General features: G+C 40.3%; 1 protein-coding gene across 1 annotated transcript; it reads left to right on the top strand.

Annotated features, from left to right (window-relative positions):
* Positions 1 to 12,246: 12,246 nt before the first annotated feature.
* On the top strand, positions 12,247 to 70,409 carry LOC114218058 (odorant-binding protein-like). The gene is given in 7 exon segments (XM_088028583.1): positions 12,247 to 12,324; positions 12,838 to 12,979; positions 15,640 to 15,718; positions 16,235 to 16,305; positions 18,146 to 18,256; positions 19,262 to 19,363; positions 70,225 to 70,409. Coding segments are annotated over 7 exon segments (768 nt in total).
* The last annotated feature ends 1,680 nt before the right edge of the window (positions 70,410 to 72,089 follow it).

Genomic DNA, 72,089 nt, shown 5'->3' with positions numbered 1-72,089 from the left:
AGTTTTACTGTAACCCTAAAAGTGTCCTAAAAGATAAATCTTACCATACATGTCAGCAACCCCTCTCCTAGGTACTTACTCAAGAGGAGTTGGAAACCAAAAGACACACAAATATTTATTCAGGTATATTCAAGGCTGCTTCAGGTGGAAGGAACTTGGCCATGCAACGAAATGGGGCCAGACAAAAATGTGATTTACATAGACAATTACGAAGGGACTTATGTTCAGAAATTATTGACACACTGATATTTGCAGCTGCACGGAGGACTCTCAGAACCATACGCTGAGCCCAAAAGACAAAGACAGAAGAGAACACGCTGTCTTGTTTGCTATATGTGACATTTTGAAAAATGTGCAATCGAATTTACAGCAACAGAGAACAAACACTTGGTTGCCTAGAGCTTGTTACAGAAGGAGGATTTGACCGGAAAGGGGCAAGAGGGAATGTTCTGGGGTTATGGGGACATCCTCCATCTTGATCATGGAAAGCATGGGGTTATGCTGATGTGTATATTTTCCCAAATTCACTGAACCGTACACTGTAAATGGATGCTGTTTATGGTGTGGGTTATACCTCAACAAATTAAAAACAGAAATGACCTAGACATATGAATCCCATCTATGTAATACAGGGACTGGGTGACAATTAAAATCCACCATCACGCTATTGTAAGATATGCATATTAATTATAAGAGTGCCATACATTCAAAATTAATGAATGGCCAAGATATATTACACAAGCCCCGGTCCTAAGAAAGCTCAGCTAGTTATGTGAAGAGCAGACAGAGTGGATGTCAGGAATATATGAATATGGGCATAAGAAAGGACATTTCCTAATGATAAATGGGTCCAATCATCAAGACAACAGAAAAGTGTTAAAAATGTATGCACTTAATAACAGAGATTCAAAACAGATGGAATGTGATCTAAAGTCAACGATGGGTGAATCTTTAAGGACAGATCAGTGTGCAAACGTCCTTGTGAGCTGATAGAACTGTACATAGAGTGTAAATTACTGATCATATAGTAAATAACTGATAGAACAAAGAGATAGAGTGTAATTAAGTGCAGGTATGGCGTAAGCCCAGCCCGTCACACAGTCGAAGGGACTGACCTTCACGCACCCAAGAGCCGTGGAACGCAGCGCCATTATCTTCAGGTGCTCATGGAGTATCCACAAAGACAGACCATCTGTGGGGCCTGTAAAATAAATAATGGGACATTTTAAAACACTGAAATCCCATCAACTATATTCTCTGATCAGAAGAGAATTAAACTGAAACTCAATGAAAACAATTATCTGGGAAATCCCTGCATATTTGGAAGTTCAAGCCAACTATTTCTGCACAGCCCATGGGTCAAAGAAGAAAGTCTAGGAAGTATTAAAAACCCTACTTAAAATGTGTGGGATTCAGTTAATGTGGTCGTCGGAGGGATATTTACAGCTTTATAGGTGCATATTAGATTTTTTATAAGGATAAAATCAATGTTCTCTCTATGAAGAAAAAGAAAGGACAAATTAAACCCAGCATAAGATGAAGGAAGCACTAAACACATGAAGTCATATATCATTGAAATAAATCAACAGAGAATGTGTGGGATTTTCAGAATCATTGTTTTAAGTGGTTTGTGCTTTCCTTAGGGAGAAGTCTGGGGCCTGGGACATCGCTGCTAATTTTAATTGAGGTAAAACAGGTGCTAAGGGAACAAGGGCCAAGAACAGAGTTCATGATGAATAGGCAGGATGAAGGTTTAAAATATACAACAGAAGGACAAATTAATTATGCCGTGTTCATTCTCGGTAACCCACAAGTTCACCTGAGACCCTCTTGAGAAGCCGACAGGAGTTGTCCGCTTGTGGGACTGAGGGAAGGAGAAGTTTCTTGAGTCCAGATGGCTGCAATCCTGTGTGGATGCACCATGAGAACGCAGGGAGAGCACGGGGACATGGTGGGGGGGCCCCCTCTGAAAACAACGGATGCACACAGAAACGTGGCAAGCAGCCAGAAACAGCAACATGTGTCTATTGATAGGCACGGGGGCAGACTGTGTTGGGAAAGCTTAGATGACCTTCTCCTTGGAGGCAGTAGGTGGGAGTCAGGCAAACAAGTAAATAACTAAGTGTTTGTTATGTCAGGTGTCGATGGGCAGCTGTGTCCTAAGAAGCACAGAGAGAGGCGGGCTAGTGAGCCTTGAATGAGAGGAAGCCCAACGCAGACAGAAAGGCCCACACATGTTAAAAGGAGCATCTGGACGCTCCGCTGGGAAGGGTTTGCAGAAGAACAGAAGAGAGTTCCATTGGGCAAGCCGCCAGGCCATCATTGAAGGGCTCTACCCTGGTGGCTGCAATGCAGAGGTCCCGCCATGTTTGATGAAGGATGACATATGGGGCAGGCAGAGAGGGGGAAGTGAAGGATGGCTGAGGAATGTGGGGGACCCCAGTTGGACCTCCAAAGGCTGGTGGACAAGCTGTCCCTGGGTAGAGTCTGGAATGTTGCAAGTGCCAATGCACGTCTCCAGATTTGTCTGTGGTCAGCAGTCATGATGCTTGGTTTGTTTGGAATTCTTGTGTCCAGGTGACACTTTCACACAGAAGTGCTCTGGAAAGTATTGAGCAGTCTACAAAAGTTACGCCTTTTCCAGAGGCGTATCTCTATGCCCTTTGCCCCTTGGCCGGGCCAAACCTTTCCATGAACACATTATGGAGAAATCAGAAATTCTTTTTTGTGGTCTGTTTTATGTAAACTATGAAAAGAAATCTCTGGAATATCTATTTTAATAATTATTTTTTTCTTTCTCCCTTTCAGAAAATAAACAACTGTTTTCAACTAAGCGCTCCCTCATTTGAAAAAACAGCCTTGGCCCTTTGCTGTCTCTCACTAAAACTACTAAGTGGAACGCTGACAAAATGTTTAAAACAGGCTTAACAATTTGAACGTATTTATATTTTACACACTGAGCTAACCATTAAATTATCAGAATGTCTGCTATACAAAAAAAACTGAACATAGTACCTGACTCCTGGAATTTAATATTTAAGATAGTGATGATTTGGGCAGGTTTATTGAATTTGTATATAATATTGTCCTCTTTACCAGCAGTACACGGAAATGCATTTCAAGTGAGATCTTGTCATTCTGTTCCTTTTTATAACCATAAACACCCATGGAAGTAAAGTAAAAAATAAACAGTCTTTTACTGAACTACATTTTATAGGGAATGGTTTATGGGAAATTTTTGTATACTCAGAGAGTTTCATTAAAAAAAAAAAGATGTATGCACATATTCACGAGTATTTGATGCAATAAAGACAATCACCAAAAATGCAATTTCCAATAGAACGAAAGATGGAAATAGAAATGTGTCCATTTTTGACTTCTCGAGAAAAGAGGATTTGAGAAGGCATTTGAATCACAATAAAAAAAGAGACTTAAAACTTTTTTTTTTTTAAAGGAAGCCATAAGAATAAGCCCAAACAAGCATTTGGTGTGTTTGTAAAGAAGTCTTTATTATAAAAGTAGAGGAGGATTTATTGAATGAAGTTTGGGAAGCCAACTGCTTTGAAAAGAACGTCTTGCCTCGGGAGTGAGACTTAAAGCAGTTGTATCTTAGTGTGAATTCTCTGATAATGGTGATGTTCTTGCACTGAAGATTTTCATATTCGTTCTAATCTAGAGGTTGCAGGGAGAACTCAGGAAATTAGGAAGGGGGGCGAGCTTTCGCCGTGTTGTGTTTACGGACTGCTACTCCGACTCCGGCATTCTGCCCCCAGAGTTACGGACAAAACTGCCCATATGATGGACCCTATGTTTGTGTATATGTACGAAAGGGATGGAGATGTTCAAAGGATTTTCCAACTGTATGGAAACTTAATATTAGGGCCTACTGAGCCATCGCAAGATGTGTTTGCTTGATCCTAACGCCCAACATAAAACGGCAGTTTTATGGGTTTGGAAGTTCTTTTTTTCTGCTTGAGAAAGAAATTCAGCCCCAGCGTCTTGTTTTCAAAGATAATTTCAATCCATATGTTTGCATCTTGCTGTGTAGAGAGGTTTGTTATGCATAAACAAATAACACCAAACGTTGTTCTACTCTTACTGGGATCAGGGCAACCAAATGGGGCCTAAATATACATTTCGTAGATAAATGGGATGTTTGTCATTGAAATGGGAGATTATGCACTCTTTCTAAGTTCCACAGGAGAAAAATTCTCTTATAGGTTTGAAGTCAACAATCTCACTGAAGCCAATATATTGTTACCAGAGTAATTTGTTATACATACAACTGGTCAACCCTTTAGCTGCCCCTCCTTCCAGACAATCTATTAGCCCTATACCAGTGATATTTACCTAGTTGACTTCTGCCCAACTTGAGGTTTTAGCTTAAATATCACCACCCATTGTTTATTGTTGATTTAAGGATTTTAGGTTTGCAAAAATAAGGATGTGCTTTACAAAATATGTTCCTGCTTTGTTTGATTATTTCAGTCTCCTGGATTATGTTTCTATTGTGGTACTTACTTATTTTGACCTACTCCTAACTAAAAAAAAAAAAAAAAAAAAAAAGTTTACTTGGTATATATTTCTGTCCAAATATGCCATGATTTTCAACTTTCTTCTTACAAAATTTTTCAAGAGAGTTGACCCATGGACTCCTATTTCTCCTTTCCAAATCTCTCTTGAATTCACTCCAATGCCTATGAGGCTCACACCAGGAGTGTAAGTGAGCCGAAATATAAAGAAAAGTTGCCCCATGACTCACCAGGGTGTGCCCACATTTCAAGGACCTCCCATGGTTCAGTGCAATGGATAGTGTCACGTTGTTACCATAGGAGACGTTCTGCAGCAAGCATGCCTAGAACCACCCCTGAGAAGAAACTTTAAACAAGATTGTGGGGATCACAGCTAACTCCTGTTCTTTCCTTCTGCCATGAGAATGGATACATGTCACATAAAGAGCGATTCCTCAGCTTGTGCCCTACAATAAGAAGACATGCACAGCCTCCATGGCCATGAGATCGAAATAAAGATTGAGTCATGCAAACCACCACTGACACTGGGTGTTTGATACACCAGCCAAGTGGTTGATAAGAACGTCCAATGTATTTCTCACACATGAAATGTCCAAACGTGAGCTCAACACCATGTGCCCCAAGCATACCCACATTTAGTGTCTGAGTATGAGAAGTCTCCAAACTTCCAAATCTTGTGATGCTCCTTAACTATTCTTCATCTCTAATGAGTTATATGCACATCATGGGGGTATACTTGAAAGTGTTTGCAGAAACCAGAAACCAGTGGTGAGAAGCATCATTACCCCTCAGCTGTGCTAAAACCCTCACTTCCGTTGGTGTGTGGTTCAACAAGACCCCGGAGCGGTCTCCCTGCTGCCCCCTCCACCCTGCCCAGGAACTGTCAAGAAATTATCTGTATACTTTTTGTTAAAGTTTAAGTTGAAGCATGGGCATTTCTCCACTCAAAACAAATGAGTGGCTTTCAATTCTATGGGTAAAGGCCAGGATTTCCAAAGTGGTTCCACAATACTGTGTGTTACCTGATTTCACAGATGTAAAGTGAAGCCCTAGGAAATTACAACCATTTATTGTTTATGTGGCTTAGGAATGGCCCCAATTTTTTTTTATGATGGCTTTATGTACATCTTACCCCAATGTAACAGCTGTGTTTGGTCAAGTGACCTAAACTTTCTATGCATGCTTTCCTCACCTGTCAGTTTGGAGGTATTTAGCCCACCTGCTCTAAAGGGCATCTATAGAATCTAAAGAGATAAGTATGAAGCATTTAGACCAGGGTTTAATTTGTAGGTTTTCATTAAGTTCAAAATATTTTCAAATGCCCGTGTAGTTTTTCTTGGATGCATTTTTTTTAAACCACATATTTCCAAATTCCAAATGAAAGAACATTTTCTAGTTCTGTTCTTGGCTATGATATACTACTCGACTGCATAATAATCTGTATGATTTTACTCTTTTATGGTTCTTCAGACTTCTGTTAAGTTTAAACAGGTAAAAATCCTGGTTTGTCTTTTGAAATACAGGAGTACTTGCACTGTTCTGTGCAGTGTTTTAGATATATTAATTAGTTCAATTTGATGGATTTTGTTTTCCATATTTTCTCTATTTCTAGTGATATGTTAGTGAAGTTGTCTCTCCATCCTGAAACAAGTGTGGAAAAACCTCCCCATTCCAATTATGAATGCATGCTATGGTGACTTCAGGAGTTAATGTTCATCACATTCATTTTCAGAATTGATGTACCTTCCTGGTGTTTTTCATCTTTTACTGTTTTCCAGTGTTCCTTTCCCCCCCCCCTTTTGCATTTTTCATTATTTTGTCTGATACTGCTATAACCATAGGAGCTTACTGACACTTAGTGTTTTGGAGTTTTTATCAATTGTATACTGAATGTGAACACAAGGTGTTATGATTCAGAGATGGATTTCTTCTTGAAAATCTCACAGCACATAATAAGTGTGTCCTCACCTTCTGCCCCCAGCCCTTATCTGGGGTGGATGGAATGAGAAACAGGTCAATTGTACAAAGTGAATAGCCTGACACCCTATAGCCCAGGAAGTAGGGAAAAATACTTTTCTCTGTGTACACATGGGGAAGAGGCAGCTGTGAGGGATCCTCTTACGAAAGCCCTTTGGATGTAAATGAAATCTCTTCAGGATTCTGGGAGACCCTGACAGTTTTATCACCTACAAGTGGCTATAAGGTCATGGGATTGTTCCTCCTTGAAGTGTAAATAACCCAAGTGGACTCAAGTGCTCCAAGAGCCTCGGGGCTTAATCTAGAGACAAATCTGTGCTGTAATCACTTGCTTTTGGGGTGATGAGAGAAGTTTTATTATCCTATTGGCTGACATCACTTACTCCTTTCATTACAGAAAGAAATGGCTACATATCTAAGCTTATGGTATATGAAAATGTTTCTAGGAGAAGTGCAAGCAAACATTTCCTAATTTTATATCATATACATTTCAGTGTCCCAGGGGGCTAGGGCTTTTGTTTTTGTTTGTCTGTTTGTTTGTTTTTATAGGAACACTGAGAAACCCAGAGAATTATTCCCCAGAATATTTTTATGGTTTTCACGGCCAATGCTTTCCCAGACGTTCTTCATTTTTATATCTAAGCAGTATATTTGTAAATAACATGTATTGGATAGTTTTCATCCAGTCTGATTCTCTCTGTATCTTACATGGAGACAGTCCTACATTTTAATGAATTTTATTACTGCACATATATATATATACACACACATGGATGGATGGATGGATGGATTGATGGATGGATGGATGATAGATAGATAGATGATAGATAGACAAAGAGACATAGGGATGGATGGATACATGGATAGATGGATGGACAGAAGGATAGATAGGTAGATATATATGATGGATGGATGGATGGATGGATGGATGGATGGATGGGTGGGTGGAGAGATGATAGACAGACATAGGGATGGATGGATGGATGAATGGATGGATGGATAGGTAGATAGATATGAAAGATGGATGGATGGAGGGATGGATGGATGGAGAGATGATAGCAGATAGATGAAATGTAGGTATGCCATATACTATGATATATAAAATTTGATAGGGTTTTAAATACACATACATATACATTTCAGTGATTATCTTTGTTCTACCATTTTTTCAACTGATTATTTTTCCACCTTTTATGTTCCTTTTCAATGAGCTCTGATATACAGACTGTTAACTAATTTCTCTATTTTAAAAGATTTTATTTATTTATTTGAGAGAGAGCCCATGAGTCGGGGTGGGGGGAAGGGAGGAGCAAGTGGAGAGCGACAAGCAGACTCTGTACTGACCATGGAGCCCAACACAGGCCTCAGTCGCATCACCCTGAGATCATGACCTAAGCTGAAACCAAGGGCTGGGTGCTGAACCAACTGAGCAACCCAGGGATCCCATCAACCTGCAACCTTTCATCTGAGATCCACTTCTGTGCCTCCATTTCTCTAAGTATTGGCACACATGCGACAGATTCTCTTAGTTTTTGATTGTCTGAAAAGATCTTTATTCCTCTTTCAATTTAGTAAGACAGTTCGACAGTGGAACATTTTACTAGATCATGACTTCCATTGTGTCTGTAGAGAATTTAGCGGTCCATCTTGTTAGTTCCTTCTCTCAAAGAAATCCACTCTTTTGCACATTTACTGTTTGGTTTGGGAATTTTGCTCAGGTAGGTCTCTGTGTGGGTTTCTTTTTGTCTGTTCTTCTTGGGCTGGGCAGTGCTTCCCGAGTCTCTGGCATAATGACTTCCTTCAGTATTAGAAAGTTACAATACATTACCTTTCAAATACTGCCTCTGCAATATTTAAGACTCCCTCTTTTTCTAGGATATTACATACTTACATGTTGGACTTTAAACCAAATCTCTTTTATCCCTTTTATTCTCTACCATGTTCCCGTTCTTTGGCTTCTTCATGTTTCCTTTTGTCCACAGTACCTTCCTTCACAACAGCCAAAAGGTATCCATCAATGGATGGATGGATAAACAAGATGTGATATACATCCGATGGAATATCACTCAGCCATTAAAAAAGGAAGACTATTCTGACACCTGCTAGAACATGGATGAACCTTGAAGTAATTGTGCTCAGTGGAATCAGCCAGACACAAAAGGATGAATCCTGTATGCTTCCAATTCAACGAGGAACTTTCCTGAAGCAGTCAAATTCATAGACACAGAAATTAGAACAGTGGGTGTGAGGGGTTGGGGGGGGGTAATGGGCAGTCGGTGTTTAATGGGGACAGAGTTTCAGTTTTTCAGGATGACAAGAATTCTGGAGATGGCTGCATAACAATGGGAATGTACTTCCCAATACTGAACTGTATGCTTAAAAATGATTAGGGTGGTAAATTATAAGTTCTGTATATTTTACCAAAATTCATATTTAAAAGAACATTGGAGTTACTAGTCCTTCCTTGTGTGGAATCATTTTACTCAGATAACTGCATGACTTTCTCTTTCCTCTCTTCGGATCTCTGCTTAAATGCTCTTCCACCACTCCCTGCCTGACTTCCTGTGTTGTTTCCATGTGCATCAATACTTGCAATTTTCTCCATTGAGGGTTTATTTATTTCCTGTTTCCCCTCATGGAAACAGAAGCTCTGGGAATCATACATGTGTGGGTCACTGCTTTCTCTGCTACAGACCAACAACAATGGTTCTTCACTTGGTCTGGGCTCAACAGGGACCCACTGATTGCACACCAAACACTTGCTATGAGCACCTGTGAAAATACACTTTTTTGGGGGACAGCATACATGGGGGTTCATCAAGACTTTATATGAAAAGTGAAATGATATGTAGAAAATCAAGATGTCTTTTAGATGTTTACTTTTTTCTGTTCTTGGCATGTAGTGAGGCCAGTAACTTAATGGATTTGGCTAAGGGTTATGTGGTGTCAGCCTTTCAGGACAGAGTAGACAGGTGTCTGTTTAATATTTTACCCATGAATATGTAGATAAGAAAATGCAAAAGGCAAACAGAAGAGACCTAGGGTCCTAGAGATAATCCTAGAAAAGATAAGAATATTGAATTGATTGCCAGAGTCTTGACGGATATCCAAAGAAATGCGAGAATTAGAAAGCAAAGGACATGGCAGGTGGGCAAGGTGTGGGGTGTGCCTTGTGTATTTGAAGAGTCGTCTCAGATGTCTAAAACAGTTTGGTTTTATAGGAGAGGAAAAGAAAAGGGAGATCTAGAGTCCTTTGAATATTAATAATTGAGCCTCTGCTGTACTTTAGTGTGCACTGAGTGAATATACCTAGGTAATTTATATAATTAGGACCCAAATGGCACGTTGACGAATGGAAGTGAAGTGTATTTCAAGGGAACCACAGAGGACAACATTCAATTAAATATTAAACTCAATCCCCATGTTGACTCATCACAGAGCAGTATCCATCTCATAATGTTCAAAGTGGATGAGGTTGGACAGAACATTATGAGATACAGAAATGATAGCCCTCTTTTTCATGCAAGAGGCAACCAATATGGGATAACCCACAGAGGGGAATACAAAACACAGAAAAGTAACAATGGCTCCAAAAGCCCAGAGAGAGACAAATGAAAGAATCCAATTCAATGACCCAAACTGGCCACTTTTAGACCTTAAAAGGAAGCAAAAGGTGAGTTGAAGAAGCAGGAGTCCTGAGATAACTTTCATCAAAAGGTGACAAAATGTCAAAGCCCAAATGAGAGACAATTACTCCGAAGAAATGACTGTCTTAAACGGAGTCTTCTGAGTCCATGCTATGGGCAATTAATTACACTCTTCGGGCAGGGAAGTCCCTCATCGGTTGTCTTTGTTGCCTTTTGTGAGAGAACAGAAAGTATCTTTAGAATCAGTGAAAAATAACTTGTGAAATCAACATAGAACAGAATCCCCTGTGCCCAAAAGCATAACCAGATCTCTGGAGGAAGGAAGACCTCCCAAGAATGTGAAGAACACATGGTCACTCCAAAAAACTAAGTCAATAATTTTACCTTGTCACCGTTTTCAATGTCAATAAAAAAATGTGAGCGAAACTAAAAAACAAGGAAAATCCATTGTTTGTCTTGTCCTTTATTTGGCTGAAGGTGCTTAGTCGTTTGTAGGAATGATCTCCTGACACCTTCGAAGCAGCTGGTGTGAGAACTGGAGCTCTCATGCCCGACTGAGTTCTCAGCCTCAGAGAAAAGAGCGTCTTCCACCAGTTCACTGGGCTCAGGCAGAGGTGGAAGGACTTGGCAAGGAACTTAGCTATGTGGCCCAAGTCAAAGTTGATCTCAAATCCCGAGTGCTGTATGAGTCTGCCATGCTGCTGTAGAAACAATCAATCTATCATACTGGGTGGCTTAGAGCGACAGAGATGTATTACCTCAGAGATGCAGAGGCCAGAAGTGTGAGACGGGGTGTGGGCAGGGCTGTGGTCTCCGTGAAGGCTCTAGGGGAGGGTCGGCTGTATCTCTGTCTTCTTGCTGGGGGAAGGTTGCTGCTTTGTGGCAGCATGACCCCATGTGCTGCAAGTACACATGCATCCAAATTTCCCCTTTTGGAAGGCCACCAGCCATATTGGATTAGAGGCCCTCCCTAGTCCACCATGACCTGCTCTGAACTAACTGCATGTTCACAATGACCCTATTTCCAAAGTATATCCCATCCTGGGGTTCTGGCAGGTAGGACGTCAACACATGAGTTTGGAGGGGGACACAAGTCAGCCTTTCATGAGGGATTAGTGCCACAGACTGGGTTTTAGACCATATTAACCCTGGTCTTATCATATTTAAAAAGATACTCATTTATTCTGGACCTTCCAGTCTTTCTGTTCTTATCCCACAGCCCACTTATTCTATTCCATCATTGACCAAATGTGAGCAAGAGGATTGCAAGATGCCTGTTTCCTTGTTTCATTTTATGAGCCTGTGAGGATGAGTGGCAAGTTCATTTAATGTTGAACAAACTGACAGTGGTAACAGCTTCCTAAAAGACTCTTATTTTATAGCCTGATTCACTGTTTTCTTCAAAGATATTAATAACAATTTAAGACCTGTCTTCTCTGAGCTAAACACTCTCTTATGAGCTTTCCATAGGTACATAATTATCTGATATTCATAAGCTCAGAGGGACACACTCAGGACTCTGTATAGCTTTGTCTGTGAAGAACTTCTAAAATGGTGTCACCCCCAGCTTGCTCACTCCCTTCAGAGACTGGGAAATAGGAAGACCAGATTTCTCCACACTTGCACCTTCGCATTTGCATTTATGAGTTGGCTTGTGTCAAAGCCCACACATAGACCTTTCCAACTTTCCACAAGGAATAGGGAACAGTTGTGCTGGGGCAGGAAGGTGATTTCCTTGAAACCCATCTGATGAAAAGGGAAGGAGACATTTCTTTTTTCCAAGAATATGAATGAGCATCCAATGTGATATGAGATATGCTGGCTTGATCCAAACAACCCTACAGGCCAACCAAGCTTTTGAATGTCTTTTCTAGAAGTAATGCCCCTGATCTCACAGATCTTTGGGATACATCACTGCCAACGAGGATGTTTTCAGTGTTGTGCAATGATCTCTCACAAAGAATGAGGAGTAGACAAACATGGCCACATTGACAGACACACACTATAGAAAGCGGTGAAAATTCAGCATCTCATCAATGTGCAATCCACTCTGAGCTTCTCCAGAGGAGGAACCAAGAAGTGCCAGAGACATGAAGATTCTACTGTTGTCTCTTGTACTGGTTCTGGTTTGTGATGCCCAGCTACCCTTAATTCATGAATTGAGACAGGTACCAGGAACTGGCTGACTTCACAAGGACGTCTTTATGTGTATGTGTATGTGTATGTGTGTGTGTTGTGTGTGTGTGTGTGTGTGTGTGTGCCCTTTGGGGGTTTTTATATGTATATCCAAATTGATGTGCACCAAGCTTAGCCGTCTACCTGGAAACTCAGAATCCCTCTGTTAATAGGCTCCTTGCACATGTCTACTGTACGTGTCTCCTATGGTCTAATAACTGGACGTTTATACATTTCTACTGTACTTATAAAAAAGAACGTGCATCAGTCAATGAGCTGTTGGGGTTGAGGTCTTGCATTTGATAAGAATGGATATGCTATTTTAGGAATATGTCAATTTGTCATTTTGCTGTTGACTTGGGTTTTCCCAGTAGTTTATAAATCCTGCGTTGTTCAATAAAGTTAGTTCTGTGCTGATGCAAAAGAGAAGGAAAAACCATACTGGATGATGTTGGAGAAAATAAAAAGAAATTGAATGAAGTTACTGATGGGAACTTTGCCTTTAGCTTCCAGGACAATGGAAGGCGATGTATTTGGCAGCCACCAACTTTGACAAGATCAGTTAGAATAGTCCATTCAGGGGTTATATGAGACATATCAATGTGGACATAGCAAGAAGGAAAATCTTATTCAATTTTTTTTTATCAAGTAAGTAAAAATCACATAGAGCAAAAATGCCTGTCAATGCCTGACCCTCAGAGGGCATCTGAGCTCCACGTTTGCAGTGAAATATCTGCATGATATTGAAGAGTGAGACTGAGTTCTTTATAAATTGAGCACACCCTTCTTGCTTTAAGGAGATGCTTCTCATGGAGCTTCTGGGACTGTAGGGTTCCTGCTACTGGCTCTGTCATTCTCTACCCTGAAGAACTCACAAGTAGCAAATTTTAATCATCATTAAATTGTGAAATTCACCAAAGCCTTTGCTACTTCAAATATTATTTATAAAATGCTCACTGTACAATAGGCATTTTATTAAGAACTCAAAAGACAAAGGGAAGATGAGGAAACTTTTTATTTTTTTATGTTCACTGGTCAAAATAGAGTCCGATAACAGATCTATAAACTAGTAACAATACCATGCCTGAAATTCTATCATTAAGGTAAAGTCTAGGTGAAATGAGAGCACCAGAAAATGACCAACGATCCCATGCCAGGGGGTCTATGAAGTATCACAAGGCACAGGGCGTGTGTAGTTTGCTTTGGAAGGTGGACTGGAATTTTCAAACAAAGAAGGAAGAAACAGGACAAATGTTGGTGCACAGATCAATAGAAAGGGCCTTAAACCGAAGAGGAAAATTTGAGGAACTGCAGACATCTATCTCTCTGTCTCTATCTCTGTCTCTTTCAGACGCGCACACACACCCTTGAATTTTATTGCTACATCAGAGATAACTGTAGCCACATATTGATGACTTCATCTGAAAATAACAATAATTTCCACACCAACCTTTAAGTTTCAGCAGAAGAATCTGAGGATATCAAAATGAAGCAGGAGGAATTATTAAAATCAAAGAAATGTAGAGCATCCCAAAGCACCAAATCATGCAAACAAGTCCACAGCCCGTAAGATTAAAACCTGTATTTACATTGTAGGTGGAAAATGAATTGTTAGTTTTTACTGTTTGCAGTCCTTCGAATCCAGATAGAACTGCACTGGGAACGGGTGATGGCTTAATAGTTCAAAAAGCTGGCAGTTTAAAGGAGAGAGAAACTTTGCAAGGTGAGGACATGAGGGGGATGTGAAAGAAATATTGCTAGGTTTAGAAATACCTGAGGAAACTTACTGGCTGGAGGACAGACATGAGTAAAGGGCTGAAAATAAGGAGAGTTAGGAATTGGGAAGAAATTGGAAAGGGAATAAAAGGGAGGATGATTTTTCCAATGATAAAGGGATTCAGAACATATATCAAAAATCATGCATTATAAGAAACTGAATGAAGTCTGTTTCTGAAGACCGAACTTCTAAAGCTTTAAGTGGGAATCCAAGAATCTCTCTCTCCACTTTCACACACACACACACACACACACACACACACACACACGGATTCTGAAGAATAAAAAAACAAAAAAGATGAGCATTAAGAAAGTAAAATAAGAGCGTTATGTTTGGAGAGATGGGTTTATAAATACACAAATATAATTGACGATCTATTATAATTATATGACATGTTAGATATTTATAAAACATGTTATACAATTATAATATATAATAATATATAGCAATTGTAATACACATATATGCCTGCAGTAGAGTGAGCATTCCGTTAATAATACTTGAAGGCTTTCTGAAGTTAGTAATGCGATATATAATATACAATAATTATAATAATATATGTAATGTTATGTAATTATATAATCGATTATGTATCATCTACAATATGGTTGGTTATATGTCATATACACATAGAATCAAATTGTACACACATCCTATCCCAAAAGATACATAATTGATTATGTATATGATATGGTTGGCTATATGTTACATATACATGTAATCAAATTACACACACATCCTATCCCAAGAGATACACAATTGCTTATGTATAATATATAATATGGTTCATTATTTTATATATACATATAATCAAACTACATACACATTCTATCCCAAGAGATACATAATTGATTATGTATAATCTACAATATGGTTGGTTATGTTATACATACATATATCAAATTACACACACATCATATCCTAATAGATATACCTGTCAGTTTTCAATATTTTCTTAAAGAATTGGCACCATATGATCTTTTGGGGTCATTTTTACAATTTTTGTGTTTGCCTGCATTTAGCTGACTTTACATGTGGCCCCTCATTTTGCAGTCAGGTTTACTGAAATGCCATGCACGTGTGATCAAAGGCATCCACGTGAAGGCATAGTTCAGTGAGTTTTCACATATGTGTGCATCTATTCACCATTGCCAGTCAAGATATAAAACATTTCCATCACCACAAAAAGTCTGCTTCTTCCCCTCTGCATTAAATGTCTGCCCATGTGGCCACACAGAGAACACCTGACACGCTTTTTCTCCCCCGTTCCAGAACATCACACAGTGGAATTACGCACTCTGCTTCTCCTACTGCTTTTCTCATTCCCCTATGAGGCTTTAAACATTTATCCACATGGCTCCCCGGACAAATAGTCACTTTTTTCATTGCCGAGTTAAAGTACTTTGTGTAAGGAACAACGGGTATTATTACATTATCCAGGTACTGGATAATGTTTCCACTTTGTGAGTATTTTGAATCGCTTTGATAAGTGTGGCTCTGCACACATGCTTGTGTGGACTTATATTTGCAGTTCTCCTAGGGGAGCAAGCAACTTCTGCATCGTGGTCTATGAGCATCTTCGATGACAGGAAGCTTAAACCCTTTTCTAAGTGACGGCACCTTTTGGATTATCACCAGTAATGCATCAGATATTCGATGGTAACTCATTCCTTCTAAATCTTGGTACTGACTTTGTCTGTGATTTTACCTAGTCCCGTGAACGTGAAGTGGGGTCTTGCTGTGGTTTTATGTTGCTTGTCTCCAATGACTCATAGCCATGACCATGGTTTCCTGTGGCCCCTCTTTTGTGACAGATCTGTTCCATAAATTGCCCCATTTTGTTGGGTTATTTCTTCTTTCATTATTTGTGCTGTGTGTATTCTTCCTCTTTTTCCAAATGCACATTTTTGTGCATTTTGTGCATTTTACACAATTTTTTTGTCATATATACACACAGAGACACACAAACTCTTTTGTATTTCTTCTCTTTCGAATGTCGCACTATTTATAGGCACTCAAATGATGCCTCATAGAGGGTTTTGTGAGGTCGAAGGAAAGAAATTGTTAATTATGGACCAAAGTTTGATCGTTTTCATCCATCCACTTAGGGGTATTTTATTTTTTAGGGTTGATGGAGAATGCACAGATAAATCTGTCATGGGAACAGTACGACAAAACAACGCTATCAGTGCTGATTGTAAGTATATGTGCTTTACTGATGTCTTAAGGGTGACATCTTAGGCTCAACTTCTTTCCAGAACTCTGTATCCCTGAATTCTAGTTCGATGAATGATTAGAAGAATGACTGGGCACATGTCCCCAAATTTTCCAAGCACATTATTTTGTCGTGCACAAACTGTTCAATGATAGGACATTGGTAGCCCTTTCCAATTTTGAGTATTACTCAGTGAGTGAGGAGAGCGTGTGCTTAGAACGTTTATTTCATAAGGTTCTCAAGTACACGAAAATGTTTCCAGATAATTTAAAATGACCTTAGGAACTAAATCTAATGAGTCTATCCTGAGTTTACATACAGATGTCATTTTGCTTTAATGGGATCCATTTTAAAATAATCATCTTAAAGCCTCTTACTCCATTCCATGTACAGGGGATTAACTTAAAATCCAAGGAAATCAGAGTGATTTCAAACACCAGGCCCATTTCTTCATAAGCTCAGCTTCTGTCTAAAGCAATGGGGATGTTGGTTAAGATTTAGATCCTTAAGCTCTCTCTAACGATCCTAAACAATGTTCCAAATTTTAAGTGGCCTAATGTCTAAATATCTGATTAATACTTAAATGTGTAAATCTGTGGTTATAGCCCTTGTCTGAGATAAAAAAAAAGTAGCACAATGGGTATGTAATTAAGTGAAATATACATAAATAGGGTGAATTATATGCCTGCCATTCTGCCCTACATATAGTTGTCACTTTTATATTAGCAGCAGATTTTTTAAAATTATGATATCATTTTTCCTCACTTGTATGTGATTTTTCCCTTTGCCTGAGTCATCTATCACCTTTTCTTCAATTTTCTCCACTTTTGTAGCCCCTTTTAACTAGATTTGGACATGGCAATTTAAGAAGGGAGAGAAACAGAATGAGCTGGACTTACTGTAACAGGCCTTTGGGAACCAGGAGTTGTAACCTACCCAGCTCTGTTCTGGAGAAAGCAAGGCACAAAACCAGCCCTCGCATATTTAATCCCACCGCTTCCATAATCTGCATTACCTTTATAAACCAACGTAGTGAGATTTTCTGCAAAGCCCTCCTTTATAACATTATCATTCTAAGAATCTGAAGAGATGCACAAAATCTTATTGAAATTGTCCCAACGTAACCCAAGACTCATGGAGTTAGTAGTAGGCCTGGGCAAGACTCAGTCACTTGTCTGGGACACGGTGAAGTTCCGTCCAGGGCTCCTTGGTTTTTCGCCATGGCAGACTAATGCTAGTTCAGTGGGACACACAAACTGGCAAAGTTTCAAATAAAATCCCGAGGAGTGGCTCAAATAAGGTGTTATGTATGTTTTGGGTGGAAGAGAGGATGCACGTTGGAAGGTTTGGTGATAATGTGAGGTCCATCAATGCTTGAATGGCAACTGGACTTCAGTCTAAAGAAAAATCAACTCCATTGCTGGGATAAGGCCAATATGAAGAGATTTTAAACTTGTATCTGATAATATGCCATATAACCCCAAGTTGTGTTGTTTGAGGCAATGTTGGTGTCACTGCAACACGTTTTAGAGAACATTTTAGTAAGACTGGGAGGTGTGAAATGTTTAATTGCATAAGAAGGTGGCACTAAGGAAAAGTGTTCCCTACCCTCCTTGTTCTCATTGTCATAAGCAATGTTAATGTTCACTACACTGCCAGGACGACACAGAGACCAATACAACAATGTTATCACCAATACATTAACTACGACATGGTAAAGCCAATCTACAATAAATTAACAAAGGTAAGGCTTTATATACATATATAAATTTTATGTAAGCTTATATAAATTTTACATATATATATTTCTTCTCTCTCACAGATGAGGGGAAAAATGATTTCCAAATTGTCGATATAACCCCAAGTACTATGCTAGGCTATGATGTCAATGTGGATGAAGAAGGAAACACCACGGAAATAGTTCTATTGACTGGTATGTATTACATCCTGACAATTGTCATGGCCATATAATATTTCCACTGTCAGCATTTTCATTGAGAAGATCAGTACATATGGACATTATTAATGATTCTCCAAACAAGCCCTAAGTCTTTATGTGCATTGTGTCAAGGATCCTGGAATGATTCTAAAAAGAAAGGTGTAAACAAGAGCCGGTCGAAGTGGGAGGTATATAAAAATAATTCCCATTTATTAAAATGGAAAGTAAAAAAAAATGAGTTTTATTAGAAGTAGTTTCCTAACAGGTCAACTAATTTCAAGCCTCAGCTATCTTCAGGTTGACCCCAATTCCTTCAATTTATGGCCATTTTTTCAAATACACTCTACAGCCTTGGAGCGAAAGCTTTTAAAATAAACTTTCATCACGTTTGTCCTTCCAATGCATTGTTGTTGTGAATACTGACTATTTCAACCCCTGAATAACCACACAGGGGCACTGAGATGGGTGCTGTAATCTCTGGAATACTAGGTTTCGATTTGGAAAAAGGCATTCGAGAACTAGGGAAAAAAGAAAGCTGTCTCTCATTACTACATGTGATGGGGCTGCTATCCGTCTGGAAGGTGAGAATCATGCTTGCAGTTTGGGTATGGAACCAGGCGTGCATGTCAGATATAGATTCTGAGGCATAGGCAGAGATGCAGTAGATTGGATATTCTTGATGGATTGGGTCCAAGATTCATGGAGTTCCTGATGCATCCCTGGAGTCCTGCACTGCTGGAAAAGTTCATGATTATGCAACTGGACAAAGTTTAATGGCTCTTATCCACCTAAGTCAGAGAGCTGACATTCAGACAAGGTCAGTGGTAACTGTTTCAGACTTAGGGAAAGACTAGATTTCCCTATTCATGTTTCTCATTCTGTATTCAGAAATTCCTAGGGGTTCTAATGGGCAATTTGCATCTGTCCCTAATTCCTTCAATTTATGGCCATTTTTTCAATTGTGATTTCAAAATCACAATTATGCATTGTGATTTTCAGGCAGAGGACATCATGTTGATGAGGAAACGGTTGAAAAATTCAAGGAGTTGACTAGACAAAAGAATATTCCAGAAGAAAATATTGTAAAGGTCCTTGATACTGGTACTGTGACTACATATATCCTTTTTCCTGAATATATCCCTCACCTGATATGTAAATATGCTATGAGGAAACAAACGGATTCATTTTGAATTTTCTCTTCCATGAATTATCTTTTATAAAATCCATTATTTAAAAGAAGAAACCATGGGGCACCTTGGTGATGAGGTTGGTTAAGCATCCAACTCTTGAATTCAGCTCAGGTCATGATCTCAGGGTTGTGGGATGGAGCCCTGCATCGGACCCCACACTCAGCATGGAGTCTACTTGTCCCTCTCCCTCTGCTCCTCTCCCCACTCATCCTCGTTCAAATAAATAAAATTTTTTTTTCAAATTAAAATTATAAAAAGAAGACATCCTCACAAATATTGGGAAATGGTCATGATTGGTTGATCGTTTTCTCATCTTTTATATTTGTTTTGTCCCCAGACAACTGTCCCATCAATGAATAAAAACAGTGATGCCAACTCTTCCTAAATATTGTAAGTAAGAATGACCCTGTTGTGAGTTTCGCTATGTCAACTAGCCCAATAATTATGTCAGTAGAGAACTTTTTCTGTTACATGAGGTTATTGTGTTTACCCTGAGTCCTATGAGATTGCAAACAGGATGAGGTAATTCATGCCAAAAAGCAGTTTTGGTGAGAAAGCATTATCATGCAAGAATCATACCAATGATAGTTATTTAGAGAGAAGCAGGAGATGCCAGAAGTTGGTGGGGATGACTGGAAAAACAATGAGTTTTCCATTCAGGTCTGAGTTGAGGGTTGTCCGTACATGTCACTATTCCCTCTGCACTATTCCTGCACACACCAGGCGTAATTTTGTATCATTGCAGTAGCCGTGTTGGAGACCCCCCAACAATGCTACATGACACATGCCTTCAAGGTACATTCTCCCGCAGAAGGAGATTTCCTTCAAGTGTGATTTTTGAACTTTCTAAAGTAAGATGAGCCTCAAACCATGACGCGGGTGTAGGCTAAAGTGCACCTTTTGTCGCTCTTGTTGGGAGGAAATGGAGGAAAAAAGAGCAAACAGAGACATTAACTTCCAGGCTGAATATAACATCTTCAAGCCACAGACCTTTTAGAATTGGAAGAGAAGAGTGTAACTCCAACAAAGATCCTATAAAATCCTTTTTGATGGACCGTCCCCATGAACATTCGTTCTGAAATTATCAAAGTCCTGAAAGGGATCCTAATCATGAAAGGTCCCATCATATGTACGCCCATGGAAAAATTCCAGTGGGTCCTCTCGTATCGTAGGGATGGAGAGCCTGACATTCCCTGTGGGACTTGTGCGCTGGATTAACTGAAAGCTCCTCCAACCCTTGACATTATACTTCCTGAGGCCCACCCCAGTCAGGCTATCATACAGTCAACTCAACTCAACCTTGTCTCCTGTTTTCTCCACCTGCAGTTGTGTCACTGAGAAGCAGGCACATTGTCTTCTGCATGCAATCAGGATCAACAGTATGAAGAAAACCTTCCTTGTTTCTGCTTGACTTCATCTTTCTCTTTTCATAAACATGCTTCCTTTTCCCATTTCATTTCTCCCCCTCACCATTCAAGTCCTGTTTGGTGCTACTGGATTTCTGAATGATTAAATAAATTGACTAAATATGTATCCTGTGCCTGTGTGTTTGTGCAGAAAGTCACTTAATTTTAAAAACACATAAATATCCACTTTAAATACAACTATCCAGGAAAGTATGGCTATAATAGGATCAGCATCCCATCAGAGACAACTTACATTAGGATTAAATGTGCCATAGATTTTCTCCCTCCAAAGCGAGGGAGAAAAACATTAGGATTAAATGTGTTATAGATGTGTCACAAAGAGAGGGAGAAAAAGGTCTAAAGCATCAGGGGAAAGAGGAAAGGCTGATGGATATTTTTACTGTAATGGGACGAGGCAGTGTGGTCAAGAAAAAAAGTCCCTAGAAGCATCTTATCCACAAGGAAAGGAGCATGTGTGCGTCTCACTGAGATTTATGCAGAGACAGTCCATGACGCCATGAGTCATAATTGAAGGGAAATGCCTACTATCATAGCAACATCACTCATGAAACTGACGGGAAGAGCTGCTATTTCTTTACAATAGGATCACCAGTCATCCATTATGCTTCACAGAGCAGTAGACCTTGGGATTTCTAAGGAATGGCCATTCCCATTGTAATAGGCAGAACACATTGATCACCTATCCATGATAACCCAGGTGTTCACCACCAAAGAGATCAGCACTCTGGATGTAGAACTTATTCCAGTGGTTGATACACAGTTCAGAGATTCAGTCCACGCCCAGGAAAATAAAAATAAAAAACGTCTGAATTATTCTTCTTGAATAAAAGAGTATATGCACTTGGAGTTCTGACTCCTGTCATCATAGTGTGTCTGGAAATGCTGGAGAATGAAGCAGGTGACTTCAACTTCAGTCTCGTAAGGCATGTTGAAAGGTGAACCCTGGCATAAATGAGTTTAAAAAATTGTGAAATATGACACACACACCCATATATGATTTTGTGTGTGCATGTGTGTGCATAGCTGACACTAAACATTTTGATGACAGACTATGTCCAGAAACTGACAGATTAAAATGTCATCAGAGGAATCAAGTGTCCATCATTTAGTAAAAGAAACAAATGCAATGAAATTAAGACAAAGAACAAACAGAAACCAATACAGGACTGTAAAAGCAAATACATACATGTACATATCATGTTATAAAAATTACAGAAAACTTACAAGAATCTGCGTATTTTTTGCCTAACTTCTTTCTCTCTTTCATAAATGTGTGTGACCAATGTTAATAAGGGAAGGGGGGATTGTCGCCACAGATGCTACAGACATGAGTAGTCAAAGAAAACTATTAACAAAGTTAGGCCAGTTTAACACTTTTGATGGAATGGATACATTTCTTGAAAGATAGGTTACCAGAGTTGACACAAGATGAAAAAGAACATCTCTGTAGTCCTTTATCTGCTAAGGAAACTGAATTTGCCATCATAATACTTTCCATAAAGAAGCTGCTGCTCCAGAAGATTTCAGTAGTAAATCCTTTCAAACATGGAAATAACAAGATCACTCAACTTAAAGTTTTCAGAAAGACAAAAGGAAGACAACTGTCCTACATTTTATGAGGTCAGCGTAACCTAAGTCCCCAAAGCTCACAGATATCGACAGATATATGAACATACGTGTTCATATTAGAACATTTCCCAGGGTGCCTGGGTGGTTCAGTCGTTAAGCGTCCAACTCTTGATTGTGGTCATGATCTCAGGGCCGTGAGATGGAGCCCCACGTTGGGCTTCTGCACTCAGCCAGGAGTCTGCTTGAGCTTTGCTCTCTCCCTCTGCTCCTCCCCACCCTTCTCTCCAAATAAATCAATCAACCTTTAAAAAAACATATTTCCCATCCCAACTTGTACCTTTATGCCCCCTGGCCAGCACTGGATAGTCTCAAGAGATGGGTATAAATTCTGTATTGCACATACATATGCATCATCATGAACACACAAACATACTAATATATTGGAGTGCAGTCTTTGTTTTACACAAACAAAACATGAGAAAATATAAAGAGTATCATACTTCTGTTTTTTTTTTTCAGGGAGTAGTATTTTTAGAAATTTATCCATATGTTGATTCATTGAGATCTAACTTATTATTTTTAATTTCTTACATTTTCCGTTTTGAACGTGTCATAGCCACCAGACTGTTAAATTTATTTTTAAATGTTTCAACATTACAAACAACAAAGCAGTGAACAATTTTTATATGTATCAATAATTTTAAAACTTTCTATTAATGGGAATGCCTTACCAAAGTGAGTGCAGATTTAGAATTCTGAGGCATACAACCAAGTTAACCTCTCAAAACACCTTTGCATTTTCTGTTGTCAGTTCCCAGCACGTTCTTCCCACAGAGAAACATTTAACTTACTCTTCCAACTACCGTTAGAGCTTTGCTCAAAACCCTTCCCTAGGGAACAGTGTCTCCTTCCAAAAGAAGACCCCAGCACACTCCACGTGGCTACCTGGCTTTATTTTTCATCCCAGAACTTAGGAACAGTTCGGCAATTACTGCTTTAGTTTATTAGTGTTCTCTCACCTTTCACAGGAGGATAACTCACTGGGATCATGAGCAGAGTCTGATTCCTACTGAATTTTGAGGTTTGGGCTGTTGTTGGCACATCATATACACTAACCAATATTTACTGAACACAAACACTGGACAGGAGGAATCTTACAGAAGACACATTCTTTATAATGCAAACTTGGGTAAAAGTTTACAGTAGAGGGGAGCCTACGTGGCTCAGTCAGTTAAGCCTCTGACTATTGGTTTTGGCTCAGGTTGTGATCTCTGGATCATGGGACTGAGCCCTGCATCTGGCTCCGCACTCAGCACAGAGTCTGCTTGTCCCTCTCCCTCTGCTCCTCTTCCTGCTCACTCATTCTCTCTCTCTCTCTCTCAAATATAAGTAAAATCTTAAAAAAAAAGTTTACAGTGTATTGGACTATACGATATTTTCCAATATGTTCCTGTAAGGTAACAAAATAATCAAGTCAGTTTACAGATAACTACCAACTAACTCTTCTTCTGTGACTGAGTGCATACAACTGGAGAAGAGCTAGTGTATGATTCACTGTTGCTGCCACTTGCTTCTGCTTTGATTATGGCAATAAGTAATAATCACCAGTAACTCAGGCAGTGGGGAGGGCGAATAAAAGCAATTCCTGTCTAGCTGACACTAAACATTTTGATGACAGACTATGTCCAGAAACCGACAGATTAAAATGTCATCAGAGGAATCAAGTGTCCATCATTTAGTAAAAGAAACAAATGCAATGAAATTAAGACAAAGAACAAACAGAAACCAATACAGGACTGTAAAAGCAAAGATAAACAGCAGAGAGAGACATGGGGATCTTTCTTTCTGAAAGCTGTCCTCTCTGAAATTTATGGGATATCATTCTAGTCCTGTCTGTGTCTGTTTGCATACTTAAAGTTTCCAGAAGCTTACAGAAGGATTAGGAGGGTCTTGGAATATGTCACATATTTTTAAGTTTATTTAAGTAATAGAGGCATTGCTGTTCTCTGTTAAACTGTTGCTAAGTGGGGACTTTCCTAGATAGCAGTTTGTAAGTCTTTCTTCCTTCTGCACATTCCCGTGTGACTTACTGAACCCAGTGTGACTGACTTTCCCTTTCTCTGTATGTCTCAGGTACAACCAGTCACAGAGCAGAGGATGCCATGTGACTCCTACTTCCTTCTAGACATGGCTTCTAGACCATTGCTTCATTGTCCAACTGACTGTGTGGGTAACAGACCCTTCTATTAAAGCCATACTCCAGTGAGCTTAATACAAGGATTCCTGGACATGGCTCTGGATTCTAGGTTTTTTTTTTTTTAATAATTTTTTATTGTTATGTTAATCTCCATACATTACATCATTAGTTTTTGATGTACTGTTCCATGATTCATTGTTTGTGCATAACACCCAGTGCTCCACGCAGAATGTGCCCTCTTTAATACCCATCACCAGGCTAACCCATCCCCCACCCCCTCCCCTCTAGAACCCTCAGTTTGTTTTTCAGAGTCCATCGTCTCTCATGGTTCATCTCCCCCTCTGACTTACTCCCCTTCATCCTTCCCCTCCTGCTATCTTCTTCTTCTTTTTTTTTTCTTAACATATATTGCATTATTTGTTTCAGAAGTATAGATCCGTGATTCATCAGTCTTGTACAATTCACAGCGCTCACCATATCACATAGCCTCCCCAATGTCTATCACCCAGCCACCCCATCCCTCCCACCCCCCACCACTCCAGCAACCCTCAGTTTGTTTCCTGAGATTAAGAATTCCTCATATCAGTGAGGTCATATGATACATGTCTTTCTCTGATTGACTTATTTCGCTAAGCATAACACCCTCCAGTTCCATCCACGTCGTTGCAAATGGCAAGATCTCATTCCTTTTGATGGCTGCATAATATTCCATTGTGTATATATACCACTTCTTCTTTATCCATTCGTCTGTCGATTGACATCTTGGCTCTTTCCACAGTTTGTCTATTGTGGACATTGCTGCTATAAACATTGGGGTGCACGTACCCCTTCGGATCCCTACATTTGTATCTTTGGGGTAAATACCCAGAAGTGCAATTGCTGGATCGTATGGTAGCTCTATTTTCAACTGTTTGAGGAACCTCCATACTGTTTTCCAGAGTGGCTGCACCAGCTTGCATTCCCACCAACAACGTAGGAGGGTTCCCCTTTCTCCACATCCCCGCCAACATCTGTCGTTTCCTGACTTGTTAATTTTAGCCATTCTGACGGGTGTGAGGTGGTATCTCATTGAGGTTTTGATTTGGATTTCCCTGATGCTGAGCGATGTGGAGCACTTTTTCATGTGTCTGTTGGCCATTGGATGTCTTCTTTGGAAAAATGTCTGTTCATGTCTTCTGCCCATTTCTTGATTGGATTATTTGTTCTTTGGGTGTTGAGTTTGATAAGTTCTTTATAGATTTTGGATACTAGCCCTTTATCTGATATGTCATTTGCAAATATTTTCTCCCATTCTGTCGGTTGTCTTTTGGTTTTGTGGACTGTTTCTTTCACTGTGCAAAAGCTTTTTATCTTGATGAAATCCCAATAGTTCATTTTTGCCCTGGCTTCCCGTGCCTTTGGCGATGTTTCTAGGAAGAAGTTGCTGTGGCTGAGGTTGAAGAGGTTGCTGCCTCTGTTCTCCTTTAGGATTTTGATGGACTCCTGTCTCACGTTTAGGTCTTTCAACCATTTGGAGTCTATTTTTGTGTGTGGTGTAAGGAAATTGTCCAGTTTCATTCTTCTGCAGGTGGCTGTCCAATTTTCCCAACACCATTTGTTGAAGAGACTGTCTTTTTTCCATTGGACATTCTTTCCTGCTTTGTCAAAGATGAGTTGACCATAGAGTTGAGGGTCCATTTCTGGGCTCTCGATTCTGTTCCATTGATCTATATGTCTATTTTTGTGCCAGTACCATACTGTCTTGATGATGACAGCTTTGTAATAGAGCTGGAAGTTCGGAATTGTGATGCCGCCAGCTTTGCTTTTCTTTTTCAATATTCCTCTGGCTATTCGGGGTCTCTTCTGGTTCCATACAAATTTTAGGATTATTTGTTCCATTTCTTTGAAAAAGGTGGATGGTATTTTGGTGGGGATTGCATTGAATGTGTAGATTGCTCTAGGTAGCACTGACATCTTCACAATGTTTGTTCTTCCAATCCATGAGCATGGAACATTTTTCCATTTCTTTGTGTCTTCTTCAATTTCTTTCCTGAGTATTTTATAGTTTTCTGAGTACAGATCCTTTGCCTCTTTGGTTAGATTTATTCCTAGGTATCTTATGGTTTTGGGGGCGATTGTAAATGGGATCGACTCCTTGATTTGTCTCTCTTCTGTCTTGTTGTTGGTGTATAGGAATGCCACTGATTTCTGTGCATTGATTTTATATCCTGCCACTTTACTGAATTCCTGTATGAGTTCTAGCAGTTTTGGGGTGGAGTCCTTTGGGTTTTCCACATACAGTATCATATCATCTGCAAAGAGTGAGAGTTTGACTTCCTCTTTGCCGATTTGGATGCCTTTGATTTCTTTTTGTTGTCTGATTGCTGTGGCTAGGACTTCTAATACTATGTTGAATAGCAGTGGTGAGAGTGGACATCCCTGTCGCGTTCCTGACCTTAGGGGAAAAGCTCTCAGCTTTTCCCCATTGAGAATGATATTCGCTGTAGGTTTTTCATAGATGGCTTTTATGATATTGAGGTATGTACCCTCTATCCCTATACTCTGAAGAGTTTTGATCAAGAAAGGATGCTGTACTTTGTCAAATGCTTTTTCTGCATCTATTGAGAGGATCATATGATTCTTGTTCTTTCTTTTGTTAATGTATTGTATCACGTTGATTCATTTGCAGATGTTGAACCAGCCTTGCAGCCCAAGGATAAATCCCACTTGGTCATGGTGAATAATCCTTTTAATGTACTGTTGGATCCTATTGGCTAGTATTTTGGTGAGAATTTTTGCATCCATGTTCATCAAGGATATTGGTCTGTAATTCTCCTTTTTGATGGGGTCTTTGTCTGGTTTTGGGATCAAGGTAATGGTGGCCTCATAAAATGAGTTTGGAAGTTTTCCTTCCATTTCTATTTTTTGGAAGTTTCAGGAGCATAGGTATTAATTCTTCTTTAAATGTCTGATAGAATTCCCCTGGGAAGCCATCTGGCCCTGGGCTTTTGTTTGTTGGGAGATTTTTGATGAGGGTTTCAATTTCCTTAGTGGTTCTAGGTCTGTTCAGGTTTTCTATTTCTTCCTGGTTCAGTTTTGGTAGTTGATACATCTCTAGGAATGCACCCATTTCTTCCAGGTTATCTAATTTGCTGGCATAGAGTTGCTCATAATATGTTCTTATAATTGTTTGTATTTCTTTGGTGTTGGTTGTTATCTCTTCTCTTTCTTTCATGATTTTTGTGGATTTGGGTCATTTCTCTTTTCTTTTTGATCAGTCTGGCCAGGGGTTTATCAATCTTGTTAATTCTTTCAAAGAACCAGCTCCTAGTTTCATTGATCTGTTCTACTGTTCTTTTGGTTTCTAGTTCATTGATTTCTGCTCGATCTTTATTATTTCTCTTCTCCTGCTGGGTTTAGGCTTTCTTTGCTGTTCTTTCTCCAGCTCCTTTAGGTGTAGGGTTAGATTGTGTATTTGAGACCTTTCTTGTTTCTTGAGAAAGGCTTGTATTGCTATATACTTTCCTCTCAGGACTGCCTTTGCTGTATCCCAAAGATTTTGAACAGTTGTGTTTTCATTTTCATTGGTTTCCATGAATTTTTTTAATTCTTCTTTAATTTCCTGGTTGACCCATTCATTCTTTAGTAGGATGCTCTTTAGCCTCCACGAATTTGAGTTCTTTCCGACTTTCCTCTTGTGATTGAGTTCTAGTTTCAAAGCATTGTGGTCTGAAAATATGCAGGGAATGATCCCAATCTTTTGGTACCGGTTGAGACCTGATTTGTGACCTAGGATGTGATCAATTCTGGAGAATGTTCCATGGGCACTAGAGAAGAATGTGTATTCTGTTGCTTTGGGATGGAATGTTCTGAATATGTCTGTAAAGTCCATTTGGTCCAGTGTTTCATTTAAAGTCTTTATTTCCTTGTTGATCTTTTGCTTAGATGATCAGTCCATTTCAGTCAGGGGGGTGTTAAATCCCCCACTATTATTGTATTGTTGTCAGTGTGTTTCTTTGCTTTTGTTATTAATTGCCTTATATAATTGGCTACTCCCACGTTAGGGGCATAGATATTTACAATTGTTAGATCTTCTTGTTGGATAGACCCTTTAAGTAGGATACAGTGTCCTTCTTCATCTCTTATTACAGTCTTTGTTTTAAAATCTAATTTGTCTGATATAAGGATTGCCACCCCAGCTTTCTTTTGGTGTCCATTAGCATGGTAAATGGTTTTCCACCCCCTCACTTTCAATCCGGGGATGCTTTGGGTCTAAAATGAGTCTCTTGCAGACAGCATATTGATGGGTCTTGTTTTTTAATCCAATCTGATAGCCTGTGTCTTTTGATTGGGGCATTGAGCCCATTTACATTCAGGGTAACTATTGAAATGTATGAATTTAGTGCCATTGTATTGCCTGTAAGGTGACTGTGACTGTATATTGTCTGTGTCCCTTTCTGATCTATGCTGCTTGGATTCTAGGTTCTTAACAGATACTTTGGTATTTCTGTTCAACAAGAAATGCTCCTCTTCTATACAGCAGTATGACCCAAATTTATCCAAACAAAGACAAATCCCTGGGGACACACACAAACTCATTCATTAACCAATTGTAGGCACTGAGGATGCAGCCAACACCAAATTCCAAAGACTAAGACATGGTGACATTTACTCCTTAGTGAAGGCAGACTGCCTGTAAGAAGAAAAAGGGTACCTTCACCGTTACTTGCTGAGTTATAAGGTGTGAGTGTGTAAGAGGGCTCTGTTCTTATCCATCATTCTCTTACCCACGTTTTGAGTAATATTAATGAAAGACAGTTGGTATCTAAATGTCATCCTTTAAGATGAAACTAAGAGGATTAACCAACCTGTTGCAATAATCTTTTACAATAACTTGCCATTTAATTTCTTGTGGACTGGCAGTTAGAATGAGCTTCCTAAGCTGGGGTGATCTTAGGCTGCATTCCCAGGGAACATGTGTTGGTAGGATCCAGTAAAACACAAACCAACCAGGAATGTTAGAGACGCAAAGCAGCTACAGAGGATAGCAATGGGTGGAACGCGACTTTAGCCGGGATCATTATCCAAATCAGGAAGGCAACAGAGAAAGTATGCCAGGATGTTATGAGACGTGAAAACTGTCTATTTCAAAGCTTTCATAACAGGAGGTTACAGAGAACACTAGACAGAGGAATATGTGAAAGAAAGCAAGAAATAAAAATAAAGATCCTGGGACCAAAAAGAGAAGGGGACAGAAAGCAAAGGAGACGGTCCTATGGCACGAATAGCATTGGTCTGCTCTGAGCATGAAGGCAAGCGCCCAGGGGGACACCCATGCTGCGGACTCAGTCCAGCCATGGTCTGCTCAAAGGTCAGACACTGAGCCAAGACCCTGGAGTCGGCAGTAACGAGTCAGTCCTCGGGGTGTTTTCACTCCCATGACATGGACACCAGGAGTGCCCTTATTTGTTCATTTTTATTGTAAGAACAAAGTATATCTTCAAGCTATTTATCTGATAAATTTCTAAGGAAAGAAAGTAAACATCCATGGAAATATGGATCAAAAAAATCCCCCCCCCCCACCAAACAAACAAACAGAAGAGGTTCTCTGGCTGTTTTGATGTCCTTGAAAATCGCCAGATGTACAGAGATAGGAGGAAATTTGTTTTCTTCCTTTCAAACTTGTAAAAATCAGGGAACTGGTCTTATATGCTTTCTTCCTTGTCTGGAGATATGATTGAGCCAATGGATCAATATATTAAAGATCAGATCATTAAAAAGCTGTTAGGAAAACAGAACAATGCAAATGAACTGTGGGTATGTTTTCTGATGAGGTTACTTGGTATTTACACGGAAGTTTCTTTCAGTAAAAAGAATGAAAACTTTGCCTTTGGGGAAGAAGGTGATAAATGTTTGGTGCTAATATAATGGTCATCTCAGAGGAATGGGTGACTTGCCTGGGGTCTTGGGAAATCTAAAAACTGTCTAGAACAGGGAACAGTAGTCATTCTATGAGGTTGTTGCAAATTGGTTGGTCTTTGGGGCCTACGTGTTAAACTTTCTTTTATTCCTAAAGAAAGCCATATAACCTTCATGTCCTAACTGCAGCAGAAAATATTATTTCCCTGACGTTCTGAGGACAAGTTTCAATCAATAAATGAATACTTGCATGCAAGAAGTAAACATTTATGGAGGCCCCTGGGTGGCTCAGTCAGTTAAGCATCTGCCTTCAGCTCAGGTCATGATTCCAGGGTCCTGGGATGGAGTCCCCTGCTCAGTGGGGAGCCTGCTTGGAGCCTGCTTCTCCCTCTCCCTCTGCCACTCCCCCTGCTTGTGCTCTCTCTCAAATGAATAAATAAAAATCTTAAAAAAAAAGTAAACATTTATGGAATGTTTATTCTATTGGAGGCATTGTCTTAAATACATGTTGTAAAAAGGAGAAAAATAAAAAAAATACGTCTCACTTCACTTCAAAATGAAGTCAGGGTCATGGATGTCTAAGTTAAAGAAATAACAAAAATCCTGAATGATAAAGGTCATGCGGAAGCACAGATAACTCAACACCTGGGTGAGTCATGGGAGTGAGAAACGGTCCTCACGGGGAGGGCACTGACTCACTGAACAAAATTTTAAATTGAGGATCGCAGAGAGAGAAGAATCAGTGTGCACAAAGGCACAGATCTATAGCAGGTCACTGTGAGTTCAGAGGATGTTGGATTTTCAGTGTGGTCAGGTATCATGGGTAGGAAGTCGGTTGCAGAAAACGAAGTAAAAACTCAAGCTTTGTTTGGGAGAATATTGTATGTCAAAAATATTAATTTTATATCTCTCATGTGGGAAATCAGCATGGAGGTAGGTTTTAAAATAAGGAGAAATTAAAATTCGTTGTCTAATTGTCGGTTTGCTAAGAACTCCTACGGGAGAGACTGTATTCAGGGAGATAATTTTGGGGAATTTTAGCAATGGAATTAAGTAGACATGGGGATGAGTGAAATTAAAATTTTAAGAAAAATTTAGACTGCGAACAGGGAGTTTAATTCTCAAATTCAAGGCTGAATTTTGAACCGATCCACCTGCAGAAATGAGGATACCACTACACCAAAGCAGAGAATAACATAGAAGGTGCAGAAAATGAAGTGCTGAAAGAAATAAGAATAACGTTGTGGGTAAGCTATACGTTTGAGATGTGAATAATGCATTTAGAAGCACCAGCTCTGTGCACGGTGTGTGGATAAAGTTTATTTCTGTCTGCGTCTAACTCTGTGTGTATTTCTATCATCAGGTACAGCTGATCCTTGAACAAAGCAGGGGCTGGGGTGTGGACGCCCCACATGGTTGAAACTCTGTATAACTTTTGAATCCCCCAAAACTTAAGTACTAGCAGCTTAAAACTGACCAGAAGTCTTACCAGTAACATATACAGTTGACTAGCATTAGTTTGCGTCTGTGTAACCTATACCGCATTCTTGCAACAAAATAAGCTAGCAAAAAGAAAATGTGATTAAAGTGGTAAGGAAAATACGTTTACAGTATGGAAAAAAAAAATCCTTGTGTAAGTGGACCCGCACAGTTCAAACCAGTGTTGTTCCAGGGTCAACTGTATTTCTATTTAATTTCTTGTTAATAAGGGCAACCTGACTTCCCACAAGTTGAAGCCTTAGCTTAGAGTGAGGATTCTGGTCTGTGGAACAGAGGAGAAAGAAAAGGTAGGACTGCTCTTATCAAAGGAGTAGAGCCGCAATCCGCAAGGTGGATTGAGATTCTATACTGTGTCGCCAGTGTTTGTCTGGCAACATTTAGGATCAGGAGATTAAGAGAGGTTTCGTTTATCTGTTGTTATTAAGGATTAATGGGACGTGCGCAACGCACAGAGCACTGACAACGCGAGGAGAAAATGATATTTACAGGGTGGATTGTGAGTGCATATGACCTTTTTCAAGTGAGGGCACGTGGTCAGGGCAGGAATGTGTTCAAATGCATGATCTCCGCTGTATCCAAGACATCTACATGTCCGGATCCTAGAACAAGATCTACAGAACACAGAGGCAATCCTGGTAAAGAAATGGGATTTTCCAAAAGTTCATTCTGTCACACAACGTTGACACGAGGTCCAAGTGTAGAATGTTGCTATTGACGGTCTGTGAGAACAAGTCCCAGAGCATTGATTTCATACGTTCCTCAGGCATGGGGAAGCACTGAACTCCGCTTTAAAATGATACCGATTCTTTCAAAATTTTTCTGTCGTTTATTCGGCTAACACCACTTGAGTCTGCCTTGAGCTAAACAAATTTCTTAAATATTAAAAAAGCTGTTTCGTGAAATGAAGTGTTGGAGAAGTATGACCCGATTAATTGAAATCCCCCAAGTGAGCATGAGAATAGTTAAATTAAGAGCAGAACTTTCAGAGCCATTCCTACAGAATTTGAGCTTTCGTTGAAACCAATGAGGACGTCAGAACAGAATTCTATATGCACCTTTTATACTAACTGCAAATAATTTTCAAACCCCAATGCTGTACTATTCAGGGGTCACATGCCCATGTGTTTTTATGGAAAACAAGGTACAAGGTAGTGTCCTCATGTTGTTCTGGCAAGTTTGTTCTTAAGTAGCAGGAGGATCTAGTTGGAATAAAATTACAGATTATCTGTGTCCAACGCTCTTCAACAGTCTCAATGTTACCTCTCTTGTGACTCTGTACTAGGAAGTGGTATGTTTTGATTGTGTATTGACTTCATGATTTTAATATGATTTATTCAGATGTCAGTTTACATAATTGGTTTTAATAATGGCTGTATTCCACAATGGGGTTGCACAATTCTTGATAACTTAGCCGTGAGCTCTCGTGAGGAGGTCTGAGAGGGCTGCCATATTATACCTACAAGTACTGCAAGAAGGAAGTCTGCTATCACTGACAAACTGTTCGTGTCGAGGGGAAATCCTGCACACGCTTAGCTGGGTTTGGAAGAACATAAATCTACATCATCTGAAGAAGATGAAGCTGTACAAAAAGTTCCTCCACCTACTTCGGCAGCTCTCTTCGCGGAGTCTCACACGTTGCAAGGGTGGTTCATTAGACAAAGATTCTTTTTGAAGGGAATGTGAAAAATAAAATACAGTGAATCACATTGAGTTTAGAAAATGCTGCTTTTTCTACCACTGTCTTGGGTAACATTTATAGGCAAGTTATCGTTCAATCAAATCACATCTTGGTAAATTATGCTGGAAATAAATGTTGATCCAGAACACAAAACTGTGCATCTGACTAAAGTCTTTGGTGCATATTGCAGCTTATTCTATGCAAATTGAACATGCTAATATTACCTATATTGTATTTATTAAAGAGAAAAGTAAGTATATGCATTATTTCTTATTAAGCACACTGGTGCAGAAATGCGTTCACACGTAAGAATCCAAGTTCTGGTTGACTGAGTGAGAGATACTGAAATGAAGAAAGGCATCCACAATGGGCCCTATCAAACGGTTTTTCTAAAAATTATACACACTTATTCTGGAGATCCAATAAATACTCTACAGCGGCCCCTGAGGTTACTGCCAAATATCACACATTGGAATAGCCAGGTTCCTAAGTGAGTCCAGATTTAGAATTTGCATTCAGCAGAGGCAAACCAATGTCCAGTTGTGACTGCAAACACCTTAAGCACACTGCTTGATTTTATCACAGTTGTTAAAATGGCACCTAAGATGTGCACGCACTGCTCTGCAAGTGAACACAGAATCATACTGTATCCCACAAAGGAAACATGGGATCATACTGTATCCCACAAAGGACACACGGAATCATGTTGTATCCCGCAAATGCAGTTGTCTCAGGCAAGTCGGTCATTCTTACATCTGGCTGACTGCACGAAAACCCTGCAGGTGCATCACATACACAGATGGGGTTCCATGACATCCGGTGGGGATGTAGGGGATGTCATGTAGTTCCATGACTACACAGACCCAGCAGGTGCATCACATCCACCTGTGGGGTTCTGTGACATGAGTCTCTCATGAGAATTCTTCACTATGTTCCCAAGCAATTGCTTTGTTTTTCTTTCACATTCTCGGCGATAACTTTTTATTAATATCGGTCAGCTCAGCTACATTTTTAAATGTTTTGTTTCCAATCCTCAAGAAGATAATGACATCAGGAGTATAAGGAACACCATCACCCCCAACACATCAGAGCTATCCAAATAAAAATAGCATTTTCTTTCAATTCAGAATTCCTTCTGTCCCAGAAGTGCTGACCTTGGCCTCATGGCCTTCCTTACACTCACCTTCCACATCGTTTTTGCTGTTACTAGATTCCTAAATGATGAAATAATTCATTAAAACACACCTGTGTCTGTGAAGAAAGGTATTACATTTGTAATGCATGGAAATAATTGCTGGAACAAAATGATTTGTGATACTGCATCAAGAATGAGCCGGGAAATAATTGTACTTAGGACTAAATGCACAATTCCTACGAGTACCTAGGTGAGAGGCGAAAATATGATCTAAGACATTATGGATGGTACTTTTATCAAATGTGATAGATTTATATCACATCTACCTCCCCCCCCCATGTCACTTACTATATGGGACTGGATGGTCAGACTACTTCAAAGAAGAACCTCTGGTTTCCTAACTGACACCAGAAAACATATGGTAATGATATCTTTTATTTCTTCCTCCTTTGTAAGTAAATCACATTAACCCCCACAACACATGAGGAAGAAACAGCACTTTTGAAGGAAAGGAATATACATTTGAGCAAAAAACTGACGAAGCCTGTGCAATGAAGGATGTAGTCAGTGAGGACTGGCTACCAAGGACACAGAAAGAGTTACGAAATTTTAAAAGAGCCAGAAGCAACTGGAACTAAGAGAAAGTGGGAGGACTCTTTAAAGAGAAAAAGGAATTAAGGAAAGATACAAATATCAGGGAATTGGATGTTGATGACTGTCCCAGGTTGGTTTTCCCAAGAATTGTCCGCAGTGAAGATTAGTGTTTTGGAAAGCTTGCTGGGTATTTCTGAGGCCAACAGTGGGAGCTCGGGCAAGTCAGAGAGGCAGGTTTGAGCAGAATGAGCAGTCCTAACAGGGACCCGGGACAGTGCCACAGGGACCTCGGAATCTGAGGTGGCCATTCAGTCGTCCCAAGGTTGGTTTTTCAGAATAGTCTAGGATAAATCGAGGGTGTGTTCCTCATCCAATAGAATGTGATCCCATTGATAAAGGCATCATGTCCAAGCCTCTGAGCCACATCATGGTTCATATGGCAGAAAATAACTCATGACGCACAGCGGAGGGGAGAAAGGGCTCCCGGATGCCTCACCCCCAGCTGTTAAATCTCTATTTAACGTGGAGCATGTTGGCTGCCGAACAATGCAGGGGTTAGCAGTCCGGACCCACACACACACAGATGAAAATCCACAAATAACTTTGGGCTCCCCCAAAAAACTTAACTAGGAATAGCCTACTGTTGACCGAGAGCCTTACCAATTACATAAACAGTCAATTAACACCTTTTTTTTTTTTTTGTATGTTGCACGGATTATATACTGTGTTCTCACAATAAAGTAAGCTGGAGGGGCACCTGGGTGTCTCGGTTGCTTAAGCAAGTGACTCTTGTTTTCAGCTCAGGTCATGATGTCAGGGTTGTGAGATCAAGCCCCACCCCACATTGGGCTCCGTGCTGGGTGTGGAGCCTGCTTAGGATTCTCTCCCTCCCTCTGCCTCCTCCCACCACTTGCATGCACGTGCACTCTAAAAAAAAAATAATAATAAGTAAGATAGAGAAGAGAAAATATGATTAAGAAAATCATAAGGAAGAGAAAATACATTTACAGGACTGTGTTATTTATTAAAAAAACAAACATGTATAAGTGCCCCCATGCAGTTCAAACCCGTGTTGTTCAAAGGTGAACTGTAATTTTTTCTGGAAGGTGCATAATTCTCCGTGGCAGATAGAATACCCTTACCCCAATACCCAAACGTTTTATGAGATGGTTCTCCTACCAGGGCTTGCGTAAATTGCACACAGGCCTTTTCCCACACAAATAACATGAATGCCATTACCACCCCCAAGCCGTATTACTCAAACTTCGAAGTCCCTGGCACTGTGGCATGATCTTCTGTAAAGTCTTTATAGTCAACCAGGTAGCTTTCACTAACTCGGGGTGTGGGTCAAAGTAATCAGTCAAGTGAGGAATATGCTGGCTGCAGGAGCCGTATTTTGAAATGGGACAATTTCAGTGGAATGCAATAACGTGTCAGTTAACTTGGAGGGGATATTCTCACAGACTCCAGACATGTGGATCCATAAAAGCATCATTGGCTTTGCAAGCCCATGAGTTGTTTTGGTGCTTATTCTCCCTCCCACTAGAATGCATATGTCTTACAAAGCCTCCAATGTAATAGTCAGTTCTTGAGCCACTACTCTGAAGAGTATGATGTCATGGGTCTAGCAAACTCCTATGATGACTGGAGTCATAGCCAACAGACCTTGCCATACCAGGGGGCAGGAGAGATAACCATGCACAGGAGACAACACTGATCTCTGTTCCAAATGATGCAAAGTCATTTTAATTCTTCACTGTGATAAAAAAATAAAAATAAAAACTAATACATCCCACCAAACCATAGTCACATATCGGGTAACCTGAACGTATGACATTCTGCTTTCAGAAAAATACCTCTCCTGGCCCCAGAGTTGTAATTGAACCTACTATTTGTTTGGGTTTGTGTACTGCACAGTCCTCCTGCAGGTTCACCTGACTTTTATAGGGCATGAAATGTGATATAAATGGGAGTATGAAGAGGACCACCACCCACGAAGTCTTCAGATCTTCAAGAAGGGCATGATGCTTAGAACTCTACCAAAGTCATATTAGTGCCCCCATTCGGAAATGTGGCTGAACGTGTAGTCACAGATTTGTGAGAAAGATGGAATGGTGTTTTATTTATTTATTTATTTATTTATTTGTTTATTTATTTATTTATTTATTTATTTGGAATGGTGTTTTAATCACCAGAAATGAGCTTGAGAAATCAGCTCAGTTTCAATGGTCTCAGCTTTATTCAGTTTTCTCACTAGTGAAATTCACTTATTACCTCACGGCCTTATTACCTGTAGAATTACGATTTTTATGTAATGAGATCTGATTGTCACACGGATAAACTGTAATAATACATTCAGAAATTATCCAAAAATGATACCCCGAGCAGACTGGGAACTAAGGATACTTTACATAATTACATAATCAACATTCCGAGGTGTTATAAGTTAAAACTGAAGTCCATGCAACTCTCCTGAAACAAGTCAAGGAATTAAAAAATATATTTTGCAATGTGCCATACAACTAGATAGCAGTTTAAAAATTTGTTTTGTAATATTCCATACAACTAAATAGTTCATGTTTCTTAATAAATGTTTCAGCAACATTAGCAAGCATCTTATGGAAATACTTGGATAAGATTTTCCAATATGAATTCGGCAGTGCAAGAGGTTGGCAATGAGGTTGTCCTTCCCTGGCTCAGCAGCTCTCCTAATCGATTCCAACATTTCCTTTGTAATGAGAGTCAGGCAAAGAACTAGGAGAGAGTGATAATTATGGGTTAAAAATAAAAATCATGATAAAGTTAATACGCACTAGATAAAGTAAAACGCACTGAATAAAGTCAACGAAAATGCATTTTTCTTTTCTTATGGGGTTAGGCACAAATTCACATGTGTTAATTCAAACAGAAAATGCTGTCTGCAAAATAGATGCGCTGGATGTGGGTAATGAAGGTTAGGACATCCATGTGACCACAGTCTTTGATATCCCTTGAGGAGCATGCATTGTTTACAGTATCAGTGTCCCTACTAACAAGACTAGTGCAGACTGGCCTAGTTGGTGAGTAAGGAGGCCAGGGAACAAGAAGTGTACCCACAGGCAACTAAGATGCTTTGGTTCAGTTGACCAAGAACCCTAGAAACTAGACTTCCAAGAAAAGTGGCATAAGTGATCAATGACATGTTCTATTTTCCCTAAAATCTTTTATGTTTATATATATAAACTTTTGATATGTTTATAAAACTTTTATATTTATATAAATACACATAATTATTTATAAATAATATTCATGTATATTTACAAATATATATAAATTTTTAAATAATAACTAAATACATGTATTTCTACATATATATTTGTATATGTAAAATACATACATATATACACACATATACATATATATACGTGTGTCGGGGGGTCAATAGGTGCATATGTGTGTATATAAGTGTATATGTTTGTATATGTATACATATGTAGATATGTATAGACATATACAAATACATACTTGTTCTGGAGATTCTAACATATACTCTAACTCATGTATATTTACTGTATGGATCACTCTACTGGGACACCAGTATTACAGAGGAGAGTGAATTATACGATTTAACTGATGTTGGGATTGAAAGTAGGTCTGTTACTAGAAATAACAATGAGCCATCTGATTTCCTGTCATAATGGCTCAAATATATACATATATATACCTTGCTCTAAATCGCTGAACTATAAGACAGTAAACTGGTTCTTCCATGGGGCATTTCAGCGTTCTCACACGTGGTGGTGAACTCGTGGTATTTTATCTTTCAAAGACAAGGTTCCATCTCTGATGCGGATGCTTCTGTCATCACCTGAGTGAGACCACTATAATTCCTGGTCTATTTCCTGTCTTATAGCTCAGCTGGTTTGGAGCATGGCATGAACTGATTCTAGCAGTAGGTAGAGAACAGAGGCAGGGTTACAAAATCTGAAAACTGAAGTCAATCCTTCATGAAGTCCTTGGTGCAAACTTAGAATCCTGAAAACTATTTCAGGAAGCACAATATCAGAGATTTAAGCGATCTTTAATTTCCTCGGTAGTGTTAGGCACAGAAAAATGCCAATGGTAAGAATGGAAAATGTTAAATATTTGGTTTCTATCAAAGTGTATCACCTGAGACCAGATTTCTACTTGCCCAGTTCTCACTCGCCTATCTGGAATGTCTTAAGGATTCTAATGGGCAACCCACTGCACTATCCCATGAAAAATGCATTCAAAGGAAATAGAAAGAATAAGAAACAGAAGATTTTATGACATGAACTGAGGATAATATTTTAGAAGCCACCAAAATAGGAAAAGTCACTTCACTTTTCCTAAAAGTATGCATAGTTTATTACATATGTAAAAAGAATGACAGGAATCTATATATATATATTACATATATATATATTTAGATTCAAGTTTTCTTACCTACAAAATATCTTTAAGAAAGCTGTTTAAAAAATTAAAACATCAGAAAAATCTCTAAACACATGGTAATTAAAAATCGCACTCCCCATAATCTCTGGTTGAAAGAAGAAATCTCAAGGGAAATTTTAAAAAATACAACACTAAGTGAAAACAGAAATATCATATATCAAAATTTATGGATTGCAGCTATCCTGTGGCTTAAAGAGAAATGCATAAAACCAAATATTTACTACAAGGTAAGAAAGTTCCCAATTAGATCATCTGTTTCAACCCCAAAAAACCTATTAAAATAAAGAGCAAAATAAATCCAAAGCAAGTAGAGTGATTGAAATAAAATAAAAGCATTGACATAAGAAAGACAAATTGAAGGCTGAAAAGGAAAAGATAAAATAATCACCAACAATACTACAATCAATACTATCAATATTATCAAAACTATCACTATCACCAATACTACACATCAGCGGAAAGAATAGGAAATGTAAAAATATACTCACACAAATATACCCAACTGTTATTGAGAAAGCAAGTAATGGAAAAAATAACAGACTTTTTCAACAAGTTCAGACAGCGCGACTGGAGCCAAAACATTTTTTCTCGATGCGAAAACGACTGAGCCACCCAGTTGCCTCTAAAACTAATATATGTGAGCTATATTTCAACTAAATTTTTTTTAAAAAGTAAAAAAAAAAACCTCAATAGAGATCATAAGTATGGTAGTAAAACAAAACTATGAAACTTTCTTTTATAAGGAAAGGTGGAAGAAAACCTTATGACCTAAGGCAATTCAAAGAGTTTGTAGAATTAACACCAAAAATCACAATTTATAGAAATTCTACAAAAGATGGAAAAAAATTTTAACACTTTTGGTTTGTGAAAGGTACTGTTAAATGAATGCAAAATAAGCAACAAGCTTGAGAAAATATTTGCCCATCACATAACTGACAAAGACTTGTCTCTTGAATAGGGTAAAGAATTCTCTAAACTCAACAATAGGTCAACAAAAAAACCCAATCTGAAAGTGGGCAAAAGGCTTCAACACACATTTCATTAATATATATGGTGTAGGAGACAGCCAATCACCACAATGAGATATCACTTACACATCTATTAGAATGGCTAAAACAGCAAATACCAATAATACTTAAAGCTGGTGAACATGCATCATTGCTGGCAGGAATCTAAACTAAAACAGCCACTCTGAAAACTAATCTAGCAGTTTCTTGGATATTTAAGCCCAAATATATTATGTCTTCTAGCAATTATACTCTTGTGTGTTTATCTCAGAAGAGGGACACTTAAGTTTACACATAAAAAAGACTGAGACATTCAGAACTCTGGTAAATAAATCAGAAACTCAATAAAAAATAATGTAGGGGCGCCTCGGCGGGGGGGTTCAGCCAGTTAAGCGTCTGACTCTTTGATCTCGGCTCAGGTCTCAATCTCAGGGTGGTGAGTTCAAGCCCGGCACTGGGCTCCATGCTGGGTATGGAGGCTACTTAAATAAGATAAAATAAGATAAAATGAAATGAAATAAAATAAAATAATAAAATAGAAAAATAAATAAGTAAATAAATAATAAATAAACAAAATGATGTCAATGAATGGCCTCCAAAGATTGTGATTTTTAAGTATATGAGTTAAAACACCTATAATGAGAAGAATACTCTCAAAGTAGTATTACTGACGTAGGCTCAACCTGGGATCAATAAGCAAGATATGGAATGTACTTAAGCCTGTTAACTTCCAAAATGAATGTAACAGTTTCAATATTCAAGATATTTCATAATTATCCATAAAATTTATAGGAAAGAGTTGAATCACAGCCATACTATTAGGAGTTTTTTTTTTTTTCTCAATGTAATAAACATTTTGTCTTTGTGGCCATCAGATCACATGCTCAGCAAGAAAGTAGTCACAGACAAAAAGCATATGCATCATTTTATTGTACTGTGTCTGTGGATGTCATCTTGGTGCATTCTGAAACTGATACTCATAAAATATCCCACAGAATGGGCACCATCAGAAAAAATTTCAAGTGGTGGAGAATATTCCATGCAGAGACAGACATTATAACGTTCCACCAGAGAATTATTCACCTATATTCTCTAAGGGTGACTCCCAAACTTTAAACCATTCTTTCTCAGCGTTACCCCATGACAGCCATGGCGACAGTCAATCTAATATTTTTTGCCATTTTGTTCACATGCTTACATGTGAGAACGACATCAAGAGAACCGCAACATCATCTTCTCCCTCACATCAGAATTATTAACATGGAGAAGAAACTTCTTATGTTTTCACCCAGTTTCTCTCCTAGAAAGCCAAAGTTTGAGGCCATGCCATTCCTGCTGGTCATATTACCTCTTCTGCTCAAGTGTTACTGAAAATTGAAATGTACTGATATAATATGCACTCCAGACATGTGGGCTTATGCAAAAAGCTGCCTCCTTTTAAGGTAAACTGACATTCTCTTGATATACAGCTATCTAGAAAAATTATAGGCATAATTTATAAATTGGCATAATTATGCCTGTAATTTTTCTAGATGGAATCAGTGGACCACTGCAGCAATTTTAGCAGGGCTTGAGAGCAGGTGTAGTGGACAGAGAGGAGATACAAGCCAAACACTATGGAAGCGTCTTCATTATTTTTCGTAAATTTTTAAGCTGGTGTCACATTTGGAAACAGCAAAGGTGGCTGTCTATCTCCATAAGACATCTGAGTGTTTCCTAATGTCACTAAGAATGCTGGGCAGCTTCAGACATTATGAGCATCATAAACATGCTGGTGTTTAGTAAGAGCTTAAGATAACCCACTCATAGGATTTTATGAATTTGGGGAGATAAATATTTTTAGATAATAGTATAAGGAACTACCTTCTTTAAGTCGGTGGCTTGGAGTATGACTTTGGGGTATCTCTTGTGATACCAAAATTTAATCTAATTCTTTTTACTATATTTTATAGCTTGTGCTTTTAAGGAGAGAAAAGTCTCTGGAGAAACCCAAAAGGTACACATCTGCTATCTTCTAAGACTTTCTATCATTTTGTTTTTCACCCTCGGATCTTCAAATCACCTTGAAGATATTTTGGGGTATAATTTGAACTAGAATCTACTTTTAAAAATATGGGTAGTCGACTGTCCAATCCCGGTTATTTCACACTTTAAGCTCTTTTAATGTATTTCCAATAGTTTCACTGACCTTGCAAATCTCCTTTTTTTGGTAAGTTTTTATGTTCTTTATTGTATCCTCTCTCTCTCTCTCCTGTGACTACAGAGCTCCTTAACCAGATATTAAGGAAGCTGAAGCCCTAACTTCTTTACGATCTTTGCTTTCTTAGCACATCTTATTAATTGCACTTCACACACATTTGATAAAAGTGGGAATCTAGTCATTCTACAATCACTCATTCTGAAATTTTTTCATGCACACACATATTGGCATGAGACATATTATATTCATATATTAATATTTAGTGTTTCCCCATTTGAACATGATTTACATGAGAAAAAGACCTTGATTCTTTGTGATTCTCCATTGAGAGAATAAAACAGGTCATGCTGGACTTATTTTCTATGGGAAGTTGTTTACACAGTAAAGACTTCTGAGCAGAAACGTAAAATCAGCTGGACAGTCAGGCACGTGCGCGTCTTGAGGAAGGCTAGCCCAGCAGAGCGAAGAGACCCTATGAAAGCTTGTTTGAAAGACAACATGGTGTCATGAATCAAAATCAGAAATAAAGCTATACTTTAATGAAGAATTTCCAATCGAATCTCAGAATAGCTAAACTAGGTGGTTACAGAAATTTGGAGCCATTTGGTAGAGGAGGATGAAGAAGATCCACAGGCATTATCTGAAGCTTTATTAGTTGAGGTGATAAATTTACCATAGCTGGAGGTGCCCTGGAGCAACATGCATAGAAAATGATGTATGGAGTTAACATAGCAAGATCTCTGGAAAATGTACCAAACAGGACAATACCACATCAAGTGCCTGGATAAGAATGGTGAAATCATCTCCTGGTGAATTTCAGTCAACTTAGGAAAAGAGAGTGATCAATGTTGGATCATTTCCCTCCTCTTCCTTACAATGGGCAATGGCATAGATCAAAATATAAAGGGTATTTAAAAAAAAAAAAGTCTGAGGGGCGCCTGGGTGGCTCAGTCAGTTAAGCGTCTGCCTTCGGCTCAGGTCATGATCCTGGAGTCCCGGGATTGAGCCCCACGTCGGGTCTCCATGCTCAGCTGGGAGTCTGCTTCTCCCTCTGCCTCCCCCCGCTCGTGTGCTTTCTCCTTCTCGCTCTCAAATAAATAAATAAAATCTTAAAAAAAAAGTCTGAGTCTGAGAGCAGATGAAAAGAAAATTAGAAGGAAACAACCAGAATGAACATGAGTCTTGGCATTTTTGGACAGTAAGGGGACAAGGGATAAATTTAATCAGGGCAAAACATTATTATTCTGTTTTGTTCTTTGTCTTAGACCTCTTGGAAGGTCAGAAAGTAGATGCATGGAGTGATTCCAAGGCCTTGATGACTCTTTGGAGGAGGATCTGGTGTATGTCAATACTGTGGAATCCTATCCTCATTTCATTTGGAAATTATTCATCATACAACCATGTCTGTTTCTCACTGAGGAGAGAATGAAACGCTCTTTGCCCGATACTACATGAGACAAAAAATAAATAAATACATAAGCAAACAAGGGCATACAAAAGTAAGGCTGCAAATTCTTCTTTTTTTCCAGTTTCCATTCAACCAACTTGATCTAGAGATAGGGCGGATAGTTCTCCTCTTTTAACTATCAGAAACTGGGGCAATCACACCACTTTCCACGGTGTGGTGGCGAAAGAGTTGAGTCCGTAGTGAGTTGAGTATACAGTGTGTTACAAATTACAGAATCCTGCACAGATGTTCAGGAAATAGGAACATCCACAGAACTTGACTGTATTTCTCATTAACTTCAAATAAAGTGATGGAGTATATGGTGGCAGTGGCATCCACATGACCCCAAAGAGGCCGCTTGGGAGGAAGAAAGAGAACTGTAAATCTCTTCGCCTCTTGAGATCATAGCCTCAATGTAATGATCAAATTTTCTGCATTCATTCAAGACATCCCCAACCTTGGCGAGGTGCCTCAGTCTTGACTGAACTGTTAAGGAAGGGAATGGAGAACGCATGGGAAATCTGGGGAGATTCGTCCAAAAAGTTGGCCATAGGGAACTGCAAGTTTTGTGTTTGTTTTGTTAAAAATGATAGTCATTTGGATTGAGAGGCCTCATCCTCCTATTCTTCACGTAGGCTCAAGAATTCTTTCCTTACATTTAATACTTGTCAAAGCATGAGTAAAGAATCATAAAGATGCTTCGTCCTTTCTAAGAGCTTGTAAGGCTGAACAGGAAGCTGATTTATGTGGGAAGAAACAGGCATCCGGGCTTCCCCGAAATAACTTTGTTATTCTTAGAACTGACTTGCTGGCTTTCCTAATAGACAGAAAATATGTAGCTTTTAGAGGGTTTTCTCTCTGCCAAGCATATAATCTTTATATTAGCATCGGAACTAAGTTATATGAGAGTAGACTATATATATATATATACATATGTATATATATACATACATATATAGTCTTGGCATTTTGGACATATACTATAGTGTGTGTGTGTGTGTGTGTGTGTGTGTGTGTGTGTGTGTGTGTGTGTATGAAATATCAAACAAAAACAATTAGAAAACCACGTTTGGGACCAAATAGAAGGTGGAAACAGAGGCAGGCTTCAACAGAAGGGTCCCCAAAATATCATCTCCAAAGTAGCATATGCTTGGGCAAGCGCCACACTCTGTTCTAACCGTGGTGCATAACTGCAGACTACCTGCTGACTCCCCAGGGCCTCGGCATGGCTGCCTGAATTTGGATGCTGGGTCTGGCTCAGGGCATTCTCCCTTGTGTGTGCCGTTTAGCCAGGAACATAAAGGAGATGGGCTGAGGCATCTCTCATTTGTCCACTAAGGTCGTCGGCCTTGAGATCTCTGTCTTGAGAAGGAGTGCAGGGGGAGGTTTGTCCAAAACGGTGTGTACCCATCTTGCTGAGGCATGATGGAATGAGCAAGAACTGTGGGTGTCACCTGAGACATGCAGAATCGTTTCCAGCCCAGGACGTGGCTCTTGTAGCAGTGACCAGGTAAGAGACTACTCCCGGAGTTAGGATTCTGCACTGGTCACACAACAGGGCATACTGGAGTCAGCCTCACACTCATGTTGTCTCTCAAATCCCAACCGACCTGGACGCTGGAAATGTACCCATGTGTTTAGTGATTTGGCATCCATCACAAAACCTTTAAATTTCTACACCATGGGTTTTCTTAGCTATGGGGATATTGACCTTTGGAGTTGAACAACCGTTTGTTGGGTTTTCTGGGCAGTGTAGAATGTGGAGCAGCGTGCTTGGTCTTGACCACCAGATGCCGGTGGCAACCAAAAACGTCTTCGGTCATGGCCTAACGTCTCCTGGGAGATGGGCACTCTTGCCCCCAGTTTGAGGACCCTGCTCTAGTGTCAAACAACCCAGTGTGGTAGCCCACATTATGGATGGACTCTTGACAGAACCAAGTACCAGAAAACAAAGTAAAACAGAACATCTCTGTTAACAGAGAATAAGATCCAGGGCACGTGTACACGCTGTGATAGGCTTGAGAGCATGGACTAAGCAGTCATGGCTGACTGGGAGTTTCGTGTCTGGCTTTCTGCGAGGGCCGATGCACCCCTATCCCGTGGTGAGTGGTGAGTATGAAGGCTATGCACGGGAGCGCTGTGTTCTGGGCTTTGGAAGGCCACAGGGGATGGATTGTTGGTGCCTCCTTTCTCACCCAGGAATCTCTTAACACACAGCTCTGAGCTTGCCTCCCCACCCTCACCCCAACTGCAGACCGTCACCATTCCTGCGTGGACCACCGTCTCCACGTTGGTTCTGTGGACGACGGTTTTGATTTCTACCATTCATCCTGTTCCAGGACTGTGTCTGCAGCCAATATTGTGCAAGCTGCTCCCTTTCTAAAGAAACAACGAAACGACAAAAAGCAAATCCAGTTTCTGGATTCTAGTTGTCTAAATGGTACTACTCTTTACCCTTATTATCAGTATACAGAAGACTCCAGCACTGAGATCTCCGGTGGGATAAATGATTCTGGTCACTGCGTCTTCATATGACCTTTTCTCTCTGCTCATAAATCCTGGGTGTCTCCTTCCATTTCTTACAAGTACTCCCGCCATACTGGATTAGGGCCTCACCCTCTGACCCTATTTTAGCTTACTGTCTCATAGGCTCTATCTGCACGTATACTTACTTTGGGCATTTGACAGTCAACATATGGATTGTGGGGGTACATAGCTCAGCCTGTTGCAGGTGGTCTGTGACAAGCCCATGGTCAAGGAGGAGTCTCTACGTGGAATTGACAGACTCCTGGGTGATACTGGGGCAAATTGTCGAACTATCTTCTGGGAAGTGAATGCCCCTGCTAGAAACTTGTCACTCTGGACCTTAGGGAGTGTTGCTTCTTCAAAGCTAGCAATTCAAAGAGACAAAGCCAAAGGGAGGGAGGGAGGGAGGGAGGGAGAAAGAGACAGAGAGAAAAGAAACAGCAACAGAAAAACCTATAAAATTGTACAACAGGAACATGCTTGAAAATAAGTGAGGGACTAGATTGGCCTTTTGCAGTTGCAAAAAGGATCTTGTCTAGAAAGGGATGATTTTCTTGTTCTTGCTCTTTTGTACGATTCTTGCTCTCTCCCTGCCCCAGTGGTTTTTCATGCGGTCAATTATTTTTGGCTCTGATTTCTGTGTAAAACTGAGTTTCAAATCTGGGAGAAGAGTGAATTAGAACAAGCCACTTGTGCTTTGAATGGCATTTTTCTCCAATCTGTGCGATATTGACACCAACATCAGACTTATTCTAAAGGTTCCGGAGGATGATACAGGGCATGACGTGTTGATTGGTGTAACCTAATGACATTTTCATGGTTGTATCTGACCATGAACTTGGATCGGCTTTGTTTTCCGGGGACCGGGATGCGCGGTCTGGAAAGGGGCGCGAGGTAACCGCATAGGAGGCCGAGCGCTATTGTGTTACTGCCGGCGGTGAATGCATGGCGCAGACTGGGAAGGGCTTCAAACAGGCATCTGCATGGTGGCATTCCCGTCCAATTTCTACTGTGAATTGCAAGGACTAATGCTCCTGGCACAAGTCCCGTAATCTTCCAAAGACTCATGCTTTCTTTTTCCTTTTCAGAAGGGTGAAGGACGTGACCATTACAGTCCTATGATCTTATTTACTCTGAGTCACTAAGAACATATCCCAGCATAGTTATTTCATTCGATCCTGTGACATAAAATAGAAGAACTTAAAGCCACACTAAATTTTCCCGTAATCTAAGTAACGAGTCATGTTTTTTCCCCCTTTCATCACGTATAGTGCTATTACACTAGAAGCTGCATTTTTGGGTAAAACACGGGAGGAATCACTTGATTATTTTTAAAGCTTATGATAATCTTAAGAATATAAAACACGTTTTATATGTATTTGGCACTTTAATAAACGCAGTGAGGCTATTAATTCAATCTTTCCGTCATTGGTATAGAGAAGATGAAATTATTTTGTGTATATTTCATGGCTGAAATAGCCAGGTGTCTAAAGAGTTGATAGAAAAAATTTGAATGTGTGCAATGGGAGGTAGCAATCCTTACCACACATAAGAAATTTTAAAAGGTGAAAAATACGCAGAAGCAGAAAATACAGAAAACATAAATAAATAAGATGTATGTCTGACGTTTTGCTGCCTCATCATTTCATTACATGAAAACCGGTTCTGTGTTCTTATCACCCAAACTACAACTTCACTTCTGTTTTGGTTTCTCCTGCTCCTATATTATGTTCATACATATATCATATAGTATATTATATTCATATATATATATCATCACCCTTGTTTAAAAAACCATCTGTAGATCCTTTCTCTTATTTTTTCTCCTTTCTCTGGATTTTTGACAGCAATGCAAGGAAGGATGAGCCAGACAATTAGGCGGTTTTATTTTGTAAAGATCTTTCTTAACTGGGAACTGCCAACTCCCCAAATCTGTTGGGGAACACGTGATATGGGTGAACAAGCTACTCGAACCGAGTCATTGCTGGTAAGAACCGCTTCCGTGAGATCTGCCCTCCTGTTGAATGTTCAAGTGCACACTCTTGGTAACTGTACACACGGACTTGTAGAGCAGATTTGCATGGTGCAGGCTACACACCTGCTCAACAGCAGCAGGTAGTACCTGTTTCTGTCTCCCCCTCTGCCTGGTCCCTGACAACCACCGTTGTACTGGAATCAGGGTCTCTAGGAGATCTGTGTCCAGTGCAGCATGACTCACAATAGCCAAGATGTGCTAACAACGCGAGTGTGCCTTGCAGGAGGATCAAGGAAAGTTGCGTATGCACACGATGGTGTATCAATCAGCCTTAAAAAAGAAGGAGATGTTTCTACACATGAAGACATGGATGAAGCTTAAGGACATGATGCTCCAGTCACAGAAGGATGGATTCTGCATGATTCCACGTACAAGAGGTATCTAGAAGAGCCACCAATTGCTGTGATATGCACCAAGAGATCGGCCAGATCCTGCGCCATCCTGCCCATCGGATCATCTCTTCTAGCGTCGGTTCTCTAAACCCTGTCCTCTCTTAAACCACAATCCTCGAGTGTGCATGTTAATATCCCAGAAATTCATCTAAACTGAGGGCTTACGTGTGCCCAGAGTGTCTCTAGGGACGAAGACCCAGAAGGTGTTTGCACGCGGTCTTTATGCGAGTTTGGGGGGTGTGGAAAACAGACGTTGCACTCACATACTGCTTGTTGAAAGGATTTACGTGGAACAAAAGATGAGGGCCCAACTGAAAAGAAAAAGTCCAAGGGCTGATCCGTTCAGGGCCCTCACCGTGTGACTCAGAGAGAGATGGATAATGCAGTTGAGAAAGTCAGAGGAACGTTTACCCTGCCATTGCCGGGAGGCAGGTGGATAGCCTGGGTTTATGAGAAATGCAGAGGGCGCTTCTTGTCCCAGCCTGCAATACACCCACATGTGGGGAATCGGGAGATTGGTTCCAATGCCCCAGGTCAGCATTGTCAGAAACAAAATTTGCTGAGTACCTATGACCTGACGCCTACTGGCCACCGCCGGAGAGTAGCCCTTCTCAGAACTGGCGCCAATCCAGAGAAGCTTGCAGGATGCCCAGGGGAGAAAGCAAGCAAGACCTCCAGGACTTGAGAGCCACCCTCCGGAGCAGGAGACTCCGCAGCAACAAGATCTATAGCTGGCACGGGATCCACCATGAAGGAATCAAGCCGAGGACCCCATTTTGTATCTGGGTTACACAGCAGACAATTTTTAGTGACAAATGCAAAAACGTATGCTTGGAAAACTCATGTTAAGAGGTCCATACACAGAGTTGCAAAAGAGACAAGACAGAAAGGATGGGTATACTGAGCTTCAGAATAAGGAACCCATGTATTGGCACGGGAGGCTTAAAAAATGAACTTTCTCAATCTCCTTTTAGAAATAAGGAAAACAGGGGCGCCTGTGTGGCTCCGTCGGTCAAGTGTCTGCCTTCAGCTCAGGTCATGATCTCAGGGTCCTGGGATGGAGCCCTGCTCTGCTGGGAGTCTCCCTCTCCCTCTCCCTCTGTGGTTTCCCCTGCTTGTGCTCTCTCTCTTTCAAATAAATACAATAAAAATCTTGAAAAGAAAAGTAACAAGGAAAGCAACACACATAGAATGAAGGTGATAAGCAATGTGACGGGACTTTGTAGATTAGTCTGTAAGGAGACGCACCGTGTACCCTTCATTTTAGAGAGTTTGTGACTGTATTCTTCTTGCTGGTGGGGAAATTTCTCAAAAACGGTAATTATATCTCCATAGCTGCAACCAGGCTCAATAACAAGGCAGGTGGTAACTAAATATGTGTGGATTGGGGTATCTCCACAGAAACATCCCTTCATGGCCCTGAGGAGGCACTTATGTAAATGCTCTTTTAAAATATTCTGCAGAACACTAACCTCTCCATATACTCTGCAAGAAAATGTTTCCAAATATATATACATTTAGATACACTGCATAATGTGTACCCACATGGGATTTACTTATGTCACTTGACAGACTGAAAGTCCAGAGAAGTTTGTAATTACAAACCTGGCATCACTGATTAATACTTCATTAAAAGCACTTACGCAAACATAGAACGCTATTGATACCCACTCATTTCCCAGATCCTTACATTTCATTTACCAGTAATAATGTTAGTGTTGCTGGGACAGTCCTGCAAATCAAAGGAGTCAAGGAACTACTTGCAATTTTTAGGTGAGCTGTAATTATATGTCATATATGTATACCACTTACATTATATTTCCTAGTGTTCACTGAAATTCGGCTTCAAACTAACATTATTAAATCGTGATCTATTAAAGTGTCAAATGGTTTCAAATCGCCCGTACACATGAGGGGGATCAAAACTCCTTACTAAATTCTCTTTAGTGAACAGGACTGTAATTCCTTGAGTACCTATGAGTAAAGTAGTTTTTGTGAGTGTGTGCCAGTTGTCTCGGTTTTGGATTAAAAACTATGGGGACAATTCCGTGGTTGGTGGAAATCAAACGTCTGAAATGAAAATCATGCACAGCAAACACACGTGGTGCACTTTAAAGACTGACTAACTCGTGATTTATGAAGGAGGGATTCCTTCCCAGCACAAAGGATTCAGACTTTCTTACACTTGCTACTATGTCATTCTGCAGAAACAGTTACCATGTTGTGAAAAATGTCGTCGTTGATACTATAACGATGTGAAAAATGTCATCGTCGATACTGTAACGATACGTCCTTGGCAAAAAGGATTCTGCAGAACATTTGCCATTTCTGTCATTGTATTGTGCTACTGAGTTTTGCAAAGAAAAACCGTGTTGATTTTTCTGGGGTCTATTCATGACTTGAAATGCAGAATATTTTGAATTCGAAAACATATTCAAATGCTCAGAGAGCGGTTGGTGGCCCCACATCTCCCAACTCTGAAATTCTTCTCCGTGGAGAAGGGGCAGATAAATCACTGAGAGACATTGGGAAGTGTGTTCCACCCCTGCATAGGGATTCTCTTCCAGTATACGGGTTTGAGGAGGTCTTCTAGGACTCAGAATCGAAGATACTGTGGGGCACAAAGGGTGTGTGTGTACTACTGCATCCTGTGACCTGCCTGCCTTCTGTGGGTCCTCATCATTATGGACACCCGTATTCCTCTTTGTCCAGACCCCACACTACCGAGTCTTCCCAGCTGTCCTTGGGGATTAGTCCTGAATGTCCTTGTGAGTCCCTCTGGCCCGCTCCAATGCGCTGGGACATCGCATGGACTATACGACCATGACTCCTGTGCTCATGAGGCCTCTCGTAGTTCTCCCGCCAGAGGCGCTATTACATTAGTCAGCAACCGCCTGTGTTCTTGAAGGCCTGACTCATTATATTCAGGTTCTGGGTGCGCACATTCTGGCCAATCCCACTTGCTAAGTCTCATCGGTCACAGCTGACTTCCTCGGGAACATACGTACACACGTGTCTGTGTGTATTATGTAACTATTGATACTTACACTTCCCTATATTGTATATAAATACGTATGGACTTATGTGATGAGCCTGTCAGTAACAGTTACAATTATGCTTATCAATGAATAGATCGCATGTTTGATATAATTTTATCTCAAATATCCTGTTTATCTAAACACATCTGACGTATTACATATGCTCTCTCTAGATTCATACCCGATCATGAGTATTAGATACATTAATAAATTAAATATACATCACAATGAGTATTAAATAAATCTCTAGGTTTATACATGATAATGTGTATTCAATATACCATGGAAGGGGAGCCTGGGTGGCTCCGTGCCGTTAAGTGTCTGACTTGATTTCAGCTCAGGTCGTGATCTCAGGGTCATGAGATTGAGCCCCGTGTCGGGCTCCACGCTGAGCGCCGAGTCTGCTTGGGATGCTCTGTCTCCCTCTGCCCCTACTCCCCCTGCTTTCTTTTTCTCTGTCCCTAAAAATAAATAAATAGATAGATAAAATATACCATGTAATATAGTACAATTTGATGGTATAAGCAATTATTTATAGATATTTAAATTAATTTATATACAAATTGCAATACATACTTGTAAATAATATGTCATAAATGTGTACACAGTTGTATATATTCAATCAGTACTTAATGTAATAACAGTATATGATCGTACTTATATATACCTAATGTTTAGTTAATTCTGTGTAATTAGGAGCAGCAAACAATTAAATTCATTTAAATAAACAAATACACCTGTGCGGGTTTATATGCTTCATGCAACTTGTAAATAAATATTTATTTATTTTAAAGGTTTTATTTATTTATTTGACAGAGAGAGACACAGCGAGAGAGGGAACACACGCAGAGGGAGTGGGAGAGGGAGAAGCAGGCTTCCCGCGGAGCAGGGAGCCCGATGCGGGACTCGATCCCAGGACCCTGAGATCATGACCTGACCCGAAGGCAGATGCTTTACCGACTGAGCCACCAGGCACCCCGTAAATAAATATTTAAATGTATTTTCCATTCATGTATTACACAGCTGTTCAGATAATAGTTATTGATAGCATTATATATGGAATATGGTTTACAACACATCCTAAATTTATCAGGTATCATATACAGAGTATCATGCTATTTCCAGTGAGTCGCTAAAGAGAGGGCAGAAAGAGCAACATACATTGTACTTGTCACTTCGAGAGTCTGACGTCCTCAGGCTATACCGCCTCTCCAATTAAACGCCATGCCTTCGCTACACCGAATCGAATAAATATCCATACAACACACACACCCGTAGGCTTACCGATACAGCACACGTTGTGACATTTCGTTCTTTGGGGAAACCAGATGAGCATGGTCTATTGCATCATTTCCCCTCAGGCAATAAAGAACAAACCTGTATAAGGTTCTTGCCCTCAAATTCAGAAACACTGATGCCAACCTATCTTCTGGACCTCGTTCTGTAGGTCACACCACACTTCCACCTGCGTACAAACTATCCATCCTGCTTGAGTGGACTGAATACCTCATTTACCCTTTGCCTGTCGGCACCATGTTCTTCCGTGCCGTGAGCAATGCATTCTTCATGTCTCTTGTGGTATCTTACGTGTAGATTTTTCTAGTTTCTGTCCTACACAGACTACACATTTCTCAAGGTGAGGAATGGTGTTGTGGGTTCTTTGCTTAATCAGGTTTTTCTCAATGAGACTGAATATTTCAAAGCATTTATTTATTTATTTATTTGCAAGGGAAACAAGAACGTTTAAAGTATTCATCGGAACAGAATAGGATTTTCTTCTCTGTCACTGTCAGTGGCGCCTTATTAATGGTCTGGGATTCCTGCTCTGAATTTCCGTTTCTCAACCTATGCCCATTGTCTGAACATCATTCTTTCGGCTGGAGTGGTCTTCTTCAAATGGAAATCCATAGCAACATTTTAAAGTTTAGCATTATGCACGATTTAATTAGCGTATGATCCACATCAAATGCAAAGTACTTTAAAAAAAAAATCCAGAATCTGACTCAGGTATCTATGTGCTGTTTTATTCCCTGGATACACTTTGCTGGCAAAGTCTATAGAAACATGTGTACCTTGCACGGTTCCTATCTCTGAGGTCTTGGTTGAGGTTGTGCACCCCCATCATTTGAAACCAAGAGCCTAAAGGTAGGACGCAATAGGTCACAGGAGAAATGTAGCCAAAACCACAGGACCTAATAACAAATAATGAAGCTTTGCTGATTGACTTAGCTGTGGCCCTGTGAACAGAGCCAGAATTCACGTGTTACTTGTAAGCACCATTTCATTTTGTCTGCGAGCTGGTTCCTCATTAAAATAGCAAATGCTGCCATTCATTCCATGACAAATCCATCCTGGCTGCCTCTTACCTCATTCTTACCACTTCAGAGTTCATCAATCAACATTGAGATAAACTGAACCCAGGTGCAACCGACACCTCTTCTCCAAAATTTGATAGATATATTGTCAACTCAAGGAAGGTCCCTGCAAATAATTTTTGAAGATATTTTTCACATGGCTCAGCATCCCTGCCATCTTTAACCATATGGTGTCCAAGGTGGATGTGGTCATTCAAACAGCAACCATATCACTTAAAATCCTTAAAACTATTGTAAGGGCTTGCGTCACTGGTAAACTTATAACCATTCTATCTCATCATTTAATACCAACTGTATAAACCTTGTTTTCACTCAGAGAAAGGTAAATCCCCAGTGCAAACACTTTGAATCATGTGTCTTCCAAAAATCCTTTAAGTTTTCTTTCCTGTATCTGTTCATCATAATTCAGAGGTCTCCACCCCAAATATTCTTTTTAAATCTTCCCTACCTTTTAATAGAAATAAAAGTATTCTTCCATAGCTTAAATTCGGTTTTCTTTTCCAAGGTTTTTGTGTAGTTATTCGTGTCCCCGATTTAAGCCTTCTCCTCATACATACTTTTTTTTTTTTAAACTCCTAAATTACCATGGCTGTCCTCTGATATGTTAACAGTCACTGTATGGGATTCATTTTTTTGTAAGGTAGGCTTCTTTCTCTTTTCTTATACTTCCGCCCAGCTTTATGGAGGTATACCTGACAAGTAAAACTGTATGTATTCAAGAGGTATGACATGATGATTTGCTAGACATCTACGCCGTAACATAATCACCACAATCAGGGCAAATAATACAGGCGCCACCTCGCACAGTTACATTGTGTGTGTGTGTGATGAGAAAGTTTAACATCTACTCTGAGCAAATTTCAGCTGAACACGCAGTACTATTAATTATAGTTACCATGTTCCTAAACTTGTAGAAGCTTCTTCGGGTAATTACAATTTGAAAAAAAAAGCGTTTTTTTTTTTTTTTTAATTGAAGTCATGGTAAACTATTTTTGAAGCTGAATGTTTGCTTATGTGGAGTACTCTGCACGTCGTAGGCCGTGACCGCGCAATGATTTATTAGAACCTGCCGAGTTGCTCGCACAGTGGGTATCTCGGCTACCTCGCTGCCTCTACAGAATGCACCCTCATGCAAAAATGATGACAGTTAACACGATGGTCTGACAAGTACTCCCCTGTGCTTTCCATGTGATCTGCACATCTCCCAGAGTCTTGGGGAAAAGGCTGTTTGTAAAGAGGGTGACCTTGGATCTGGCTCCCAAGCATAGCAAAAATCTCATCTTGGTGTTTCTGATGGCCCCTTGGAAAAACTCTGTAGGAATAGATATTGTTATAATCATCTACACATGTATCAGCTATATTATTTTCACAACTGTATGAACTGTAAATGGTTTGTTTTTAACACTAATTTGCTGAAGGCTGTTCTGAGCATGTCTTGGGAAATTTATATTTTCCTCCTTAAACGTCAGAATTGAATAAATATTTTCTGGTAAAAGGCTAACTGATCCGTTCTGAGGTCAAGCTTCTAGAGGCATTAACTCTCTATTCTAACAAACCAAAGACATCTAATTACAAATATCCCATTTAGACGTGTTCCGGTGTCTATTAGCAAATGTTCCCATGTGCTTCGCATTCTCCCCCCAACCATTAACAGCTTGTCTGGTTCAAGAGCAAATGAGACTCTGTCAAAGTTCATTTGGCCATCGACCACAGGTTAACTCCTTCTGCTAAGTGCTCTCTAAGTGGCTTGTAGAGAAAGCAGTTCGGGGATTAAATTAATAAAAAGCTCCTCAACTTTATACTCCTTTGTGCAGGGCACAGAATCAGCCTGTCAATGGCCCAGATAAAAGACACAGGTTATTTTTTTGTTTGTTTGTTTGTTTGTTTTGTCATTTGTTATCTCCAGGGTTTTGTTTTTTTGTTTGTTTGTTTGTTTGTTTTATCTCTCCCCAGGGTCGTAATAAAGAGAAAGTCAACAAAGAACCGAAAAGAAACAGTAGGTGCCTGGTATTTCAAATGTTAGTACCCTTGCTTCCTCCCCCTCGCGCCCCAAGTCTAATTTTCCGTAGCTCCTCGTACTGAAGTCATTGCGAGATATAATTACTTTTAAAGACTGGAAATAATAACAAATGTGTTGTAAAACATCTCTACTGAAACCTAAAAAAAAATAGTTCTTATAGGTTCTCTCTCTCTCGTGCTCTTTGTACTAAAAAAATGCTCTTTCTCAATCATTTCAGCTTCCTGAAAAATCAAAATTCCTTTCAATTTCTATAAAATTTCCTGACTACTTTAATTCTGTAATAAGTCTAGAAAAATAAAGTTCATACAAAGTCAACTGTCACCTACAAGTGCCTAATAAGTATTAGTGCTGACTTTTCAACTGAGTTACACAGACTTCTGTGGGTGTGTACAACACTTTTCTTTCTATTAGTTTCAGAGGTAGAGTTTACCTAGTTCATAAGGTCCTAATTTCCAAGAATGCATCATGGTCCTAATAAACCCGTCTTCCTCCAGTGAAAAAAGAATGTGATACTACGCAAGCTAGTGTCAGACAATGGAACATTTTCTGTTCAAGTGATTGGGTGAAAACACTTCTACTTAAATGCTCTGCATTTTTCTGACTATTTACGTAAAATCGCTTTAACAATTTAGGAAGAGTCTCTGCATCGTTCCGTAAATCGTGAGTACACTGAAAAGAATTAAAAGGAAAAAAGTGTAAACATCTGTATGTGTTTTAAAATATGTAGAAGACACAATACATAGACATATATATACATATATATATACAAGAACAGATAAATGATATACGCATACAATACATGTGTACATACAGGAATGCACATATGTTCTAATATATGTACATATTTCTATCCTTATATGTATATACTTATATAGATGAAAAGTAGGTATTGATATATACACACATAATATACACAGAAATACATACATACGCATACATATTCCTGTCCAAAAGGTTTAGAATTACTCTATACATATAATTTTCCTAAGTTTTATACACTTGTGAAAAGAAGATTTAATATTTAAGATTTATTTTTCATAAACATTATTTAAACATTCCCCAAGGTCATCTTTATTACTCTTCTATCGAGAAGTTCAAAAAACTCGAGTCAACTGAATACCATACAGAAGTAGGCTATTTTCAAGAAAAATACCATAATCAAGTGGTTTCTATGTAAATGTATGAGAGTTCTTGCATGCATTCCTGTAATTTTAAATAACTGAAACTCCTGGCATTCAAGAGAAAGAAACACATCAAATATTGTTCATAGTTATGTAAACTATATTGTTGCAGTTGGAATTTATACGAAATTACTAAACTCAGTTGATTCAGAGAAATACCAAGTTCTGAGTTGACTTAGAAATAAATTGTCCTCCAAAGTGTAGAAAAAACCACATATTGGCTCAGTTTTATTGGAGGTGAGGCTAAGCATGTTGACTGGGTCTCCTGCATACCAATGAGTTTTCAACGGCACTGGCCGCCCGGGAAGAAGCCTACCAGAGTAGAGAAGAATCTATTATAAATGAGAAGAATCTGATAAGAGAGCCTAAGCAAGGACCTAGGTCACACGGAAAACCTGCTTTCACGCCGGGTTCCAAAGTTTTCACCAGGCTGAAATCTCAGGGCAGACCAGCCACTGTAATACTCTTCTTTGTGAATTAAGGGACGTGTCTAGTTAACAGACTTTTGCCCTCGACATGGGAGGTATGGTGGGGAGCAATGTTCACAGGAGGAGCAAAGAGAGGAGACGTGGTCAGGAGTTCATGCAACAGAAGAGAGAAGACAGTTATACTGTGTGATTCTAGTCACCCTCACAGATCACAGATGCAGACAAAGGGCAGGGGAGTGGGGATGCTGCTGGAACCACATACAGAGAGCGGGGAGGAGGGTCTGTAATTAGAAGCAGGGATCTTCAGCAATTACACTACTGGGTATATATACCCCAAGGGCACAAATGTAGGGATCCGAAGGGGTATGTGACCCCAATGTTTATAGCAGCAATGTCCACAATAGCCAAACTGTGGAAAGAGCCAAGATGTCCCTCGACAGATGAATGGATCAAGAAGATGTGGTCCATATACACACTGGAATATTATGCAGCCCTCAAGAGGAATGAGATCTTGCCATTTGCAACGACATGGATGGAACTGGAGGGTGTTATGCTGAGTGAAATAAGTCACTCAGAGAAAGACATGTATCATAGGACCTCACTGATATGAGGAATTCTTAATCTCAGGAACAAACTGAGGGTTGCTGGAGTGGTGGGGGGTGGGAGGGATGGGGTGGCTGGGTGATAGGCATTGGGGAGGGTATGTGCTATGGTGAACGTTGTGAATTGTGCAAGACTGTTGAATCACAGATCTGTTCCTTTGAAACAAATAATGCAATATATGTTAAGAAAAAAAAAAGAAGAAGATAGCAGGAGGGGAAGAATGAAGGGGGGGAAATCGGAGGGGGAGACGAAGCATGAGAGACGATGGACTCTGAAAAACAAACTGAGGGTTCTAGAGGGGAGGGGGGTGGGGGGATGCGTTAGCCTGGTGATGGGTATTAAAGAGGGCACATTCTGGGTAGAGCACTGGATGTTCTATGCAAACAATGAATCATGGAACACTGCATCCAAAACTAATGATGTAATGTATGGTGATTAACATAACACAAAAAATGAAGAAAAAAAAAAAAGAAGCAGGGATCTTATAGTGACCGTGCAGAGGGAACAGGGAGGAGGGTCCGTTACTAGAAGCAGGGATGCTATAGTGACCGGGCAGAGGGGGAGGGGAGGAGGGTCCGTCACTAGAAGCCGGGATGCTATAGTGACCGGGCAGAGGGGGAGGGGAGGAGGGTCCGTCACTAGAAGCCGGGATGCTATAGTGACCGCACAGAGGGGGAGGGGAGGAGGGTCCGTCACTAGAAGCAGGGATGCTATAGTGACCGCGCAGAGGGGGAGGGGAGGAGGGTCCGTCACTAGAAGCAGGGATGCTATAGTGACCGCACAGAGGGGGAGGGGAGGAGGGTCCGTGACTAGAAGCCGGGATGCTATAGTGACCGCGCAGAGGGGGAGGGGAGGAGGGTCCGTCACTAGAAGCAGGGATGCTATAGTGACCGGGCAGAGGGGGAGGGGAGGAGGGTCCGTCACTAGAAGCAGGGATGCTATAGTGACCGCACAGAGGGGGAGGGGAGGAGGGTCCGTGTCTACAAGCAGGGATGCTATAGTGACCGCGAGGAGGGGGAGGGGAGGGGGAGGGTCCGTCACTAGAAGCAGGGATGCTCTAGTGACCGCGCAGAGGGCGAGGGGAGGAGGGTCCGTGACTAGAAGCCGGGATGCTATAGTGACCGCGCAGAGGGCGAGGGGAGGAGGGTCCGTGTCTACAAGCAGGGATGCTATAGTGACCGGGCAGAGGGGGAGGGGAGGAGGGTCCGTGTCTACAAGCAGGGATGCTATAGTGACCGGGCAGAGGGCGAGGGGAGGAGGGTCCGTGTCTACAAGCAGGGATGCTATAGTGACCGCACAGAGGGGGAGGGGAGGAGGGTCCGTGTCTACAAGCAGGGATGCTATAGTGACCGCGAGGAGGGGGAGGGGAGGGGGAGGGTCCGTCACTAGAAGCAGGGATGCTCTAGTGACCGCGCAGAGGGCGAGGGGAGGAGGGTCCGTGACTAGAAGCCGGGATGCTATAGTGACCGCGCAGAGGGCGAGGGGAGGAGGGTCCGTGTCTACAAGCAGGGATGCTATAGTGACCGGGCAGAGGGGGAGGGGAGGAGGGTCCGTGTCTACAAGCAGGGATGCTATAGTGACCGGGCAGAGGGGGAGGGGAGGAGGGTCCGTCACTAGAAGCAGGGATGCTATAGTGACCGGGCAGAGGGCGAGGGGAGGAGGGTCCGTCACTAGAAGCAGGGATGCTATAGTGACCGCGCAGAGGGCGAGGGGAGGAGGGTCCGTGTCTACAAGCAGGGATGCTATAGTGACCGGGCAGAGGGCGAGGGGAGGAGGGTCCGTCACTAGAAGCCGGGATGCTATAGTGACCGGGCAGAGGGGGAGGGGAGGAGGGTCCGTCACTAGAAGCCGGGATGCTATAGTGACCACGCAGAGGGGGAGGGGAGGAGGGTCCGTGACTAGAAGCAGGGATGCTATAGTGACCGGGCAGAGGGGGAGGGGAGGAGGGTCCGTCACTAGAAGCCGGGATGCTATAGTGACCACGAGGAGGGCGAGGGGAGGAGGGTCCGTGACTAGAAGCCGGGATGCTATAGTGACCGGGCAGAGGGGGAGGGGAGGAGGGTCCGTCACTAGAAGCCGGGATGCTATAGTGACCGGGCAGAGGGCGAGGGGAGGAGGGTCCGTGTCTACAAGCAGGGATGCTATAGTGACCGGGCAGAGGGCGAGGGGAGGAGGGTCCGTCGCTAGAAGCAGGGATGCTATAGTGACCGCGCAGAGGGGGAGGGGAGGAGGGTCCGTCACTAGAAGCCGAGATGCTATAGTGACCGGGCAGAGGGCGAGGGGAGGAGGGTCCGTCGCTAGAAGCCGGGATGCTATAGTGACCGCGCAGAGGGGGAGGGTGGAGGGTCTGATTACTCCGAGCAGGACAGACATACTTCCTTTTAATGGTCCTTTAATGGTATGAAAACTATGGCGGCAAAAGGCAGATTAACCCTGCTATCGTCATAATTACATCTAGACAGGCAGGATATGGGCAGTAAATGCAGCTTTTTACCTCAATCTTTCATTTTTCTACTCTCATCAGTATATATTTTCAGAGTCTCTTGTGCTGAAACGTAACGGAATTACAGCGAGTTTCAGGAGCGCCAGGGAAGAGATGACGACAGAGAGAGAAACACAGAGTGCGAGAATATCAAATAAACACCGTTCTTCCTGTTTTCCAGGTCATGAAAAAACGCATGTTTTTGATTGCAAATGTATTTTTTTCATATTTCCTTGAAATAAAACCACAATATGGTATTATAACCCCTACCAATATGGCTCATTCATATGAAGTTTTCCTCGTTATCCCAAGTTCTTCATTTAAAGTTAAGACATGCTATTTATAAAATACCTAGAGCCTTAGGTATAGACCATTATAACAATTTTTAAAAATATATTTTATATCTTATATGCAAAAATGAATCATGGAACACTACATCAAAAACTTATGCTGTAATGTATGGTCATTAACATAGCAAAATAAAATTTAAAAAATTATTTATGAAAAAAACATATTTTATAGATAATCCCTACTGTAGCATTCATATAACATTTCAGATGGACTTTTCCCCTTTCCTTTCTTACTTATTATAAAGTGATATAGGGGCAGCTCGGTGGCTGAGTCAGTTAAGCATCCTACCCCTGATTTCGGCTCAGGTCATGACCTTAGGGTCCTGAGATGGAGCCACGGGTGGGGCTCCAGGGTTCGACACAGAGTCTGCTTGAGAGCCTGTCTCCCTCTCCCTCTGCCACTCCCACCCTCCACTCATGCACACGTTCTTTCTTTCGCTAAAAAACAAAATATTGTTTAAAATTTAAAAAATAGAATAATATATACCTTCTTTGCATAAACATAAAAGTCACGCAACTGTAAAGGAAAAAACAAGAGTCTTCCCTACTCTAATGTTCTCAAGGCCATATGAACAGTGTGGCTGTGTGTCATCATACAGACTGGAGAGACAGGGACAGAGACGGAGATCACAGCGGGTATTTAAATTAAGTTTTCTAAACAGATATATATATATATATATTTAATGATTGCAGTTTTACTCAAGTAAACATACACAATGTAGACACACACAAAGATGCAGTATGGTAAATAAGTGTGGTAAAATCTGATGAAGACTTTAAATAAGAAACCAGTGTGGTAAAATCATATTTAGGAAGCATTAGGACAGATGCCATAACGTTGAGAGCTATGATCGATTTAAAAGCAGGAAAAATGAAATTTGAGAGTCTATCAAGGCCACCAGTGAAGGAGAGAAAAAAGGACGTGTCAAGCAATTTAGGTCTTCAGAACAGTCCATGCAAAGTTATGAAGTAACATTTTTCAGCAATCTTCACATAAATTGTTCAACTCAATATTAAAATATAAAAACCATACTATTCTAATCCCGCCTGAAATTCCTCTGGAGGAAACCTTAGCTGTCTTCGACAATGGACTCTGCATTTGTAAAGACCCAAGTCCACACTTACGCATTCATGCGCATATTAAATATGGCTTGGGTGATGTTGGAAAATAAGGTCGTGCATGCCCTTTACAAACCTTGCAAGGTCGTGTCTTTTTATTTTTAATTGAAGTACAGTTGATATAATATCATATTGTGTTCACACAATGTACCATCTTGAAAAAGAACATGCTCATATCTCTGAGCCCCTAGATTTATTGTTTGTAGCTTAAAAGGTGTGAAAAACAAGTTTTATCAGCACACCAAAATTAAATATTCTGTAACATTTTAGGATTATTTTTTCTCAGTGACCAAGATGTGGAAAGGACTTCATGTTCAAGGACTAATGGCACGTCTGCTGAAAGCAAATTTTGACCCAAGATGCTAAGTCCCTTGCACGGTATTCTTTAAATACCATTGAAAAAGGGTATGCTATTGATTCATTAGAAGATTTTTATTACACCTTTTCTAGACGTGAAGTGACACATTTTCTTTAGTCCAAGCCCTTTAATCTGAGCACAGGACACATAAGACAAAGGACAGAATTATAGACTGTTTTTCTGATCTGGGTATGCAATGAAGTTTATAGATTTCAGACTAAAGTATGTTTAGAAATGTGGTTATGTCTTAGGTTTATGCTGTTTCATTTTTAATCCTCTGTAATATCATACCCCCTTCTTCTTTGTGGATAATTATCTTTTTGCTGGGTATACAAAATATGTCAAATGCAGTAGACAGGAAATGGAAGAGATTTATAACGAAAGGAAACGTACTGCCCACAGGCAGATCTACACCAGAACGTAGATACTTACAGAATTTATTTCTAAAAGATAAAACACCAAGTGTACACTGTTAATATTTAGAGGGACATAAACTCTTATGGATTTTTCAGTTTGATTAATGTCTTACCAGTATGCAAGCAGGGAGAGTATTATGTTTGAAATCAGAAGATAAGGCGTTTATATTTGCTATACCAAGATCATTTTTTTTATTAGACTAATTTCAGGTATAGAAGTTCAGATTAATCAGAGGAAATATGCATGTTTTGTAGTCTCCAATAAAAATCTAAATTTATCCTCACAAAGCAAGAATAATGCATGTGGTTTCCAGTACATCAATTATGTACACGCATTCCAATTCTGGTCTTGATCGGTACAAATGAGATAATTTATGTTGCACGTATTCATTTTTTTTTTCTTTGTGTCACACCGCAAAATTGGTATGTATTATTTGTTTCCTGCTTGGCTAGTTATGGAATGTCAACTATATTCCTCATCTCCAAATAAAGTAGTCATGCCCGAGGGTGAAATGGATTTCATTCGTCTCTGAGGCCCTGTATTTCGGGGGCCATGGGAAATAGTCAAGATCTACAGTGTAAGAATTTCTGAAATGGGCTCCACCAAACCTAGCTTCAGAAGGTGTATCATGGGGAGGAAAAAGGGTGCCGTGCACAGGTACTGGGGACACACTACACTCCAAATTCCAACCCTGAAGGGCCTTGATGTGTACACCTGACAATAAATCCCAAAACATCAGAGAAAATAAGCATGTCTGATGGGCACACCTTGCAGCGGTGTTTCCCAGACCATTTCATTCCAAATTACTGAATTTTTCTTCCTATTAACATCTGCGAACATTTTAAGACACATTGCTTTAATATATTAAGTTTTCTAAACTTGGAGTTTAAGTCAATGACATTCCAATGAGATTAAGTCTGGTGTTTTTTCCTTCTTCCCAATGCAATTTAAACAACATATGTTTGGAGTATTTCTATCAAATGTCATTAAACTTGAAATTATTTTACAACTTCTCAGCAGGGAGTGAGTGGTATGTGAGCCCTGGAGGTGGTATAATGTTTACATATACCAATTTTTTAAAAACACAGATATACCACTAACGTGACAAAAAGACACATCTTGTTTAGTTTACGATTTACGCTGATTTTGTGCGTGTATGTGAAAATACACACACGCATATGCATACATATACAATTATGGGAAATTACTGTCAGCAAATTCCTAAGCTATATTTGTTCCTGTTCTAAAATATCACCTTAATTCCCTTTTTATGTCTTGTGCTTTCACGACCAGGGACAAGGCATTAAAATAGTAACTGAAGGTGGAAATTCAGTAAGATTTTTCCGTCATTCGTAGCTAGTATGGGCTGAATTGTGTACCCCCCCCTGAAATGTGTATGTTGGCACCCTCACCCCCAGGACCTCAGAATGGGACTGTATTTGGAGCCGGGGTCTTTAAAGAGGGGATTAAGGTAAATTGCGGTCATATGGGTGGGTGTTAATCCAATCTCACTGGTGTCCCTCTATGAAGGACACAGATACGCACAGCGGCATGACCACCTGAGGGCACAGGGAGAACACGGCATCTACAGGCCAAGGAGGAAGGTCTCGCCCCACCTGGATCGCAGCCTGCAGGACTGGGAGGAATACGTAGGTGTCTGTTGTCTGAGGCACCGAGTCTCTGCCGCTGGTTATGGCAGTCCCAGCAAATTCACACAGTGGATATAAAGAACCATTAAGGAAGGAGACAATGTTTTAGATCAAGACATCAATATAGTAGGCTTGTGTTGGGGTTCCCTGGGAAAGTCTCTGAGGGGCACTCTTGGATGCATGTGAGCCCCCAAGCAACACAGAATCGGGAAGACAGAGGACTTTGCAGAAGCAGGTTTACCAGACGCCCCGTCCAACATTATTAACTCTCTACATCTGGAACAAAGCTGCCCAAGCTGCTGATAAGGTTCGTCATCACCAACCTCGAGTGGTCCCAGCACAGCCACCACCGTGTGTGCAGTGGTACCATTCTTCCAAGATACCGTGCATTGCCTTCGTTTTAAAAAGTCTATGATCCTGAGTGTCTCTCCGTAACATCGTTCACATTCTAAGACTTCCCTGTGTTGATCACAGAGGGTGGAACCCCTTTGTCAACCCAGCGGGGAGACCGTGTGTCTCCCTTCTCCCTGGAATGTTTCTTTGAGAAGGAAGGTCTATCCCGTCTCGCACACAGTGGAGCGCACGACCATGGTTGACGGGGTCTCTGTGTGATAGAGCAGAGACTCGATGCTCCACCAGCCAGTTTCTCTGTGTGCAGAGAGAAGGAAGAAGAAGTACCACTAGACACAAGATCCATGCAGAGCATTCCGGCATTGCGCTGCCATTCTGAAAACGTCTTCACTTTCCACTTAAAATGAGAGCCTCTCAAGAACAGAAGCGGGGAGCAGTCCTGAGATCGTCTTCCTGCACTGTTAAAGGTAAAACATCCACGAAACAGGATTCCGCCTTCCTGAGGGGGTAGGTTGCTGTCTTATCACCGTGGCTTTGGTTCACGCTAGGCATGCCTCTAGATACTGCCCCGTTCTGGAGCGCGGCCGTGTTTGATTCTCCCAAATGCCCCAGTACAGACGCTTGGACACCACTGTTATCCCAGGGAAGACGCTGATATAACCCTAGGCATCTTACAGGTAAACCCTTCTATGTACAAGAGCTACGTGGCATTTTTAAATGATTACAAATTACCCTGAACAAGCTAACAACCAATTTTATATTCCAGCAATTTGCCTCTTTGTGTTTATATGACATCTGAAATAATTTTTACGAGTCGGCTGAGTGGTTCCTCATGTTAGGTCCGTGTGGGTCACGGACTCGTTTTTGAGACATTTACACTGGCAAGAAACTGCAGCCTACCAGAAGTTTCTGCCAGCACAAGAGAGAACCGATATTAATTATCCTTCCTTAAGATCAACAATTTTTAGTTTATTAAGAAATGTAATCAGATTACAGTAACCACGGGCCAGCAATTAGTTCCAAACATTGCGTTCTCTGCATGTAGGATGAACGGAAGCCGGGTATATTTTTAGTATTTAATGGAGCGTATTTTCGTGGTTCTTCAGTTTGTAGAGTTCACGCAGACGTTTGCACGTGTGAACAGAGCGTCTGGATAGTGTCAACAAACGAGCCTGTGTATTAGTGAACGTGAGTGGCCTGTTCACTAACATTCTCATGTGGCTGTTTGAATCATGCATTGGAACTGGTGAATTTAACCAACTGACGTAATCTGTTGAGGGTCTACCGTATGCTGAACGTTAAATAAATAGAACCCAGCTATGGTCATCTGGGCTGAGTACACAAAAATACCAGAGAGAAGGAGCATTGCCAGTTTCACCGTAGGAATTTCTATTCCCAAACTACAAGGTTCACAGCTAGCACATTCCATTGGCAAAGCAAAAATCTTCATCCTCTTAAGCACTTCTCCTTTAAGGAATTCTTAGGGGAGCCATTATTCTAAAGGACAGAGGGCTTCCGATTTATTTGACAGAAGGGACTGTTTCCAAGTCATGGTATGAGAAAATAAGCATCCTTTCTTTTCCTCAAGCTCTTGTTTTTGCTACAAGATTATAATACTCTCTTGAATATTAAGCATCGTTTTCTACCCCAAATTAAGAGGATTTCTACCATAAAGTTAAGTGAACCTATTATTCCGTATTTACGATATTCCAAAGGGGGCCAAACAGAGTTGGAACCACTATCCACCATTTGCATTGGCTCTAAATTTTAAATGGTAATCCAGTCTTTCAAAGGTGGTTCCTTAAACGTCTTACAGAGTTTCTGTATATATTATGTACTAACTTGCATGCTGCGGTTTGGAACACACGGGCCGATGCACGTTACCGCTGTTTCTCGTGACAGACTCTTTGCGTAGAGGAGGCAAACACCGTGTGAGGGAGTCCTTGGGGTGTCCCGTCCGTTCTCCTGAGATATACGCATCTACGTATTGCAAACTTTTATCTAGTAGTCTCTGATCAGAGTAAAGCATGAGGATACACATTTTCCCTTTCTTTCCAGGAGAACAGTGCTTGTTAATACTCTTGGAGACAATGGTCCTTTGTCAACGGTGACTCCCAATGTCTACTCTGGGAATGATTCATCCATGCAGTGGTAGAATACAATGAAGAATTGTGAACAGCACACTCGCTCCAACGTTCGTGTCTATGCCAACTCTCCCCCACCGCCCCCCAGTTTCCCACAGTGCTAATCCATTGCCCTGTGGGAGTGTAATTCTGGTGTTACCTTCTGGGGAACAGAAGAATCCAGTCACAATTTCCAGTCTCTCTCTCTCTCCATCTCTCTCTCCCCATCTTTCTCTCTCTGTGCATTTGATCTCACATCTAGAGAAAAGAAATGATCTCTACGCTGTCTGTTTCATTTCAAAATAGTATAGAGGTTATTTGTTTTTATAACTCCTGCAGCATGGAGCTTGAGATAATCATATATGAGATCCTATATGGATTCTGAAATATGAACACAGGACCTGAAATTCTTCCTGCCCCAAACCCACATCAAGTCATCCACAACCAACTTCATCGTTCCTTTACCGTGTCTCAGAAAATAGGAAGTGGCCCAGTTCTAGAACCAACAATTTCAGACAAAACACAGACTTCCTAAAAGAAAGTTTTCTAAATTATAAAAGAATGTCTTCTCCCTAAGCCTGCTTATTAATGAACCAACACATGCTCACATCCACCCCCGGAAGACAATAGGTAGCAATACTGACTTTCCAGATAAGATGATGTGCAATTTAGAAACCTATCAGGCCAAACCCTTTTATCATAATTAATTTTAAATTGGACAAGCACATCCATTTTTAAACCTTAGCTCATTTCCATGCAGATCATATGTATATATATGCAGAATATGTATTATTTCTTTCCACTTCAAATTCTGTTAATTTATAGCAGCATATTTCACTAAGCTAGACTTTTTTTCCTCAAAGAAGAGCACGATTCAATTAAAACTCTGCTCTACTCCTCACTAGAATAAGCTTTTGGAAAGCATCCTAAAATCATTCCTACTTCCACTAGGAAGCTAATAAAATATGGATCCAAGACACACACACACACACAGACACACACACACATCTAACAAGAAAAATGCTTTAGGAGAAAAAAAAAAGTATTTTTATTACTTTTTGATTAGATTTAATTTCTCCCCTTAGAAGTAATAAAGATTATTCTTTTTATTCGTTTTCAAATTTATTTTGCTTTAGAAAAGCACAGACTTCTGTATTTTCATGCCAAGAAGAGACCTTGGTCAGTTCAAAGTGGCATGCAATACAAAATAATAATACTGCATTTGGAGAAAAAACGATATTTATATGATAATCTCCTACCCCGAAAATTCAGCACAAGGAAGATTTCAACCCACTAGCTGCAGGCATCCAATTTTGATTTGGGGGGATAAGCTGTTACAGATATTGTCACTTATTCCAATGAAAACTTTTTACAATCCTATTGTTTTTATTTTTTCCTTATTTCTCTGTGTTTGAACTTCCAACCTAAACTTTATTCTTGTATTCTTGAGGACAATAATAGTTTAACAGTGCATCTTTTTCCCCCCAGAAACCAAGTTGCTCTGAGCAGAAAGTCGGGTCTAAATAACCTGATAGAGCACATGAAATAGAAGAAAACCCACTGTACTGGGATCTTAGTTCTGTCTGTTCAATATGAAGGATTATCATTTTCCAGACACCACTAACAGGAGCTCATGCTCCAATAGGGTTTATCTCCAAAACTGTGTACAGTGCCTTAATATATTCCATTACCACCTGACCACCCCCGATTTCACTTATAACTCGATGTGTAAAAGTAATATGCTTGGTAATAGCATCATGCCCAAAGAAATTTATTTTGTAGCTCTAATTCTTGAAATACATGGACAGATATAAGCTGCCTGCTTTCTTCTGGAAGCTCAAAATGAACTCCTTTGATTACACGTGAGAATCAGGATCTGACACTTCATTTCAGTCAGCGCTCATCCACGTTTAGCAGGGATGCTACACTTACAGAAGGAGATTCAATAAAACGAATACACGTTTCTGGTCCACACCGTAAGAACTATTCTGTTATGGAGGCGGGCAAGAGATCTATATGTTTTGTGTTGTCTGTTTAACAACAACAACCAAAACATTTTAGGGTTTTAAGATAGGAAGTATCAGCAATCTTTGGTTGTTATCACGTTAGACTTCACAAATTGTCCTTATGGTATAAAACTATGAAAAAATTACAAAAGTTTATGATTATGGGATGCAAGGGTGTTGTGCCAACGTTGCCTCTGGTGTTTTCTTTCCAGAAGCCGGAAACGAGGATCCAGGAGCGAAAGAAATCACCGTGCCCTCCGGATGGAGCTTCACACCTAAGTACCGTCTGAGTTTTGTTCTCGAGCCTGTTTTATTCCTCTCTACCTTGGCTGTCCTCATCAACACCATACCTACTCATCTCATAAATGCCACTGGGCCCCACGGTCCTGCAGCCTGATTTATTTCTTCCTTTTGGAAACGGAAGGCGTGGTTCATCGTGGGCCAGTTAGATTTATTAGTAATTAAGTGTAAAAACAGAAACTCAAATCAGCCCATTATAAATGGGAAAAAAAAGCGGGGGGATGGAAAAAAAAGTTCTCTCACATATGCGTTCAGAACACCATTTTCTCCATTCAATATTTTTATGATGTTTATATTCTTTTTTTTTTTTTAATAAAGAGTCTGGTTTTTTATCTAGCAAATGATTTTAAGGTTTACTGATTTGGGCAATTACCTCATTTGTTATTAACTGATTGATCCATTTGAACCCCTTTTAATCAATTTATGTTTTACAAAGACACTGTTTTCCATGCCAAACTTGCTCCTAACAGAGCTGGGGACCATGACATACAGGATGTTCCTATAAAGGACGGCCTCAGTCTGGGTCTGGATAGAACCATCACCAACTTTCGCAAGAGACAGAAAAGGCAGGTCCTGAACCAACGAACTGAAATTTGTGCACCGCACTTTGTGTAGGAAGTGTTCAGCTGGCTCCAACGTCATATTTTTTTTTTCCAATCATGAGCACCTTAGAGCAATAGAATAAGTTAACCACCAAGTATCAGCATCATATCATTAAGGAAAGCTTTTTTTTTTCTTTTCTTTAGTGTCTTCTAAAAAAAAAAAAATACAGCTACATTTTGAAAAACAGTTGCTTTGTAGAAGGGATGTAATGGATGACTTGCAGTCTCCACTGTTTCAACATGGAGTGGGAGCAAGGAGACAACGTAGCAGTTCAAAGGGAACAGTAACATTGACTATGAGGGGTTTTGTGATGAAAAGCTTTATTCTGCCTTTGAAAGAGCACAGTGTTTCCTTGGAAACATCAATGCTCATAAGCAACTGCACGAGGGAGGCAAACGTTGTTTTAATCATTTTAATTCTCACTGTGTTTTTTTTTTTTTTTATTTTTTGTGAATGTCTCCTAATTCACTCAAGGGGTGTGGGGATGGAACACTGGTGGCTTCCCAAATTATCTTCGCGGCCAACCTGGGGAGACGGGTTTTACCTGCAGTTTCCCCACCTCAGGATGCTACAAACAGCTCGGCATGACACAGCAAGAGAAATTTCAGTCTTAAAAAAGGCACCCGTTGCTGATCTAAATACACGCAAAAGAGACTTTTGGAGAAATATGGAAACTGCACGTGGAGAAGTGAATTTAGTTGGTTTGCCGTCCTTCAGAGCATCTAGTTTAGTAGAACGTGAGCTACTGCCCTCAGTTATTTGTTGACTGTTCATGCCTTTCGGGGAGTCTCTTGCTTTCCACCCTATTAACGCTTCTGTGTGAATTTGGAGCAAACGAGTAGGAAGTATCTCTTGTGGTTTTGCATAACAGTAGCTATCTTGAGGTTTTGGTGGAAATAGCATGAATCTAAGCTCTATGGTTTTTCATTGATTCGTCTTTCTTTTCCTGAATGGATCATTCATGCCGTGAACAAGTTAGCCAGTTCCTACTCCATTCTCAAGGCTGTAGGGGGTTTTTGGGTTCTATCAGAAAAGCAAACTGTCAAAGACATCCATCTTACGGAGTGTACATTCATGGGGATGCGGACAGAAGAAAAATAAAACACAGGGGCGCCTGGTTGGCTCAGTCGTTAAGCGTCTGCCTTCGGCTCAGGTCAGGATCCCAGGGTCCTGG

This window comes from Eumetopias jubatus, unplaced genomic scaffold (assembly GCF_037043125.1).
Source record: "Eumetopias jubatus isolate StellerSeaLion01/CBP00866 unplaced genomic scaffold, mEumJub1_p1.0 scaffold_11, whole genome shotgun sequence".
Lineage (NCBI taxonomy): Eukaryota > Metazoa > Chordata > Mammalia > Carnivora > Otariidae > Eumetopias > Eumetopias jubatus.
Note: the sequence above shows the minus strand (reverse complement) of the source record. Positions and strands in the feature narration are given on the sequence as shown.